Here is a 69,187-nt window from a genome sequence, read left to right on the forward strand (position 1 = left end):
GGTATGAGGTGGAGATTAACCGACGCACAGCTGCTGAGAATGAGTTTGTGGTGCTCAAGAAGGTGAGAGGGGAGCAGGAAGGGCTGGAGGAGGCCTAGGGAAGCTCCCTGAACACCTGACACAGTGATGTCGGTAGGCTGAGGAAAGGGTGACCGGGGTTCTAATTTCCCTGCTCTCCTAAGTTCCTTTGCCTGGGATGCATGCTCCCAGAACCTGCCAGCTTCCAGTCCACACATTTCGCCACACTTCTGGCACGGCCATCGCCCCGCACATTGGTTGGTTTGCTATCAGCAGCCGGGCCTCCCTGTGAAGGCCAGGGAGAGGGGAGTAGAGCCCATAGGGAACCTGAGGCTCATTGTGGCAGGGAGGGAGGGCAGGGGAAGGCAGCTGGCTCCTCTCTGTGTCCCCCAGGATGTGGATGCCGCCTACATGAACAAGGTTGAGCTCCAAGCCAAGGTGGACTCCCTGACGGATGAGATCAAATTCTTCAAGTGCCTCTATGAAGGGGTAAGGATATCGCTGAGCTCTCCTGTATGGTCTGTGCCACTCACAAGTGGCTTCTGGCCCTCGGCCTACATGGATGTGTCGACCAAAGGTTGGCAGCTCAGTGCAGCTGACGTTTGCTGAGCAATGAGGTGGGCTTGAGGAGGGCCTGATGGAGAATAAATGATCCCTGTCTTCCAGGAAGTCGCAGTCCGATAGGGAAAACAACCTGCAGATGAGCTCTAGAGGGGAGCAGAGGAAGGTATAGGGAGTTCTGCCTGAGCCGCCAGGGAAGGTTCCCAGAGAAGGATGAGGAAAATCTCAGGGGGTGCTGAGAAGGTCACGGGGGTCTTGCCTGAGGAGCTGGATGCGTGGCCTGAGTTGTACTAAACCGTGAGGGGCCTGGGGAAAAGGAAGGTGGTCGGTGATCCTAGAGAAGCTCTGTGTGCCACGCTCGGATCTAATATTCCAGATGAAGTCATAGAGTATGGAATAGGGGTAGGTGCAGGCCTGAGTGCATGATGGAGAGGGCAGTCCCACCTTGGGACTGAAAGCCCAACGCGCTCCCCTCGTGCCTGGCACACACCGGCACTGGTAGGCTCTGCGGAAGGCTGAGGGAGGGCAGTGAGGGATTGGCCAGGGAGGGTTGGGAGATGTGCTCTCTTCATGGGGATCCTCTAACTGGCTCCACTTCCCTAACTGTTGTCCAGGAGATTGCTCAGATGCAGTCCCACATCAGCGACACATCTGTCATCCTGTCCATGGACAATAACCGGGACCTGAACTTGGACAGCATCATCGACGAAGTCCGCGCCCAGTATGAGGAGATCGCCCTGAAGAGCAAGACCGAGGCCGAGGCCCTGTACCAGACCAAGGTGGGCTGTGTGCCGGGTGTGCAAGGCCCAGTGACTACAGCTGCCACTCTCTCCTCGTGTGTGCATGTGCATGTGTGTGTGTGTGTATTGGGCTGGGTTGAGACCTCTTTTGTCTTGGAGTTGAGCCTTGTGGAAATGCCCCCCTGTGGTCCAGGGAGGGCAACCACAGCTTTGGCATGTGTTAGGGGCATATATGGGCTTGGCTGTTGGCCCTAGCTGACAGCAGAGGTCACATGAGCCACAGCCCAGGGAAGACTCTGTCAGTTTCTGTGGGTAATCCATCCATCTTGGCTTTTCTTTGTGTTCCCAACTTCGTAGAACTCCACCAAGGCTCTCACCCTTGTGGACCTGAGGACCCTGTTGAGCTGGAGCAGGGCCTTCCTGTCTGAAAGGAAAGGGTGGGCTTTCTCTTCCTTTTCCGTCCCTCCCCCCCATCTCTCCTCCAAGTACCTTTGCTGCTTGGGCAGTGAGAACAGCATGTGGTCTCCCTCCCCCTCTCCATGCTCAGGACCCTTGGGAGGTGAATTCCCAATGGTCCTCTGCTCCTCCTTCTCGCCCCATGTCAGATCCAAGAACTGCAGGTCACAGCTGGCCAGCAAGGGGACGACCTCAAACTCACCAAGGCTGAGATCTCAGAGCTCAACCGCCTGATCCAGAGGATCCGCTCAGAGATAGGGAATGTGAAGAAGCAGGTGGGTTCCATGAAATGAGTCAGCTGACGGGCTGTCTTGGGCACCAAGTGTATGAGACTAAATACGGAACAAAGATAAGACATGGTCCCTCCTGAGGGCATTTACAGTCCAGGAGGAGAGAATAGTCTGAACCCGTATAGAAGGATGAAGCATTCCACCCACTGTGAAACATGCTTCCTAAGGGCTGTAGGGGTCCGGAGTGGCCAGAGCGGAATGAAGACCCCAGGGAGGCTTCCTACAGGAGGTGGGAGGGGATGGGCAGAAAGGAGAGGGAAGGGGTCCTGGTGAGGGAGCCGGCATGAGCAATGGATCCAAGGTGGGCGCTGCATGGCATGTGTGCAGGGGTGAGAGGCACCTAGCTCAAGCACAAGTTCTATGATGGGTGGGGTACGAGGGGGCGGGACCCCACCGGGTAGCACGGGGCAGATTATGGGCACCTGTGAAGCTGGGCAGTGGAGTTTAGACCCGACACAGTAGGTGAAAAGGAGGTTTCATGTGATGAATCGGTGCCAGAGGAAGGAGAGCCCAGCAGTGGAATTTAGGAGAATGGGAGAGAAAGAGCTTTCCAAATAGACTTGGCCCAGGGCTCTGCTCTGTGTTTTCGTCCTGCTGTGGCAGTGCTGTGTGTGGTGGCCTGGCACTGAGTGACCCCATGACCCCAGGTGCATCATTTGGGTTATCTGAGTCTGTAGGAAGCAAACCCAGGAAATTCCCAGAGTTGGTGGAGGCTGGCACAAAGGCTTCCTGGACAAGTCAAGTGGCCCTGTCCCCTTGTTCTCTTCTTTAGAGGCCCCTCCCTTCCCTACACACACACACACACACACACACACACACACACACACTCCTGTGCACCAGGCTCCTGGCAGCTGAAAGAAAAAAGACCACATTACACAAGAACTCATGGTGTTTTTCATTTAATCAAGTTCTGCGTACACGAAAGAAAAACAACAAGGTGTTTGAAGCTGCCCTCAAGTATCAGATTATAATGTGTAGCTGGCAAAATGCCGTGTGTTCACGGTTGGGTGAGCTTATTACCAGAAAGTGACGTCTGCAATCAGAACACCACCTAGGAGGTCAGGGAAGATGTCCTCCGTGGGGGAGCCCATGGGGGTCACTCTCAATGCTTGGTCCCCTTGAAGCTCCTCCAGAGGGCCCTCAGTCAGGGTGCTTTCTGGCCCTCTGGCCTTCCCACCAAAGAAGCACATAGTTTCACCTGCAGACTGTCTTGACATTTGCTGACCCCAGGATCCATGGGATGATTGTTGTCAAGGATGCCCAAATTTCATGCCCTCTCCCCTCATGTCACATTCACGAGACCCAGAAGCCTCCTGGGCTCACCGTGCGGGACCTCAGTCAGTGAAAAGGAGCAGAGGCCAGTTTGGCAGAATTTGGCACACTTTCCTTTCAGACAGGAAGGCCCTGCCCCAGCCCAACAGAGTGTATTGCCATGCCCTGACTGATTAGACCTCCACAGTCCTGAGGATGGGACGTGGTCTTCTGTGGTCGGGTGGCTGGGTCCTGAGGCTGTGAGCCACTCACCTGAAACACTGTGGGTGTTTGCACGGCTGGGGGCCTGCCCGGCACAGGGGTGGCGCCGGCTGGACCGCAATCTAGAATTCCGTCTGGCCTTAGCATCAGCTGCTTTCCTTGGGGTGAAGCAAATTTGACTGCAGAGGAAGGGGACACACCAGAAAAGAGAAGCCAGAGTTTTAGATCCCACCAAAACCTTGGCCTAGTGATGGAACACACACCAAGACTTAGAGGTCCAAAAGCCCACGGCAGCCGTCCCATGGCCGCAGCCCAGAGCCTCATCTGCAGTTTTGTATTGCACGTTAGCCTTCCACCTGACAGCAGCTGCCTGCCCGCTTGGGAAACCTGGTAACAAGAGTATCTTTTGAGGCTATTACTCCCCTAGTGTGATGCTCTGTGGAATTTTGGAGGCCAGACTCAGTGTGGCAGGTTTACTGAACAGAAATTTCATCAGTAAGGAACTTTATTAATCCCTCTTTTTTTTTTTTTTTTTTTTTTTTTGGTTTTTGTCTTGGGTTGGCATTAGAATCTTGCAGCCAGTGTTACAGACCAGGAGGGGGAGGGCAGGGGCCACAGGCCCAGGGAGCTCGCCTTCTCAGTGCCCTTCCTCCTCTCTCCCAAGGTAGGGAAGCTCCAGCTTCACATGCCAACACATGAGCGGAGGTGAGCCATGCTGGAGTTAGGAGAAAGGACAGATTCATCTGTAGCAATGTCCAAAGGGGGGGGGACACTGGGAGGACCTCAGAGCATTTACTATCGGTCAGGACCAAATGAGGGGAGGGTGTCTGAGCAGGATCTCAGAACTGCGTTCTGGCTCAAAGCGCTGGATGCACTTGCTCTGCAGTGCTCTAACCTGGAGACGGCCATCGCCGATGCCGAGCAGCGGGGCGACTGCGCCCTGAAGGATGCCCGGGCCAAGCTGGATGAGCTGGAGGCCGCCCTGCACCAGGCCAAGGAGGAGCTGGCCCGGATGCTGCGGGAGTACCAGGAGCTCATGAGCACGAAGCTGGCCCTGGACGTGGAGATCGCCACCTACCGCAAGCTGCTGGAGGGCGAAGAGTGCAGGTGAGGGGCCAGATATCTCTAATCTGGAACAGTTCCCTGTCTGCGTGAGTAGGAAGATTCAGGGCAAACAGTTTGGGTCGGTTCAGGTCCTACTGAGGCAATGGGTTTGACATGGTGCAGTAGAAAAGACCAAAGTTAGACTCTAGGAAGGACTGAGTTGTAAAAATCCCAGAGAGGTAGTGGGAGAGGAAATATTAACATCTGTAGCGGTTGCAAAACAGAGTGTCCCTGGCCCTTTGTGCTGTGCGCTTGAGGGTGAGTCGGGGGAGGGGGTGGGCAGGATGGCTTCCAAGAGTCATCTGAGTGCGAGGTAACTCTGGCAAAGCCTGAGGCCCTGCAAGGATGTGAGCTCGTTCCTCTTGACTGTGTGAGACCACTGGCATAATAGAGGGGAGCAGGGACATGATCACTCCAGCCACCAGACCACTCCAGAGCTGCTCTGATGGAGAAGGGAGCCTTCACAGCAGATTTTTTTTGTCTCTGTTCCTTTCCGGAGAGGTCCCACTGTGGTGTGTGGGAAGAAGGGATGGATGGGCAGTGTGCATTCTGAGCGGCATCCCTGTGACCCCCTGGATAGATGCAGTGCTGCTTTACAGAGAGTTATCTGCCTTCCCCACTTTCTCTCTCCAGGATGTCCGGGGAACACCCCAGTTCCGTGAGCATCTGTAAGTACCAGGACCTGGTTCTGCCCTTGGTCACCTACCAGAAGTCTGAGCCTCCAATTCCATGACACCAGAGAGAAGTCAGGACAGCAGGGAGGGTTCAGGACAGATGTAGGGGTGTGAAGAGGCTTTAGTAGCCAATGAGAAGCAGCGGATGGAGAAAAATAATAATACCGTGAAAGACAGAAGCACAATCCATGGAACAATCAAATGATGCCCAGTAGTGTATAATCCAAACGCCTCTTGTAAGCATGAGGCTTCCTGGAGACATTCTATTGATCTTGAGACCAGCGCACAATCAAGGCTCTAGCTTGCAGTCAGTGGGGTGGGGGGAGGGGGGGGGTGGGTAGTGGTGCTGGGGGTGGAGGGGGATGGGGGGAGCCTGAGGGCAGGACAGTGGAAGGAGCTGAAACAGGCTGGAAAGCTAGAGACAGTGCAGGGGAGTTACTGTGGTGGTGGTGGGGGGTACTCCAGCAGCCCCTTCCTTGGGGGCTGCACCGAAGGGTCTTTGTTCCTGTGGGGGAAGGTCCCTGCCAGAGCTCGCTGGAGCTCTAAGTCTGTCGCTGGTGGATGGACGCAGACCGATAGGACAGGGTCTAATACGTGCGGCCAAATACTTGAAAAATGATCAGTGCTGGTGAAAACCTCTTTGTAAACTAAAAGCACATTGCAGAGAGAATCTGTCCCCAGGGGGAGGGAATTGAAGGAGTGGCCGGGATGCCACAGGCCGGGGGGTCTTCTCTCCCCGCCCCCTTCCAGCTGTGATCAGCAGCACTGGTGCTGGGGCAGGAGGGGCTGGCTTCAGCGTGGGCTTCGGCGCCTCGAGCGGTTACGGCTTCAAACCTGCGGCCGTGGACGTCAAAACCAAAGGCAACTGCGGCAGCGAGTTCAAGGATCCCCTGCCCAAGACCTCAGGCAGCAGCTGTGCAACCAAAAAGGCCTCGAGATGAAGGGCTGTGTGCAGAAAGCTGCAGAACCCGTCTGCTCCACCCCCACTCCCTGCCCACCCCCACCCTGTCCCAGCCCTGAAGTGCTTCCTCTGGAGCCCCAGTCCCTGAGCCGTCCCCTGTCCCTGTGGTCCGGGTGGTGCACGCTCTTTTGTGGGAAGTCCGGTCACGAGTGCTCTCGGTGACCTCCTTCTTGGCCATTTATCATTGGGTCGCTGCCCCCAGTGCAGAGATAACGCATCTACGTAGGATGTTTCCCCCCTTGGGCAGGTGTGAGCCCCTCTGTCCCCATGCCTTTCTTGGGCCTTTGCGGCCCAGGGGGTCTCTCTGTCCTCTGCTTCGGGTCATGTCCAGTTCTCCGCTTCTCCTGCAATAAATGATCAGTGCCATTTGATTCCCGTGTTGAATCTGTTGCCCAGGAAGTTGACGTTGGCAGCGCCCCTTCTAAAGTTCCTCAGTCTAATTCTGGGGTGCCAGGCCGGACGTGGGTCTCTGCCAAGTAGGTACTGCTGAGGGCGGCTCCTGGTCAGCAGCTGGGGTTTGTTTCTGACATGCCTCTGGACAGGCTCTGCTTCCGGGGCACTGGGGCACCTGTGCACACAGTGTGAGGTGGGCATTATCACCCCTGTTGCAGACAGGCTCACATCGCGGTCACGCCAGGACGCTCAGGCACGCGAGCTTTGGCGTGGCTTCTCGCCCGGGTTGTCAAAGGCACCCACACTAAGTGCCTCTTATTTTCTTCTTTTTCCTTATGTCCTCACTCTCCTGCCAACCCACCTTAACTCCGCTGCCCCACAGAGGGCCTTTTTCTGTTTTTCCAGCCAATTCTTTTCCACCCCAAAGTTTGAGGCTTGCCTGTGTGTACGTTTCTGGATGCGTCGGATCTGTTGGGTGCAGAAAGTAGCGGCTCACCAAACCAGTCTTCAGGTACTGGGAATACTGGAGTAAACAAACAGGCACAGATTGTGTTCTCACAGAGCTTACAGCCTATGGGAAGAGTGAAACCACGCAACTAACAGAGACATCCATAACACACGGCAAGCAGTGATTATTGCCATGAGTGGAAATTAAGTGAAGGAAGAAGGGTGCTCTCTGAGGCATGCGCGTGTCTCTGCAGGGGTGTTGTTTTCTCGGAATCAGTTCCCACCGTTGGTTCCAGCAAGGTGCTAAGAGTGAGACCACCTTCCAGGGATGAGCCTCGTTTGAGGGGGGCATTCGAGGTACCCAATGATGCCTTCTCCTCCCACATCATCCCTAGCTTTAACCTTGGTTTTTCTTTCCAGCGGGCCAGGACTTTTCATACCCAAGGATCTTTGCAAATACGATTTTTTCACTTGCAGGTGCCCATGCCCCATTTAGGGAAAGCCCGCGCTCATCCTTTGTGGCCTGGCTGAAATGCCACCTCCCACGTTCATGCTTTTTCTGGTCCCTCCTGGCAGACTCCATCAAAGTCATTAAACATTAAATGAGAGGGAACATTAGAGCTGGTGGCCAGACAGTTCTCCCTGTCCCCTTACTTTAAAAAAAATGTTTATTTACTCATTTTGAGAGAGAGAGAGCACAAATAGGAGTAGAGGAGACACAGAGAGAGGAGAGAGAATCCCAAGCAGCCTCCATATTGTCAGCATGGTGCCCGATATGGGGCTCGACATGGGCTTGATTCCACGAAAGGTGAGATCATGACCTGAGCTGAAATCAAGAGTCGGATGCTTAACTGACTGAGCCACCCAGGCATCCCTCCTTGTCTCCTCACTTTATAGGCCAGCAAATGGAGGCCTGGATGGTTCTGTGCTCTGCCCTGGTTCACAGCCCCACACATCCACAGCACCATTCCAGAATCTGCATTATAGTTGGTGCTTTATTTTCCTGGTGTCCTGGTAGTTGCACACACGTGTGTCACCTCACCCCACTCCCTCTCAGCCCCGTGTTTCAGGGTCCCCAGTCTGCGTCACAGTTGGGACTCAATACACGTTTGCTGCAAGAATGCATGGCTTAGTCTAGTCCACCTTCGCTGGGGAGAAGGGGCTTGGGGTATACACAGGTGCCCTGATGACTTGGTTTGTGAGTAATGAAACATACTTGTGTTAATAAATTTGAGTTTTATAGACATCCATGTATATGAAGTTTATATAACTTATCAACCAATCTGGAACCCTTTGGATCTGGACATTTGCTAAACTGGATGGTCAGATGACAGGCATAAGCCAGCCTGTCTCAGGCAAACGGTCCCCCTGCTAGCATACCAGTCGAGTGTCGTAAGCTTGGCTTCCCATCCTGGCTCCTCTAATGGCTAGTTGTGGCCCTCGTGCAAGATCTTGCCCTTGCAAGATAGGATCGACACAAGCTGGCCATCACTGAGCCTTTCCTATGACAGGCACTGTTCTCGACCCCAACTCTCCTGAGCACTTTACGTCCGGCAACTCAGTTAATTCTTCCAACAATCTGATATAGGTGTTATTGCTACAAGATGCAATGATCATAATGCACATCTTACTAATGAGAATACTGAGGCTCAGAGGAGTGAAAGAAACCATCCAATGTCACATAGTTAAGAAATGGCAGCGTTGGGAACCAAACGCCAGCCCAGCTGCAGAGCCCATACTTCCAGACAGGACACTTCGTTACTGACAAGGTTCTCATTGTAGAGGAATAAATGAAAAAGGATCATGGAAGAACTACAGTTTGCCTGGAATATAGTTTGCAGCCAACAGATGTTGGTTGTTACAATATTATTGCCCGTGCAGGGGCCTTCTATGCCGGCTCTGCACTGGTTCACGACCCATCAGTCCACCGCAGGACTGTGCCCAAGGACCTGGCTGAGAGGGGTTAAGTGCAGGACAGGGGGCACTGGGTCTTCTCATTGAAACACATTCCCATGCGGTCACGAACTGCTGATTTCTAAGCAGGAGAGAGAACTCCTTGGAGCCTGGATTTTGTGCACACACACTGCCCTCTGCCAGCAGCCCCAGGTACTGCACCTTCCTTTTCCACGGCTCCAGAGGAGACTTCCCTTTAGTGCAGAGGGTGTGGAACGATCTGGAACAAGGCTCTGTGCCCGCCACAGGGTGCCAGCTGGAGGAGATGCTGTTTCACTCCCTGGCGTGCCCAGGCTGGCTCCAGCCTCCATGTTGCCCAGACCCTGGCTCCTGCCCCCTCCCTCTCCTCTCTGACCTCTCACTCACATAGGGTGAGGGGCACTGGCTGCGAAGCCTGAACCTCCTCATCTCTACTCAGAGATCCTGGGGCTTCCAGCCAGCTCTTCCTCAATGAGTGCCTGAGAATCGTGGTGCTGATCTGGAGGTCCTGGGGGTGAAACCCTCATCCCTCAGCAATACGCTCCCCCAGCCCCATCTGTACTGTGTGAAAGTCCCTGCCTTGATGCAGGGTGGCCCCCTCTGAGATCTCTCTCTTTCTCTGTCTCTCTGTCTCTGTCTCTCTCTGTAGATAATACAGGCATGGAGGTGCTGGCAAGGCACAGCCAAGGAGTAACAGAGGAAGGAAGAGATCAGAGCTAAACACAGACATTCTGGGAAGGCTTCCTGGAGGAGGTGGAAAGGGCATCTTAAAGACCTTTTATGTCACATTTGGCAGCTGCTCTGAGATTTCCAGCTGCCCTTTGCTAGCTGTGTCCAATCTTTCTTCCAGGGCCTCCACCACTTTTATCACCTTCAGGATGACAACTGCTTGTAGGACAATCGCTTTATTTGGCAAGTGCTGCCAGAACCGCCAGAGACAGTGAGAGTCTCTTCTCTCCTGTGAACGACTTTCCATGGCCTCGCGCATCGCTGCCCTCTGGTAAACGTCCACACCACACCCCTGTGTAGATGTGGTCCCTCTTAGAGGCTTGTTGCTTGAATCCTTCCTTCTTGCTTCCAATCCATCCATCCATCCATCCATCTTCCCCAGGAGGGCTCTCAGGGGGTCCAAACACTCCAGATGCAGCACCAAGTTCCAGATTAAAGCTGCTCCCAACAAGTGACCTGAACCATAGCACAGTGGACCCAGGCTAGAGGGGACCTGTGTGCAGGAAGTCACCCTGTGTGGAAGGGCACAGTCTGCAGTTGGCCAGTTGAGTATTTCTTTTGCCACTTATAAAACTGTGACTTCGGCAACCCCGTCTGCCTGCTCCTTTGTTTTCTCATTTGTAAAGTGGGAAAAATAAGAGTATTTACCTACAGGACTGATGTGAGGATGAAATGCATCAAAATGTACCCAGCAAGCCCTCAACAAGCGAGCACTCGGTGTCTACACCTGAGCACAGCTGTTTCACTGTGTGGATTCCAATCCCTGCTGGATTCCCTGCTGGATTCCAATCCCAGGCCAGCAGCTCTTCCCCTTCTTATTCCCTTCAGCCGTTCCAGCTCACATCGGTTTCTAGAAGGTTCTCTCCCACAGCCGCTGGTCCTTCTCAGCCCTCTCCTTGGCTCTCAGTTATGACATGCGGCCCCCACCCTTGTTCCATGCTGCCCAGCTGTTCCTCTTCCCTAACGGGAACCAGTGTGCCCCCGTCTCTTGTGCTCACTGGCTCCCACTTCCAGACCGTTCCTGTCCTGGTGTGCGGCCCCGTCCCCCACTCTCCGATCTGCAGTCTCTTTTCACAACCAGCCTCCTGAACCCACAGCTGTGTGTTGCACCTAGAAGCCTGGCCATAAAGTCTCACGTGCCTCAGTGGGAGCCCACAACACTGAGGAGAGGGGGACTTGGGGTCTCCAGTCCTGTTGCTCTGGAAGGGAGGGTTGACAGAATCTTATAAAGACGCTTCACTCAGGTCTCAGCTCTGAATGGAGCTCTGACCCCAGCCTCAGGTGCCAACGTGGGGCGTCACCGAAGCCCCACCTGCCTGAGGTTCTAGGTCCATGCCAGGCTGGCGTTCCAGACAGTGGTACTTAGGACCTCCCAGCACAGTAGCCTGCAGGTAACTGTCCCCTTCCACCTGGGCTGGGGCTGGATGGAAATGCCTTTCTTGGAACAGCTCAGTTCAAGCCTCTGCCTCCAGGGACTCTTCCTGTACCCTCTCTGTATGCCTTAGTCCCTCCCCCAGGACCAACCCATTCCCTCCGCCCCCACTGACCCAGTCTTTTCCAGCTTCCTTTTCCTAAAACAACAGCTTCTTATTTCTTGTATTTCTTTCCAGATGTCCCGTTTTTATATTTTTTCCTCCCACTTCCTACCTTGCCTATGGTCACCCCAGACCCTTTAGTGCTTCGGTCCTGCCTGGATGCCTCTTCCTTTCTCCGGTCCCCTTCCCAACGCCCTTCCCCAGGACCCCCCAGGCTCAGGTATGATTAGGGCACAGGGAAGGGGGATGGCCATTCCCCCCACACCTGAAGCAGGTGCCCATCCCCCCCCAGGCCCAGCTCACTACTCACTCCTGTTTCTCCCTAGGAACCGGATGGGGGTGGGGAGGGGTTTCCCCTCCTATTTGGGCAGGGCTGCACCATGCTCCGATGGGAGATAGAGAGCATGTCATTAGTGATGAGTGGCTTAATTATAGCCCACTGCACAGCCCAGCCTGTTTGCTTTGGAAATGGGCAAAGGAAGAGGCAGATCAAGCACCCAAGTTCACAGTCAAGATGGAAAGATTAAGACATTTCATTTCCTCCAGCCTCTCCATTGTCTTTCAAAAAAAGAATCGAGCAATAAAGGGGACCAGGAAATACCTTGCAAACTTCTTCCAGAAGCGGCTGGGGTGGAGGGGTCTGAGGTAAGGAGACAGATGAAGTAATACAGGAATGGGGGCCCAGTGGTATTTTCAAACAAGCAAATGGAAGAAAATGTGTCCTCTTCCAGAGCAAGACTGCGCTTGTCTGCACATACCTCTGTGCACTTGAGCTGAGAGAAAAGTGCCCTGTGATGACTAGGTGGGTGGTGGGGTGGAGTTGTAGAGAGTTTAGAGAGCTTTTCTTTTTAAAAAGGGGGGGGGGGATAAAGAGCTACCGAGTTCTTGATTGACACTAAAGGACTGGGGGTCTGTCCAGCCATTAAAGGCTTAGGAGCCAGGGAGTAGGAAGAGAGAGAAGGAAACAAGAATGGAGGAGTTTAGTGAGACACAGTCCCGGATGTGCTGAAGGCAAAAGGGTACTCAGGCTGCGAAAATCGAAAACTAGAAGACTGCAGAACCAGTCAGAGGGAAGGAGGGAAGGACAGAGCTCCCTGTGGATAGAGCCCAGAGTGGACAGGGGTGGGAACTGGGGGACCACCGCCCTCTCCCAGGGGCTCAGTGAGGAAGAGACCCAGGGGACTGGATGACAGAGCCCAGTCATCCCTGGAGAAGCAGGGGGGAACTCACAGGGAAGCCAGGACACTCTGGCGACCCTCCTGTTGGGAGGAGGGAGACTTCTGGCCAGAGGCTCCAACTCACCGTAGGTCATGAGCCCATCCTTGGGACTCAGACAAGCCACCCAAGGCTGCCCTGAGGGCCACGAGGGTTGTGCCCAGCACCGGGACCTGGTGAGGGGGGCGAGTGGGGCTGAAATCCAGTGGTGCACCCAGGGGACGGGACTGCCCTGCCGCTTTTCTCCTGAGGAGGGAAGGAGGAGTCACGCCCCTCCTGAGCTGGACTATGCCAGCAAGAAGGAAAGAGATGCGGGTGCGGAGGAGGGGACGTGGGGAAGGCCCTCGACTCAGAGAAGGGTGTTTGTGGAGAGATGCCGAGGCGTGCCTGTAGAAAGTTCTGTGAGAACTAGCAGGGAGAAGTTTCAAGTCACTAAACATCCTCTGTTAAGTTGTAGTCAGTAGAGGCGTCCTGTACAGCATCTTCTATGCTAACGTGGCACCAAGAAATGGCAGTGGGGACCATGGTGATGGCCCATCTGGGATTTCGCTCAGCACAGCACCTTATAATAGGGCAAGCATTTAAGTGAGTGAGTGTGGAATAAAGTTAAATTGATGTCATCTAGCTACCTGTCTTCTCAATAATCTGGGGTGGGGGGAATTCATGCTAACACTTGGGTAGGGGGCTGTTGGGGGGATTAGCAGAGAGAGAGAGAGAGAGAGAGACCAGAGAATTGCTTGGGTATTGACATTTTACAGACTGGGGGAGATGCAACTTTAGTGACCCCTACAAACTGCTGGAGAATTTGCTAGTCTGTACAGTGCGATATGGAGGGTGCTAGAGTGATCAACCGTCCGGGTGTTTCAGAACCGCCCAGGGGCAGCACTGAAGGACGCATGTATTGGAAAACCCCCCCGTCCCAGGCAAACCGGGATCATTGGTCACCCTACAAAATGGTCTTCAGCTACTTCTCCCAGCCGTCCTGTCTGGGGTGCTCTCCCTTATATCCTGTGCCCCTTCTTCCTAATGCAGAACTTTCTGTCTCACTCCCTCCACATCGTCTGCCCCTCTGCCTCTCATCCTGCATCTGGAGCCCCAGATTGCCGCAGTGGGCTGGGCCCCACCTTGCAGGTGCATGTTCTATCTGCTGTCTGATGGGATCCTCCAGGATGCAGAGCATTTCATGTCAGAGAGGGGAATTGTCCTCGGAGGGGGTGTGGTGAGGATGGCAGAAAAGCACATGAACTCTATTGTTGGGGCTGGCTAAATTTGGACAAGGATGGAAAAACAGCCTCCTTTCAAACTGGTTCAGACAGGTCAGGAGTCTTAGGTTTCTGCACTGAGCTCACTTTTAAAGGGAAATCAGGGAATTCAGTTTCAAGTGCTTTTGCCATTTCTAAGGTGCTGTGGTGTGTCCCAAGTCTTGCAGCCCCAAAGTTCGTTCAAGGATCCTTCAGGTTTCTTCTTCCCTCCATAATGGCCTTTAACTACAGAATACTGCTTCCCTAGACTGTGTTGAGGGGTAGTCCAAAGGCCAATGGACTAGAGGAAAATGGCCTTCAATATCCATTCTCAAGCCAGGCAGACAGGACTTTGGTTATGTCCATTTGAGATTATTCAAGGCCCTGCTTTTGATTTACCTCCAGTGTGGTGTGCCCTGCAGAGTGGGCCTCTTACCCTCCGGAAGTATCCTTAACCAAGATGGCAGGAGACGGTGGTGTCTACAGGCTCAGCTCCCTGGGGGCTCCCCGGGATACCTGTCTCCCTACAGTTCTCATGCAACACAGAGACTGCTCATTAACCTAAAGCGTGACGTCTCTTCCCCTCTTTACCCTCGCACGATGCCGCATTGTCCGCAGGGAGAAGGCAGGTGTCCCGGCCACTCCACTGTCTTTCCCTTTTTGTCCCTTTTGCCCCTGTGCAGCCTGGCCCACCTCTCACTTCCCGACCCCCACCTCAGAAAGCCCTGTGTATATTTTTTATTATTTATTTATTTTGAGAGAGAGAGAGAGAGAGAGAGAGAGAGAGAAAGTGGGGAAGAGGCAGAGAGGGAGAGAGAGAGAATCCCAAGCAGGCTCCTTGCTGTTAGCTTGGAGCCCAACGCGGGGCTCAGACTCACAAACCGCGAGATCATGACCTGAGCCGAAGTCAGGTGCCTAATCGACTGAGCCCCCCCAGGAGCCCCCAGCCCCACGTATTTTATTCTGATTTTTTTTTAATCGGAATTTCAGTAACTGCTTGTCGGAGTCACACGTAATCCAGTGCAGGCATGTGGCATTAAAACTGCAAGAGCAACAACCAGACAAGTTTCACACGCTTGTATTTTGTCTCCACTTCAGTTTCAGTTTTTTAGAGAAGAAGGAGAGTGTCTTAGACGTTTCTCTCTCACTGTCCAGCGGAGAGCGGTACACACAGTAGGAACTCAATTTTACGGCTATTGAATGAACTGATCTCTTCAGACTTTGGCATGCTCAGTAGCCCAGTGAACTCAAAGACTGGGGTGGGAGCATGGTGGCTGATTAGAAGGTGGCCATCACAGCAAAGATCGGGACTGCCAGAGATTCCCACAATGTGGGTCGGAGACAATTCCCTGCAATTACGTTCCCTAGAATTCGCTGGGAGGGGCACCTGTGCATGGCAGCGATGATGACACCTGTCCGGAAAGTCCCCTCTGCCTCCTCTCTTCCTTCTGCGTCACCACCCCCAGCCCGTGGCCGTCATCACCGCCATCACTATCACTGCCCAGCCCCCAGCACAGAAAGCCCTGCGTCTTGCTGCTAGCTGACATCTTATCCCATTACGTGCTGGTTGGGAACGCGGCCTTGAGACCAGACGCATTCCAATTCCAGTGCCAGCTCTGACTTCCTAGCCCAGTGCCCTCAGGCAAATTCTTTATCATCTCTAACGCTCCGGTTCTCACCTGTCAAGAAAAGTATGGAAGGTCAGGGTTACAGTAGAAATGCTGGTGGTCCTAAGCACAATGCTGGGGCACATGCGGTGTGAACGATTGATGCGAACTCTTTTTGTCTGCTCTGTCACTATTACTACGGTGGGTGGTTCTATCGCTGCCACCATTGCTGCCACTACAAGTCATATGTCAGTCCCCTGGGAGCAGCTGCTGCGAACCAGCCCCCATCCCCAAGAGTGCTGGCGGGGGGGGGGGGGGTACTAGCCCCGCCTTCTGGAGGTTCCTGAAATCTATGGTCAAAATTAGCGTGCTTCCCCCACGATCACAGTGCTGTTCTGTCTGAGCTCTGGCCCCAGATTAAGTTCTTTACGGAGATTCCTCTTATTGGTCCACAGCTCCTTGGTGGCTGGGGCTGTGTGTTGGTCAAGGGACTCATTCACAAACCAGCACCTGCAATATGGCTTAGAAAGCCACAATAAACCACTTACATTATGCCCCCCCCCATGCCCTGGGGCGAGGCCCTGCTGGGGCGGTGGGGGATGGGAGGGTGGGGCTGGGGAGACAGGGTCCCTGGAGAAGGAGCTTCGGCAGTCCTGCATCAGGATAGCTACCAGATGCTTGTTTTTGAAGGAATTTTGTAACATTTCACCCCACCAGGACTACCTGAACTAAGAAAGAGCTGCTCTCTCCCGTCCCTTAATTGAGTGGCTTCCTGAAATGATCAGGAAACTGACAGAACTGAAATGATCAGGAAACTGACAGAACAGTCCACCCCAAACTCAGGGACTCCTGCAGCTTGGTCCCTGGGTGTGGAGTGTTTCTCCAGGGATCACAGGGGTTGGGGAGACCCAGTATGGGGTGGACAACCTTATTCGGGAGCAAAAACGTGGCTGCAGGAACTGCCAGCTGCCTGAAAAGGTTTTTACTGTTGAAAAGGCAACATCAAGGTCACCACCAACCACCACCCCCCGCAGGCCTCACCCAGAGAAGCCGCAGACAATACCCCTGCTGAGGGCCATGCAGACTCTGTGTGGTTGCTTCCATTATCTTCCTATGGTTCGTTCCGTTGCTGAACAGCTGGGGTCCCGACAGTGACCAAAGAATGACTCCTGGAACTTCTGTCTTGGATCTAGATCTTTGAAGACACCATGTTCTTTCCAAGTCTCCTCTTCTCTGCATGAACACTTCGGCTCCTCACTACCACCCAAACCCAATAATGGGAGATGGGTTCTCTTGGGAGGAAACCTTGGGTTTTCAGATGGGTCTTCTCTGGATAAAGCCAGGCATTGCCTTTGCTCCTCACTGATAGATAAACAAAATGGAGGAAGCCCTGGAAAAATAAAGCTAGGAGATCTCTGAAGGGGATAAGTTTCCTGCTCCTTAATTAAGAGCACAGATAAATGCCAGATTAGACCACTCCAGTCTGCAAAGACAGCATATTCCGCTTGCTATCAGAAATGCTTTGTTCCCACGAAGGGTTGGAGATCTCTATTCTACAAATTGCCCATGGCCCCTGGCCCTTTAGCACTAGGAAAGGAGATAGTGAAGAGACGCCCTTTTCCGGTGTCCTGGGCTCGACAGGATAAAAGGAGGCAGCACTCTGGGTGCCCCGTCAGAGTGTTCTCTATCCGTTGGTATTCTCTCCAGCTCTGTCATCTCCATCCTTCCCACCATGAGTCGCCAGCTGAACATCAAGGCTGATGGTGACAAGGGTGGCTTCAGTGGGCGCTCAGCCGTGGTGCTGAGGAAGGCTGTGGGCAGTATGGCTTCTTGCCGTGCCGCTGGCAAAGGACCTGGGGCTGGCTTCGGCAGTCGGAGCCTCTATAGTCTTGGAGGGAATCGGTGTATTTCCTTCAATACAGCTGGCGGTGGTGTTTGGACTGGAGGTTACAGCTTTGGGCCTGGCTCTGGATATGGAGGGGGCCGGGCCACTGGCTTTGCTGGCAGCATGTTTGGCAGTGTGGCCTCGGGGCCTGTGTGCCCATCCATGTGCCCACCCGGGGGCATCCACCAGGTCACCGTCAACAAGAGCCTCCTGGCCCCCCTCAACGTGGAGCTGGACCCTGAGATCCAGAGAGTGCGCACCCAGGAGCGGGAGCAGATCAAAGCTCTGAACAACAAGTTCGCCTCCTTCATCGACAAGGTGGGTCTCACAGGAGGAGGATGAGACAGTCCAGTGAGATGGGAACAAATCCCTGTTGCCTGGGAGTAGACAGGGCACAGTGGATGGAAAGGTGGCAGCTGGGTGTCAGGAAGGGCTCCCTGATCATAACATCTTGTAAGCTAGGTAGCACAAAGAGATGAATGAATGTGCTGCTTTCTTGGGGGATTTTGCAAAGAAGGGTGGAGAATTGAGTGAAGCATAGCCCCACCTTGAGAAAGAAGTGCTGGGTTTCTGGAGGACAACTTGATGAATCTCCAGCTCTTTAAAGAAGACAAGGTAGGATCAGCACTATTGGGAGGGGAGGGCTCACAGTACAGAAGAAACCCTTGGCTGAGTCATCAGGGGGAGCATCTCCCAGGTGCTGAGTCAGGTGACGGAAGAAAGCTATGGAATTTCCTTCTTCCTCGAGATTTCAGGGATTGGTTTTGTCTAGAAGGCTATGGAATGAGCACTTGTAAAGGTCTAGTTTGCATGGAATCCCATGAGTGGAGAGTCAGCACTTAAGCCAAACGACTTTAGAAAAATTCATATAACCTGGGAGTCAATGGCCCATGTCCATGGACACAATAGCCTCCATTGTGGTCCCAGGTGCGGTTCCTGGAGCAGCAGAACCAGGTGCTGGAGACCAAGTGGGAGCTGCTACAGCAGCTGGACCTGAACAGCTGCAGGAAGAACCTGGAGCCCATCCTCGAAGGCTACATCAGCAACCTACGGAAGCAGCTGGAGACACTGTCCGGGGACAGGGTGCGGCTGGACTCGGAGCTGCGGAACGTGCGGGACGTGGTGGAGGACTACAAGAAGAGGTGAGCACGGACCACCAAGGTCATAGGTCATATTCCAGAGGCTTCTTGGCAAACCCAATCTCTGTGCCACTATTTCGGTGGGGAGGGAGCAAGCACCAGGGCCAGGGGCTCACACCCCTCCCCTGGTTGTGGCACAACAGCTTGCTCTGTTGATAAGAACGTCCTATCTGGTTGATTGGAAGGAGTTCCATGCTCATTGATCCACCGACTGGTTCAGTGGCCAGTTTAGGGAGCCTAATGGACACTGGGATATTTTCCTAGGATCCAGAGAGTGGAATATAAATGAGGCAACTCAGGGACATAGTCCTGCCACTCCCAGCCTGTGCAACGCTAGGAGATCCAGCAGGGACTCTGCACCCAAGCATTTGCCCGGACAGTGGGAAGGGAAGGTTACTTGGCCAGTGGGACTGAGGTCTCTGCTATCCTCTCTCCTTTCTCCCAGGTATGAGGTGGAGATTAATCAGCGCACAACAGCTGAGAATGAGTTTGTGGTGCTCAAGAAGGTAAGAAAGAGAAGAGCCTATGAACCTTGGTCTCTTGCACCCCTATCTGAACCGCCTCCACTCAGGACTCCAGCCCAGGCCTCCTCGGGAGGGGCTTACGCCTAAATGGGGACAGAGTCATTGTTCTGGCCTCTAGCAAGTTGGAGAGACAGGACACACACCCAGGGGATGGGCAGAGAGACAGACAGCAGAGAATTCTGGCCTGGGAGTCAGGAATCTCTGGTCCAGCTTGACCTTCCTGTGTGACTTGGGGAAACTCATTCTACCTCTCTGGGCATTGTTTTTCTCCAATGTAACAAGCAACATTCCCCTTTCCCTATTTTCAGAGAGTAAGTGAGTATGAGAAAAAGCAATATTGAGTGATTTTATTCAACCATATGCTTCCATTTGCAGGCAAAAAGATAGGAAATCAGATGGCTCTGGGATCAGGGACAGGGAAAGCTGATGAGATGGGATGGTATTGACTGAATGTTCTGGGCACCTCTTGGCAGGATGTGGATGCAGCCTACACAGTCAAGGTGGAGCTTCAGGCCAAAGTAGACTCTCTGGATAAAGACATCAAGTTCCTCAAGTGTTTGTATGACGCGGTGAGGATACTCCTACCCTTTCCCCACCCTGCCTCTTGCCAGCTGGAGGCTTCACTTGGCTCTTCCCTGGGATGCCAATTAGAAGGATTTAGAATAAATAGAATGAAGCCTGTTTTTATAGAAAGGTGCAAAACTCTGCACTGCGAGACCACGGAAGTGTAAGATCTTGGTCCCCAGAAGCCATATACATAAGAGACAAGCCCACCTGGACTATGATAGTGACCTTGTGTGCAGGCAGGAAAAAATGACCTTGTGACTTTCTACTCAAGCACAGGTTCTTAACCCTGTGAGTTATGGGAAATGCCGTTGACTGCCTGCTGCCCATGTGGGATATATCCTGCTGCTGTGAGCCTTCTCCCTCGGCTCCAACAGACAGATCTGGAGCAGGCACTTCTTCCCACCACGTCAGCCCAGAAGACTAATAAGCAGCAGAGGGAGGCTGGGTGACACTGACTCTCCTCATCTCTCAATTCAGGAGATGGCCCAGATCCAGACTCATGCCAGCGAGACCTCTGTTATCCTGTCCATGGACAACAACCGGGATCTGGACCTGGACAGCATCATCGCCAAGGTCCGAGCTCAGTATGAGGAGATCGCCCTGAAGAGCAAGGCAGAGGCTGAGGCCCTGTACCAGAGCAAGGTGGGCACCAGGGGGATCGCTGTCCTCCACCAGCCTCTCCTTTCCTGGGAAGGGACACCTCCACCAGTGAATTCAAGAGCCATCTTTGTAGATGTGCTGAAAGAAAGAATGGTTACAACCAATGCTTTAACCACATCCTACTCGAAAAGAATTCTTAGTAGAGACTATTATCCAAGGTAAAACATAAAATTGGTGTGGATGGGCATATTCAACAGAGAGGGACAGGCAATCCATTGACGGAAGAAAGAAGAGAGGTGTTCCTGCTGTAAAACAAATGTGTTTCCAGGGATTATGGCATGTCATTATGGGGCAGAAGAGTAACAAATATGGGGGAGAGTAACTAGGGAAGACCCAGGGTGGGGTGGGGAGGGAAGAGGAAGCCCTGAGCTCTTTCCTAATCAGTTTGGGGAGACTTCCAAGATGAGGAAGTGAAAGTCTAGGCACCTTCTGGGCAATGGCAATTATGTTTGGAGGAGACTCTACCTGGGTGCTCTTCAGGGCTTCACACCTGCCATGCTCTGGCCCCCCTTGTCATGTTTGTTAAATCCCACTAACAGCAAAGATCACAGGTTCCTCGTCCCCTGTCCATGGATATGTCATCCCCTCTTCTCTGGAGGACTGGGCAAGGGGAGAGGGGAAGATATGAGCTATGAGCCCCGAGCCAACAATCCCGCCATCTTAAGGGTACACACAGCCGTCAGGTTCCTGGCTCTCCACTTGTCACTGAGAAAGGGCTATGGGAGAATTTATGTTCTGTGGGGACAGGGACTTCACCTATCCTGCTCACTGCTATGTCCTCCAGTACCTGGAGCAGAGCCTGGCCTATGCAGATGCTTCTGTAAAGAGGTGTTAAACAAGCTGAAAGCACTTCTTAGATTTTGAAAGTGCTTAATAAATGTGACTTACGTCTTTCTTTCATCAAGCAGAGCAATGAGAAATGATGGACCCAGCACACGGGCTCTGCTTAGAGAAGGGGGTGGACTTCTGGGCCAGAACCACCACAAAACCCCTGGAAGGGTGCCAGGGCCCCGCTCTATCACTTCCTGCTCTGGAACCACCTCCCCTGGTTGGTCCCAGCCATGGGATTGTTTGCTCAGGACCCTTCCCCTACTTCAAGTTGGGGGACAGGGGATGCAGTCCTGTCTCATAACCAACTTTCTATCTCTGGGAAACCAGATCCAAGAGCTGCAGCTGGCAGCCGGCCGGCACGGTGATGACCTCAAACACACCAAGAGCGAGATGTCAGAGCTGAACCGGCTTATCCAGAGGATCCGGTGTGAGATTGCCAATGTGAAGAAGCAGGTGGGCAGCAACTTCACAAAGATTGTCAAGTTCTTGGTGAAGTTCAATTTCATCCCCTGCAATGGAGAAACTGGAGCCCACCCTTTTGCACAAAGCACATCTCCCAACCTGGGCGTGGGAACCCCTCAGCCATCCACTGTCCCTGTTTCCCACCTGCCTCTGTACCCCTGTGGTCAGAGCTGGCACTGTGCTCAGGATTGGGAAATGCCTTGAGCTTACCTCATCTGACTCCCAGTTCATAGGTAAGGAAGATGAGCTGGAGAGGGAAAGTGACTTGCCCAAGGTCTCCAGCTGGTCATCAACAGAGCCAACATTAGAAATCAGGTTTCCTCTTTCTTTTTTCCCTCTTTCTCAGACCTTTTCTATGTGAAACACACCTGCTGTACAACCCTTCAGATGTGCCCTCTGGCGGCAGCTCCCACACCTCCTCCTCCCAATGGACACTCAACTCATGTGGGATGCGTGGGGAATGCATCCCAGGCCCCTCCATGGCCACGTTAAGTTCCTGCCCTCCGGGTGGGGCGTAGTCCTGGTGACGGAGGGAGGACAACAGCAGATGAAGCCCTCCTGGGTGGCCCTGCCCTGTACCACGTGGGATGTCCACTTCAGCTGGGGGATCCTGTCTCACCTGGAAGCAGCAAGACTTAAACACCATGTCAGTGGGGAGCTGATTTTAAGGTGGTGGGGAATCCTTCCTGTCCTGGTCCTCCCCAAAGAACCAGGTCAACTCTGCCAGTGACAGAGTCACCAAACTGAAAGATCAGAGCCTACTCTCCTCCCTGAGGCCTCTACTCCAGGCGATGTGGGGGAGCCGGGGAACAGTTTCCCTCCCCATCAGTACATGACATCACAGTGCTGCTAGGTGTTTGTCAGAATCTAGTTTCTGAGGTTGTAGTTGTGATTTCAGGCCTTTAATCTCCTGCTCTAAGGGAAGCCTCCTTCACCCAATTCAGGCTGCCAAGGGGGGAGCACTGAGCCAGACTCCCTGCAGAGTGCTGGATTGGTCCAGAAATGCTTGCTCTTGGTGCTAACAGGTAGCAAGGGTCCTGACTGGGAGCTGTCCTGCAGGCAGGAATCTGACTACAGTGGCACCTTGGCATGCTGTCTGCTCCTTAGAGGCGTTCTGGCTGGGGTCTCAGCATGATTCTCTTGGACCTGGTGTCCTTTGAATTTATAGCCACTGGTGGCCTCCAACCCCAGGGACTAGACAACTTTGCGAGCATCAAAGTTTTTTTCCTATACTCATGAAATGTAACTGCTTCAACAGCTTCTCACACCAATTCCTGTAAATATCCATCTGCGACAGAAAATAGAGGAGACCCAAGGTCTAGTGCTGGCTCTGCAGCTTTTAATTGCTGTCACCTCGGGCCTCATCTGTAAAGAATGGGGGTTGTGCTACCTAACCCAGAAGATCTAAAAACTATCTTGCATTCTGATGATCTCCCTGGTCTTTGGCTTTCAGTGTGCCAACCTGGAGACAGCCATCGCTGATGCCGAGCAGCGGGGCGACAGTGCCCTGAAGGATGCCCGGGCCAAGCTGGATGAGCTGGAGGCCGCCCTGTACCAGGCCAAGGAGGAGCTGGCCCGGATGCTGCGGGAGTACCAGGAACTCATGAGCCTGAAGCTGGCCCTGGACATGGAGATCGCCACCTACCGCAAGCTGCTGGAGGGCGAGGAGTGCAGGTGGGGGGGTGGGCGGGGGGAAACAGGGGAGAAGGGGCTGTGGGTGGCTCGCTGCTAGGCTGGGGACATTTGGGAAGTGGAAGATGAACAACATGAGCACAAGGTGGTGGTTTGACTGGGGAGCTCAGCTTCCCTTCCTTCCTGTGATGGAGGTCAAACATGAAGCAAATAGCATGAGGGGTGCTCTGAAAATACCAGGTGGGGTCACACAGAAACCCCAGATTGGGTTTCATCACTAGCTTTGCCACGCACAAGCTCTGCAGTCCTGGTAAATCATTGAGCGTCTCTGCATCTTTATGTTCTTACCTGTAAAATGAGATTATAATCCCCATCTCGAGGAGTGTTTTAAGGATGAATGAAAATAATCTACGTGTTAAAGCAGGTGCCCATCCAGGTTTAGCTGAATGTAGACACTTCCTTGAGGTTTTATCCTTCTCTAACTTTCTGTCTTACAGGATGTCTGGTGAGAATCCATCATCTGTGAGCATCTGTAAGTGTCCCTGAGAGATGGGTTGGGTGGGGACTCTGGCTGGATGGGAAAGCTGTGGACACCAGGATAGGGCGATGCCACCTCCTTTAGTGGTTCTGCCCCACCCCCAATCTGGGAATTTCTGCAACTGTCTTTTGAAGCTTCTCTGGCTTCAAAGGAAACCTATTTCCCTTTGTCCCATGGAAACAGTGACTGAAGTCATGCCTACCCCATTTCCTTCCTGTCTCTTCCCAGGGCGTTGTCATCCAGAGAGAGGGTTAACAATGCGCACAGGGGCAGGGACGCCTGGGTGTCTCAGTTGGTTAAGCGGCTGACTCAAGGTCATGATCTCACGGTTTGTGAGTTCGAGCCCTGCATCGGGCTCTGCACTGACAGTGTGGAGCCTGCTTGGGATTCTCTCTCTCTCTCTCTCTCTCTCTCTCTCTCTCAAAAAGAAATAAAATAAACTTTAAATAACAAGTTAAAAAAAAAAAAAGAATGTACACTGGGCGCCAAACAGTCCAAGAATCTCCAGGAGGACAGGGATCCCATCTGTGCTGTGTGGTCCTCGCCTCACGCGGAGCCTGGCACATCGCAGGGTGTCTGTGGGTCTTTGTGATGTTTCCAGGCTGCTGAAGGTTGCTGGGGGTTGAGGGGGGATGGCTTCTTCGCTGACTGACCCTCACTGCCCTTCTTCTCTGTTCTCGGCCCTTCCTCTTCAGCTGTCATCAGCAGCGGTGGAAACAGTTACTACCACCCCAGCACCTCTGGCAGTGTTGACACGGGGCCCAGTGGCCTGGCGGGCAGCTCCAGCAGCACTTGGGCCGGACAGTCCAGGGCCAAAGGGACACGAGTGGGAGACCTCAAGGATGCCCGGGGCAAGAGCGCCCCCTCCAGGAAAGCTACCCGATAAGCCCCCGGCACCTAGGAGAAGAGAGATCCTGGCCACCGCCCTACCTGGAGTTGTCTGCTGTCCCCCACCCTCCACCCCCGAGTCCCGGGACTGTCTGTAGTGCACTCGGCCACCCGTGCCGTGTCTCCCCTGACTGTCCTGTTTCCTCAGGTACCGCGTGGACTCTGACTTCTTGTTTCCCCTTACTGCCTTCAGGAGGCTTTGGGGCACAGGCTCCAATTACCTTCTTGGCCCTGGGAAGCTCTGGTTCTCCCCGGAAGAAGAGGGGAAGGGGGTGGTGGAGAAGGAGGGGAGGGGAGGGGGGAATAGTCTTGCTGTGTGCTGAGGCTGAGGCTCATTCCATGTGCACCCAGGAGGCAAGTGGTCAGCCAGCCCTTGCCTGTCCCCTCAGAAAGGTCTTTGCCGAATGACTCCATTATTTAGGAGAAAAGGTGTCCTCTCTCAGACCACCAGCTGTATCTGTCTCTACAAAGCCAAGTGACAGAGAACGTAGGGATCTCCTGCCACCTTGGGTCACCCACCACTCCTCCCTTACTGGTAATAGCTACAACCATATGCTAAGCACCTGCTACGTGCCAGGCTCCCCTCATGCCTGTCTTTCTTACCCAACCTGCTGGGTGGATGCAACCAGCATCCTCAGGACAGAGGAGAAGCCCCATCCTCTGAGAGGCTGTAGAATCTGTCCCTGTGACCCACGAAGTACCAGGGCCACGAGTCAAGCCCAGGTCTGGCTGACTCCAGGGTCTATATACTTTCCATGGCATATCACTGCCTCTTTCACAAAGGGAGTTTTTTTGAACCCATGGTTCTTTTGATGAGGGCAGCATGATTATGTTGCCTTTTTGTTGAGGACTGTGGGTGTGTGACTTATCTTGAGTGCTCTCTCTGGGGCTGTATCCTGCTGTGCTTGTGATTCTCAATTCTTATTGCTATGAGCTGTGCTTGGTGGGGGGAGCTTGATCTATCTCTGATGGTACTGCCCAGGCCAGAAGTCATGGCTCTTGATGTAAATATTCCTAAAAATGGTCACACCCAGTCCCTTCTTTGCTTGAGTTAAGAACTCTGGATTCCTGCTGTACATTCAATAAACTGCCCTTGAGTAATATCAGAGGTACACTCTTGTCAGTGTGTCAATCTCACCAAATTGCTCACCTCCTAATGATAATGGGCCCCGCCCCACCCACATGCACCAGCCTTTAGAAAGTCAGGAGGCAGATCAGAGCAAGCTGCTCTGGAGGTCATCGCAGGCTGATGGGACAGATGGACATAGATGCAAATCATGTCCTCGTACAAATCAGGGAATGGCAGTCCCAGGCAACAATGCTGAGAAGAGACCAGGATGTAGAAGCTAAGCAAAGAAGGCTTCCTGGAGGAGGAGGAAAGTTTAATCAAATAACTAGAAAGATAGGCACATAGATTCTTGGAGAGAGAACTTAAAGCACACCATCACGGTAGGTTTGGGGATAGCTTTTGTGTGCTTATTTTGGTGGGGAGTGGGAGGTCTTAGATTTTCCAAAGTGAGCAGTGGGGCTGGATGGGGTTCCGAGTTCCTCAGCTTTGGCCTGCAGAATTCAGCCCTCTGGTTGGCTTTCTGATCTATCTGGTATCATAAATGTGCCTGAGATGTTTGCCCCTCCAGCCCTCAGGGTAACAGGGGCAGGCCTTGCGAGGGCGGGTCCTCTCGTCCCAAGCTGCCACCTCCATTGACCTCACTGTGCCTTTCATGTATTAAGGAGGTCCCCTTCTGTGTGTGCCAAGATGCAATAAACCTTGGGAAACACAAGAGCCCAAGAGTCTGGTGGGCTTTCTGCCCAAATGCCTCTCTCTGATGTCACCGCTGTCATCACTGTGGGTACTAGAAATAGTGCTCTGGGAGTTATGGGGGCTCTGTTCTGGCTCAGCCACTAACCATCACCTGTTGCACTCAGACCAGCTGATAAAAGCTGTGGACGATCCCCCCTGAAAAAAGGTACAGAAATGTGTCTGCATGTTCAGAGGTTTGCAAACCCACAAAGCCCATCTACAGACTCTGTGGGTCATGAACCCCTAAAGCCCTTCCCAGCACTGATGCTCTGCCTTTCTCCAAAGACCAAATTCCCAGTGACCCAGTAAGAGAGGCTGTGGGGAGGGGATGGGTGGATGGGATCTGTAACATGAAACAGCCTTCAGAGGAACCCATGAGCCATTCATGGGGTTTACCTCCTCTAGGGCCACAGTGCAGGCATACCTCTGGCCATGGGGTGGTAAGGCCTGGGTGCTGTGCCCAGTCCTGGGTGCACAGTGAAGGAGTCTAGGTAGATGTGATTTTGAGGGACTGAGGCAACATGTCCTGTGCTGAGGTGTTGAGGAGAGCAGAGGGGAAGCTCCTTTGGTTGCAGTTTATCCACCTGAGAAATGGACAGATTCTTTGTTATCTGGGGCTGACTTAAGATCCTGAGAAATGCACAGGGGTGACTGTGCTCTTGCTTTGGGACTCAATTTGGAGATCCCTTTGAAGCCCAAGAAGGAGAAATCGTAGAGGTAGGACCAGTGGTGACCGACTTCAGTTCTGTAGGTCTGACTTCAGCACACAGGACAAAGAGACCAGAAGGAACAGGTGTGCATGGAATTTTTGGTTGGAGAGCAGCCCCAGGGAATGAGGGAGTGTCCACACTGTTTGGGAAGGTAAGCATCTGGTTTACTTGCTCTGTGTAGACCTCCAATGAAGATGTATTTAGGAGCTGAATCATCTATCCAGGTGATGCTCGTACTCACACAGCTTCTGTGCACGGACTGTCATTTGCACCTTTCATTACCTGGACAACTCTTAATGCTCCTTTGAGATTCCATTCAGGTTCCCACTCCTTCTGGAAACTTCCATGAATCCCTAGGCTGGGCTGAGTGCCTATTTTCTAGGATCTTGCAGTGCCCATTTCTTACTCCAACGTGACATTTCCACACGTGATTGAGATGTTCTCTCTGTGTGACTGATTCCATCAGGGCCAGACTTGGGGGCTTCAAGGGCAAGGACTGCCTTATTCTTTTCTGGGCTTTACACTTAAGGGAGCTTTACCTAACAGAGGCACCTAGGAGATAATGCTGCTAGGATCTTTTTACCTAGCACAAATACGTTCAAATGATTTGGGGGAGTAAAACCCATGCATTTATGGCCATTTTGACAAGGATGCCAATGCCATGCCTAGACATACTGGGACAATTGGCTAGCCACATGTAAAAGAATGAAGTTGGACGCCCACTTCTCGTCATATACAAAAATTACATCAAATGGATCAACAAGCTAAATATAGGAGCTAAACCCATAAATCTCTTAGAAGAAACATAGGAATAAATCTTCATGACTTTGGATTTGGTAAAGGATTCTTAGATATGACATCAAAGCACAAGCACCTAAAGAAAAAATAGATGAGATTGGACTTCAAAATTTAAAACTTCTGTACATGAAACAACACTATCAAGACAGTGAAAAGAAAACCCACAGAATAAGGGAAGATCTTTGTAAATCAAACATCTGCTAAAGATTTAGTATTCAGGACATGTAAGGAACTCGTAGCACTTAACAACAAAGTACAACAACCCAACCAAAAATTGAGCAAAGGACTTTAATGGACTTCTTTTTTCCAAGATCTACAAATGGCCAAAGAGCACATAAAAGGGTGCTCAACACAATTAGTCATCAGGGAAATGCAAATCCAAACCATAGTGAAGTACCATTTCACACCCGCTGGGGATGGCTGTAATAAAAAAAATAATAATGGAAAATAAAAAGTGTTGGCAAGCATGAGGAGACATTGGAACCTTTGTACATGGCTGGTGGGAATGTAAAATGGTTCATCATTGTGGGAAACAACTGGGCAGTTCCTCATAGAGTTAAATGTAGGGTTGTCATATGAGCAATTCTACTCCTTGGTATGTATATCCTAAAGAATTGAAAACAGGCGTTTAAGCAAATTCATGTACATGCGTGTTTATCACAGCACTGTTCGCAATAACTAAAGGCAGAAACACATTGCTGTGGTCTGAGTGTTTGTGTGTCCCCCAAATTCGCATGTTGAAATCCTAACCCCCAAATACGGTGATGTTAGGAGATGGGGTGGTACTTAGGTTATGAGGGGGGAGCCCTCGTGAGTGGGATCAGTGTTCTAATAAGACACCCCACAGAGCTCCCTAGCCCCTCTACCATAGGAGGACATAGTGAGAAGTAGGTGGCTATGAACCAGAAAGAGGGCCTCTTCCACAATGCGACCATACTGGTGCCTTGACCTTGGACTTCTCAGAAGGACTCAGAAGGACTTCTCAGAATCGTGAGAAATAAATTTCTGTTGTTTATAAGGTGCCAGTCTGTGGTGTTTGTTATAGTTGTCATAGCAGCCTAGAAGGGTAAGACATAGCCCAAATGTCCAACAATGAGCGAATAGATAAAAAAAATTGTGGTATATCCTTTGCAATGGGATGTTATTCAGGCATAAACAGGAGTGAAGTACTGATACGTGCTACAATATGGACGAATCTTGAAAACACGGTGCTAAGTGAAGGAAGGCAGACATGAAAGGTCACACATTGTATGATTCCACTCATACAAAGTGTCCAGAATAGGTAAATCCATAGAGACTTGGTTGCAGGGGTTGGGGGAGGGGCAGAGCCTGCCAGTGGGTACTGCATTTCCTTTTGGGGTGATGAAATGTATGGACCTAGACAGAGTGATGGTTGCACCAGAGTGATGGTGCATATACTAAATGTCACTGAATCGTTCACTTTAAAATGGTTACTTTTATGTTATGGGACTCTCACGCAAATAAAAAGTAAAATTTGGGGGTGGAGGGAAGCAAGAAAAAGACCAAAGAGACCATGTCCTTGGACTTTGCTCCCAGCCTTTCCCACCATATGGCAAATAGCAACCTGTGATAAAGATGGGGGAGCAGTCGGGCCCAGTAGGGGGACAGAGATAACTAACCTTCCATTTGATTGGTCAAGGACAAGCCCAGGGGATTTGCCAGCCTGTCTTCCTCTGTCCCCAGTATGTGGCCAATGCCTGGCCCAGAGCGGTTGCTAAGAAGACGGCAGTCAGTGTGTGTGCTCTGCCTCCTGGAGCCACAGCTGCTCTCCCCCACCTCTCCTCCCTGTGCCTTTTCCCTCTGCCTGGAACCCTCCTGTTTTCTCATCTTCACAAACCTTCTCCCTCTCTTCCAAACTTGGTATCATGTGCGGCTCTCACTGATTCGTCCATGTGCATTGGCAGAGAAGCTCTCGGTGAAATGGATGCTCTGTGACCTTGAGAAGTCACCTTGTCCATCCTACTGCCCCCCTCCCCCCGGGAAGAGATGTTCTTTCAGGCCCAACTAACCAGAACCTCTCCTACTTTTGTGGTTTCAGGGATGTTGAAAGAATGAATGAATTTGATTCCCTCAAATGGTCACCAGCTGGGAGTCACCATGCTGCCCCTCATGGCTATTATTGAAAACGAATATAATGAAAATGGGACACTGACCTGTGTGCCACCAATGGAGAGGAACAGAGAGCTAGTCCAACAGGGGCCCCTTGTCATCAGAAACCAGTGTATACATGCACAGACACATGCTCATTGGCCCACAGACCCATGTCTTCAGAAGATACCCAAAATATGTAACAGCCAGTATAGTCAGGCACTAGCCCATCACAGTGGATGTCAGCCACACACCACTGGGACAGCCAGGCCACTCCCTGCTGGCTGGCCACCCATTCTGCCCATGTCCATGCTCACGACCACTCACGCACAGATTTGCACCTACACACGTCCTCCCACATGGGCTGGGAGAACATGACATCAGGGAAAAGCCGATATATGTGAGAAACACGTAGCTACCTCACAAGCACCCCCCGCCACCTACCTTCACCTGAGTCCTGACACTACATTAATGTTCTTCCGAAGAGCAAAGAAGGCTGAGAAGGAGAGCAGGAGTCAGATACAGCAGGCTGGAGGGTCTGTGCAGGAAGAAGAACAGGAGAAAATCCGTTTTTCACACTGAGGTTGAGATGACAGAGGGACAGCAGGGACCAGGAACCGGAACTTGAGGGGAGGCTGGAGCTGGCCCTGCGTACCTGGAATAGGACAGGCACTTGTACATAGGAAAGCCAGCACAGCGTAGAAGCTAAGAGTGCAGATGGCCACCAGGCCGTCCGGATTGGACCCTGGCTCCCCTACTTACGAGCTTAACTTCCTCGTGCCTCAATATCTTCATCTGTAAAATGGGTTGATAATAGTGCCCACCTCACACGCTGCTGTGAGGACTAAATGAGCTACCACACACGGACGGCTTAGAGTGGTGCCTGGCAGAGGTCACAGTGTGTGTTAGCTGTTATTAGTAGGATCAGTACCATCATTATCGTTGTTATTTACAAGGTGTCTCCTGTCCACCTCTGGGAGCAGGTGGAGCACATATGAGCATCCCCCTTTTTAGAGATGTGGAAACAGAGGCTTAGGAAGTTGGGAGACCTTCCCAAGGTCACCCGGCAGGACCAGGACCTGGTTCCTCACACTCCCAAATCCACACACTTCGTCAGAGGCTTCAGTGGGGCTGGAGGAAGGAGATGGCCAGCAAAGCTCAAGGAAGATGCTCCTGGCCACAGAGCTGAACGAGGAGGACGCCTCTCTGGCAGTCACACCACACAGTGGGAGTGGAGCTGAGTGCCTGGCGGGACAGCCCTCCTCCATCCTTTATACCCCAGCTCCTCTGGGGTGAGCTCACCTTTGGCCTTGCCAGCTGCAAACCTGCTGAACAGCTGTCCTGCCCCCATATGAGTGGCTCTGATTGCGGCCAAGTCCCCCAGGGACTGCGCTCCATCCAGCCACCTTGGGCCTGAGTGCCGCACCTGCTTGAAACTGCAGGGAGTACAAGGGTTCGAGGGGGACCTGTGGGGGGTCCACAGACCGCACGCTCACTTCGTGAGTCCATCTGCTGAGGAGGGCTGGCAGGATCGGAGCTGATGTCATCCAAACAACCCAGCTCATTCTCTCTAATTTTGGAGACAATTATTTTCTCTGAGAACCCTGCCCCTCTCAATGCCTCCAGCCTCTCCCCACCCCCACTTTTTCTACCCACCCAGTAGTTACATTCTGCTTCCTCAAACTGTATTGCTCAGGGTCTACCTGGCTCAAGAGCCTTCAATGCCTCCCTATTACATACACAGCTTGGGATCTAGGGGCCATCACCCATATTCGCCCTTTGCTAGTGCTTGCTCCAGCTGGAGGGCCCTTTCCTTACAAATGCCCTTCCTGGGCTGCTTTTGCCATTCCCCATTGCCAGCCCACCCAAACCTTTTTCCCTTAACAGACTAGAACCCAAACCCCCTCCTCCAGGCAGCCCTTGTGGATTCAGTGTCCCCAGGGCTCGCCTCCCCTCTGTGGCTTTCCTTTTTCCTTCAATCTCTAGTACCCTCTTGGATTGTACTTGATTTTCCCTTCTCCCTCTGAGGCTTTCTCTGGAGGTTTATCAGACCCCAGAAGGGAGCCAATGGGTCTTGACTGGGGCCAAGAGATCACAACGAGTGTGTCACACTGATCAGACACACAAAAAGCTGTGTAATTAAATTCTTTGTGTAAATAAAGTAACCTGTTTTGGCTATAAAACCGTACAGATGTAATTTATTTAACAGGCAATTAAAAATTTCCTTGAATGTTTAAGGAAAGCTAGATGTTCCTGGTAACGTGGGGGTTTGATTCTCTGATCTGAGACACTTCCCGACTGTTTCACAGATGAGTAAAACTGAGGCTCAGAGATGTCCATGCCTGTCTCAGAATATAATTCCCAGCTAGAAAACTCAGTGATCCTGGTACCTTGAAGGGTGTGAGGGCAAGGTGCAGTTGGGACACAAGATGTGGGAAATTGTAGCCTGTCTCTCCTGCCAGCCCCAAGGCCTCCCAAAGCAGGGGGCTCTGCCCCATCCAGCCCCTAAGTCTCCCCAGGTCTTAATTAAGCCTAGGGCAGGGCCTTCATAACCTTGCTGAACTGTGGTTCTATCCTGGTTTCCTTCTGTCCCTCCCTTTTTCCTCCAGCAAAAACACATGCACTCCAGGAGCCCTACCTGGGCCCACCCTTCCTGTGGGTGGCCCCTAAGTCTCCTCCTTCCTTTCCTATCATCATCCTCATCAACAACATAGGGTGTTCCATTCCTGATGGCTAGTATCTGATTAACTAATTCATGCTAAAGTGTTAATGACTTGTTAATAGCTTGATGAGATGCTTTTCCCAGAGACACCTGCATTTGGATGGATCCAGAAACGAAGTGCTTTGAGGACAGGATACTTTATATTGCCCCCCACTCAGCACCTGGTAGGTGCTCAGTAAATATCTGATAAGTGGATCAATAGCAATAAATGTAATGTTTGAAAAGTGCTTCTTACTGAGTTTGGTACTTGGCAAGTGCTCGGTAGACAGTGACTACTACTACTACTATTATGATTATTATTATTATTATTATTATTTCTAGTGGTGAGTTTTCCATGATCAGGAATGGTCTGAGAGGACTGATTCTTCGAGCCTAGGATCTCTGGGGACAGCAGCCCCTTCTTGTCCTCCAACAGCATCTGACGCTGTATGGAGATGTAATGATCCAAACATCTTCTCCCAGAGGAGAGGAAGGAGGAGAGAGAGCAGAACAGGAGAGGACAGGTCGATTCCTAACTTCTACTTTACTCTGTACTTTTGGTACTTGAGAACATCGACTGAACACTGAATAAGTAGCAGGCATATACGGAGTGCTTCCCATGGGACCGTCACAGCTACCCCATCAGGAGTTTATTATCCCACTTGTGTTGGGGAAGCTGAGGCTTGGAGAGGTTAAGCGCTGCTGGGTGGTGAGTGGGATCCAGACCCCTGGAGCCAGCTCCTGGTCTGGGCTCCTACCTGGTGGCATTCTAGGTGGATTCAAGCCCAAGGGCTCCCTGAAGATGCACCATCCATGCTGTTTGGTTAATTCTCCAACAACTGCCAGTCTTCTGGCAGTTAGGAAGGGATGCCCAGAGGCTGGTCTTGGGTCCTGAGGAGAGGTACAGGGGGAGGAGTCAACTGGGAGACATGGGACCCTCACCCGGGTCCTGGGCCCTCAGGGAACACAGCAGTACAGGTGTCAATGGACAGAGGGGTCCAGCACACAGAGGAGGAGATGGGGTTGAACCAGGGTTTTAAGCAAGATTTTGAAAGAGCAGAGGATATGGATGAGAAGGCATGGGGAGAAAGGTGTTTCAGGCTGGTTAGGGATAGTGTGGCAGAACTGCGGAAGCACTTGAAGATGAGGCCTGTTGGGGAGATGTCCTTGGCTGAAGCAGGGAACATCAAGGACAGGGAGAAAGGACAAGGCAGGGCAGCAGCTGCAGGGACATTGAAGGTTGGATTGGTGAGCTGCAATGCATGTCACAGAAACACACAGCCAGCCATCGAGGGGACATCGTGTTAGGACAGGTTCCAAGAGCTGGGAAAGGCCTTTAACGTTAGACCACAAGCCCCCATGTCCCCTACACTGGGCACGTGCCTGGCACACAGAAGCTCTCAATAGAGATAGAGGTTTACCGAAGGGAGAAAAGGAAGGATAGGGGAGGGCGGGAGGAGTAGCTAGGTGGTCTCTGATCTGGAGAACCTTCTACTTTCCTTACAAAGGAAAACTGAGATGACGTGACACAGCCTTCAGAGGGACCTCATGGGGGCTGCCCACAGAGCCACTGTCCTTCCAGAACACACTAAGAACATGCCAAGGGTTAGGGAGATAAAGGGGAGCTCAGATATGGGCTGGATGACCCAGGAAGACCTCTGGGAGAGGGAACAATAGAGCAGAGGTGGTGAAAGGGGAAGAGGGAAAGATGGATGGATGCCGGAGACACAAGGTGGGAAAGAGAGAAGGGAGGAAGAGAAAAGTTCTGGTAAGCCAGGAAGACAAAATGGCAGCGGGGTGGGTAAGGAGGAGTATGGGGGAGGAAGAGGGAATGGATTCCAGGCCAACTCCTAAACAGAGTGAGAGAGCCCCACACCAGCTTGGTTCCATATTTTTCTCTCTCCAGTGGCTTCACCCAGCCAAGAGTCACGGCCCACCTTGGGGTCCCAATAGAGATCATTGGGTAAAGGCAATCTCTGGGGACAGAGCCGGACACAGGCAGAACAGGGGTCTTGGCAGCAATGGCATTCACAGGGGAGGACTGGGGCCCGGGTCAAGAGTCAGGCATCTGAGATGGCAGGGACAGCAGGCAGAGTTTGGGGCAAGGATCGCAGGCTGGAGCAGGACAGCAAGGTACTCACTGGGCTTGCGTGGGTCTGAAGAGACGCATAGGAGTTCAGTTTCACCTGGACAGCAGTTCCTCCACTTGAACTCTAAACAGATGGTTCCTGTCCTCAGCTTGTTCCTGCTCTTACTAACAGATACACAAGACAGAAATGAGCCAACGGACCACCCAGGAGTCCTTCCTTGAAGCCTCCAGGCCCTGGTGAGCCTCTCTCTGCCATCTCCCTGCCTCCTCTGAGTTGACTCCCTGAATTTTCAGCCACCTGCTCCAACTCCCTCCTCCTTTTCTTCATTCTGTCCAGTGTCTGTTACTAGACATCAATTGTGCCTTGCACAGCCTCCAGCCTGCCTTATTGGAGCTTGAGAGTCATGAAGTGCGGAGACCCCATTTCCTGGAGAACTGATGGAAGCATATGACCCCTCATGTCCTCATGAGGGTCACTCCATCCTTCACACCCCAGTAATAGGGCCACTGTCCTCTCTGGGTTAGAGGAAGAGGCCATCAGTGGGGTGTGTCTCCAGGAGACCAGAATGAATGGTCTCTTTCCGGTAAAGACGAGGACACACCTATGGTTGGAGCCCCCAGACACTCTACCCAGGAGCCTACTCTGTCCAGGAAAGCCCATCCCCTTCCAGCTCCCTGAGCCCCCAGGAGGAAGCCCATAACCCAGAGAAGTTTAGTCAGGATGGTGAAGTGCCAGTGACATCCCCCTGGAGAGGCTGGGGCCTGGGGCAAATTACCCTATAACAGCAGGTTAATTAGATAAAACCCAAATTACATGAGCAAGGCTTGCAAGCCCAGCAATTTGAAGGTTTCATGTTGTTTCAGAGGTGGGGAGGGCTTGATCTCTAGCTCAGCATAGAGAAAATGACTTCTTGCTCCCAGGCAAGCCAAACCCATGAATTAAGCTCTTGACTGCCCATCCACGAGCCCCAATGCCAAGCACATATAAGGAAGGGTGCCCTGCCAGTCCTCACTGCAAGCTGCAGAGCCCGTGTGGGACTTGGCCTTCACCCTTCCTGCATCTGACCTCCATCTCCACCAGCAGCATGAACCGCCAGTTCACCTGCAAGTCAGGGGCTGCCGCCAAGGGGGGCTTCAGCGGCTGCTCAGCAGTGCTCTCAGGGGGCAGCTCGTCCTCCTACCGGGCAGGGGGCAAAGGGCTCAGTGGGGGCTTCGGAAGCCGGAGCCTCTACAGCCTGGGGGGCATCCGGAACATCTCCCTCAACATGGCCAGCGGCAGCGGGAAGAGTGGTTATGGATTTGGCCGGGGCCGGGCCAGTGGCTTTGCTGGCAGCATGTTTGGCAGTGTGGCCCTGGGGCCCGTGTGTTCAACTGTGTGCCCACCTGGAGGCATCCATCAGGTCACTGTCAACGAGAGCCTCCTGGCCCCCCTCAACGTGGAGCTGGACCCTGAGATCCAGAAAGTGCGTGCCCAAGAGCGGGAGCAGATCAAGGCTCTGAACAACAAGTTCGCCTCCTTCATCGACAAGGTGGGTCTAACTTCTCTTCTCTTCTTAGAACATGAGCTTTTGTTACAGAGAAGGGATTCTCTGGTTTAACCAATCCTGACTCTTTCATTTAAATTCTTAAGACTAAGCATTAACTACAGAGTAAAGCCTACACCCAGGACACCACAATTCACATCCGGACCACACACTGGCTAATCGGGACCACTGATAAGATATACCTGTATTTTCTGGCTCCCTGGGGTTAGGGGACTGTGCTCCTCTGGACACATAAGTTATTTGGAAACTTTCCAGGCCTTTGAGCTGGCTTCTCCCTCACTTCAGACAAACCACCTTTGTTCAGAGGTGACCGTCTTCATGAAGAAGGTGACTCTTCTTTCCATGTCTCCAGACTGATTCTCCTCAGGTTAGCTATGAGGAGGCACAAAACAGGTGTTTTCTTTCATCACGGTGACTTGTTTAAGGTTCCTTGCATAATCTTTCCTAAGAGAAGACAGAGGCAGGTCTGTCTCTGCTGGCAGAGGCTCATGGGGGGTACTGGCAGGAGCTCCAAAGGGAAGATCCCTGCTTCTTACTCAAGGGTCGGCTTGGTGCCATTGCTAAGCCTGGGGTCCATGCAGGCTGTGTGTGGGGAAAGCCAGTGAGAGGGAATCTGCCCCAGAGCAACTAGGAAAGCTTGTCTTTTTCCCATCCATTGCGAGCAGATCTCCTCCACTAGTCATTTGACTGATGGATCAGAAGCATCAGAGTGTGGTCATTCCCGGGTGGCTCGGCCATGGGAATTTTTTTTTTTTTTAGTTGGCTAAGGAGAGCCAGAGGCAGAAGAGTGCAGTGGGAAAGATGTCTCCACACTGCTCTGAGGTCAGACCTGGCTTCTACTCTGGCCCCATCACTTTCCAGCTGTCTTGGCTAAGCCAGCCACAGAGCCAGCCATGTAGAGAGTTATTTATCTCTGCCTCTATGTCATCTTTGCAATGCAGATAATAGCCTACCTCTCGGGGTTTGTCACCAGGTTTATAAAAGAAAATGCTTGTGAAGACCTTGGCACAGTGCCGCACACGTACTCCCAAATGGTGGTTATTGTTACTATCATTTTTATCTTCAGAGAGATCAGGGAGGGGTGTTGAGAAGAGGAGGAACCACAGGTCTGGAATAGGCCTCAAGGCATCATGCAGTCCAGATAAGCCCCTGACTTTTGGTAGATGAGCAATTATTACTCCCATTCTATGAGTCAGCAAAAGCATGGAGATAAATGCCATGCCAGGGTTTGGCATCTGGGGCGGGGATGGGAAGGAAGGAAAGTGAGACTGTACTGGGGATGGGGGGCTACACTGGCTATGTGGCAGTTAGGCACCAAGGACGGGTCAGCCCAGAACAAAGCCTATGGTTGAAATGATCAGTGGCCATCGGAGCCTACTCCCGTCCCCCAGCTCTAGACGCCTGCTCAGAGGATCCCTTGCTCACCTCAGGGGCCAGCACTGTCTCTGTGGCTCTTTATTCCTCCAAACCATTTCACATTTGGAAGATCAAAGGGCTCTGAGGTTTGGGGCTTGGGGGTCACATGGGAGTGGACTGACCTTTGGCTGGGCTGGTCAAACCCCATTAAGGGGCAAAGTCTGGAGACATGGAAAGAAGAGTTACCTTCTTCATGAAGACGGTCACCTCTGAACAAAGGTGGTTTGTCTGAAGTGAGGGAGAAGCCAACTCAAAGGCCTGGACAGTTTCCAAATAACTTCAGTGTCCAGAGGAGCACAGTCGCCTAACGCCAGGGAGCCAGAAAATACGGGTATATCTTATCAGTGGTCCCGATTAGCCAGTGTGTGGTCCGGATGTGAATTGTGGTGTCCTGGGTGTAGGCTTTACTCTGTGGTTAATGCTTAGTCTTAAGAATTTACATGAAAGAGTCAGGATTGGTTAAATCAAAGCAAGACTGGATAATCTGCTGGGGGCAAGCAGTTTGGTGGCTGATCTCATCTCAACACTGAATCCCTGATGGTTTTCTGAGGTCCTGTGTTTACGACGATAAGGAACACAATCTTATTTAGACACTGGCTGTGCTTGGGGTGCCTGGGTGGCTCAGTTGGTTAAGCGGCCGACTTCGGCTCAGGTCATGATCTCGTGGTCCGTGAGTTCGAGCCCCGCGTCGGGCTCTGTGCTGACAGCTCAGAGCCTAGAGCCTGTTTCAGATTCTGTGTCTCCCTCTCTCTGACCCTCCCCTGTTCATGCTCTGTCTCTCTCGGTCTCAAAAATAAATAAACGTTAAAAAAAAAAAAGTTTAGACACTGGCTGTGCTCATGTGGATTAAGTCACATTTAAAAAATTGTACTGCCCCAAACCACACAAGCGAGCAATAAGTAAATCCCCTCCCTCTGGTCAGTTTCCTGGCCCAGCGAATCCACAGTGGCATGGGGAGTACTGTCCATTATGCCCCACATGCCATTTTTGCCCTGTGGAAGATGGTTCTCAGGGGCAGAACTAGGGCTGAGGGAGGAAGACATGGGCAATGAAAGAGCTGGAGCCTGATGCAGACATTTAGATTACCTGGAAGCCCTTTGAGCCTTGTTGAACTTGACATGTTATAAAATGAAGGACAGACTCCCATCTTCAGCAAGGTCAAGCTTTCCAAAGATGGACCCAGCCTGACTCTGTCCTAGTATTTTTTAGGCACACACCTGCCCTGAGTCGATTTGGCCATAGTGGGTTCTGAGCGACTGGGTGCATGAGTTACAGGGGCACATGTCTGGGCTCCCTCACTTACCAAACCATTGGACCTTGGAAAGAGGCTACATTCTCTATGGCTCAGTTTCCTCTCCATTAAGTGGGGTTCACGATTTGCCCACCTCATGCAGCTGTCATGAGGAGAAAAGGAGAAAATGCAGGCAGAGTGCTTTGCACAGTGCCTTGTGAAAGACAGGTGTGACTGTTTCCACGGGCGGCTCAACAGTTTCTGCTCTTTGGGTTCCAGGTGCGGTTCCTGGAACAGCAGAACCAGGTGCTGGAGACCAAGTGGGAGCTGCTACAGCAGCTGGACCTGAACAACTGCAAGAACAACCTGGAGCCCATCCTTGAGGGCTACATCAGCAACCTGAGGAAGCAGTTGGAGACACTGTCTGGGGACAGGGTGCGGCTGGACTCGGAGCTGCGTAGCGTGCGGGACGTGGTGGAGGACTACAAGAAGAAGTGAGTGGGGAAGGGATCTCGCTGCAGCTGGACAGCTGCCCCTTTCCCTTTGAGCTCCCTCTGCAGGAGTGGCAGCTACCCCAGCTGAAAGGTGTTGGAGGTGAGGGGCAATGTTCCTTGTCATACCAGGCAGAATTACTCCCACAAAACTCTGGAACTTGATTCTCCAGCCTCTGATCTGGCACATAGGACAGATGTCCAGGTAGCTGGATGGTGGTCAAAGGATTATGTCTGGTTGGGTGAGGGAAACCTTGGGTAAGCCACTCAGAGCTCCTGGGTTTTCACTGGTAAAGGGGACTTACATCCATCCACCTCTCCGAATGGCCAAGAGGAGTAACTAAGGAAACACCCCCATTCATTTGAAAGGCTTGATTCAAATTTTCAAATTTGCTCCTTGCTCCCTCTGAGATTTCTCACAAAGCATTTGCTCCATGTGTTCCTCCTTCATTTTTGTACCTAGATCTTCAACAATCTCCTTTTTTCAAACTTGGTTACCGTGTCCCCTCCTCCAGGAAGCCCCCCTTGCCTGGCAGCTCCAGCAGCCCAATACTCTGTGGCCCATTAGCATCTGTCCCCTCAAATGGGCACACTGCCTCTTGTTCAGAGTCTTCCTTGAGGGATGAGGGTTCTCGGTGAGAGGGTTCTAAGTGAGACGCATTGACCAGCTGAGCCCTGGCTTTCCTGCAGGTATGAGGAAGAAATCAACAGGAGGACAGCTGCAGAGAACGAGTTTGTGCTGCTCAAGAAGGTGAGGGGGAAGGCAGGCCTTGAGTCCGGGGCTGGCCTGGGACCAGGGAAGGCTGAACCTACCAGTGTGCTCTGCTCTTGGTGAAAGAGAGGCAATTGCAAAATAATAAGGGGGGCCAGGGAAAACCACAATGGACTACCCAGAGAGGGAATGAAAAGGCAGAGACAATAATGGCCTTCCTGAGTGTTTCACGTGGACAGGGTTTGTCCACAACAAAGAACAGCAGAGGATGACACACGGGGGCTCCCCAGAGACCACGGGGCTTGACTCAGACGTCAGAAGGATGACTGATGGCTGGGGTTCCAGCTGTCTGGGGCTCCCTTCCTCAGAGGGGAGCCCCATTCCTGCTGAGAGCATAGATTCTTAGGATGGGGCAGGACTGGCCCTTCTGTTCGTTCCTGTCCTTTCCCATGAGCCTCTCAGAGAGAAGAGGGAAGCTATTTCCATGTGCAGGGCACCCAGGCTGGGGTTGGTGTTTTCTTCTTGGTAGTGACCGAGGGATGGTGGGGGCATCTTTCAGGACGTGGATGCAGCTTATGCCAATAAGGAGGAGCTCCAGGCCAAGGTGGACTCCATGGATCAGGAGATCAAGTTTTTCAAGTGCCTCTATGAAGCCGTAAGTCTGTCTCTCCACCCACCCCTCTGAGGGCAGCCAGCGGGTAAAACTCTGTTCTGGGGGCTAGAGGAGGCTCCCCTCTCTCAGGGAGGCCCCCCGGTTGGCCATTCATCTCCCATTTTAGCCCTAAGAAGCTCCTAATCTGCACCCTCTGGGTGGGAAGGAAATAGTCCAGGTCCTGGCTTCATGGTGGTGGGAGTCTGTCTGGGGCCTGAAGGGAGCTCACTTTGCCCAGGGAGCAACAGCCTTGGTTCAGAGCCTCTAAGTTAGCGTCTCCTGGATTTGCTAACCTTGCTTGGTGGCGGTGGGTGAGGGGTGGTGTTGGCCTCCTATAGTCAAGTTCTGAGACCAGCCCTGTTTCCCATGTAGGAGATCGCTCAGATCCAGTCCCACATCAGCGACATGTCCGTCATCCTGTCCATGGATAACAACCGGGACCTGAACTTGGACAGCATCATTGACGAGGTCCGCGCCCAGTATGAAGAGATTGCCTTGAAGAGCAAGGCTGAGGCTGAGGCCCTGTACCAGACCAAGGTGAGCTGGGCTGAGGCAGGACCAGGAAGGGCAACTCCAGCAGGCGTGAGGGCTGGGCCTGAACACTCCCAGAACAGCGACCGTGTCCAGTTAAGTGTCCAACATGCCCTTCCCCCATGACATCACCAATCCCAGACATCCTGTACTCCCATGACACATGCATCATGCTTACCTATGGCTCTGTACTTTGGGGTCCCCAGTTCCAGGAGCTGCAGCTGGCAGCTGGCCGGCATGGGGATGACCTCAAAAACACCAAGAACGAAATCTCGGAGCTCACCCGGCTCATCCAGAGAATCCGCTCAGAGATTGAGAATGTGAAGAAGCAGGTGAGGGGACTGGCTACTGATGGCCCAGGGCAGGAGGGCAAAATTGAAGGGGGGATGAGTTGGCCAAGGATATCAGCCTCCCAAATCTCTGCCCACGAGAAAAAAGGAGACAGTGAAGTCACTGTCTTGAGTACTTAGAGCAGACATCCCTGAGGCATCTCATCTCCTACTCACCCCAAGGACCTCTGCTTCGAAGCCTCTCCCACAGGAAGCCTACTCTCATTCTCCAGAATGGACTAGGCCCACACCCCTGTTCCCTCTTTCCTATTCACATGCTCTGCCGGCACCTGCACTTCTCTTGTCTTGTCACTCTTTGACAATTGCCTGATACCAGACTGTCCCGTCTTCCACTAGACTGGAAGAAGGCAGGGAGCTGGCTGCTTTGTTCCCCATTGTTTTCCCAGCATGGAGCATAGTGCCTGGCACATAGTAGAAGCTTAATGAACATTTTTGGATTAAATGATTGATAAGTGGGCTCAGACAGCACTCATTAAAGTGCTTTATTAAGGCCTTGCTTGGAACCACTCCCAAGAATATAGGCTGCAGTCTCAGCTTTAAGGTGAGAAGACAAGATGCATTTGTATAATAACAATAGCAGCAGCTCCTATCATTTTATCACATTGAATCGTCCCAAAGACTCTATGAGGCAAGCGTTACCCATTGTTGCAGATGAGATTGAGGCTCAGAGAAGTTAAGAGGGTTGCAAGCTGGCAAGCGGCAGAGCTGTGATCGGAATCAACTGTGGCTCCCAGTCTAGTGATCTTTCCATCTCCCCCTGGGCTCTAACACTTAGTGGCTCTGTGATGTGGGACAAGTTCATTATCCCTTCTGCACAGGACTACGTGGGCTTAGGTACATAAAATGCATATAAAGGGCTGAGTGCAGTACCAGACATATGGTAAGCACTTGGGAAATAATAGTTGGTTCTGGGAAATCTTCTTCCCTGCACTCCTTGTCGGTGGTCCTATGCCCCTGGGTGGCCACTATCATTGTATCTACAACACCATATTCCAATGGTCTCTCCTCCCAGACTTTAAACAGTTCCAGAGCAGAAAGCCAATCACATTCTTATTCATTTTGTATCCTTGGCACATGGGTGGCCAAGTAAATGTCTTTGCGATGAACTGACGTGGTATTGAATTGGCCACGATCGCAGGAGGGGAGGACGTGCTATTTTTCATCACGACCAATGCCTAAACACGAGTGGAGATAGCCAGCTCCAGGAAGGGCCCCGGCCTAGAAGAGGAATGGGAGGTGTGAAGGGTGGAGGTGGGCGTCCCTGCCCGGGAATCAGCAAGCGCTAGTGAGATTTGGATTTGGATGACTCGAATTACCCCTTCCAGTTTTTGAACTTCTCTAACTCCCTGTTTAGGCTTCCAACCTGGAGACGGCCATCGCCGATGCCGAGCAGCGGGGCGACAGTGCCCTGAAGGATGCCCGGGCCAAGCTGGACGAGCTGGAGGCCGCCCTGCACCAGGCCAAGGAGGAGCTGGCCCGGATGCTGCGGGAGTACCAGGAGCTCATGAGCCTGAAGCTGGCCCTGGACATGGAGATCGCCACCTACCGCAAGCTTCTGGAGAGCGAGGAATGCAGGTGTGTGTGTGTGTGGGTGCTCTGGCAGGAGAGCCCCGGGGATTTGAGAAGGATGAAAGCGGAAAGCTTAGCACACTCTCCAGAATAAGATGCGTTCTTGGTGGTGAAGGGGTGGCAATGATGGGAATAATAACAGTAATTAATAACACCTGCCCTGGCGTGAGCGCTCACTTCATGCCAGGCGCTGTGCTTCAGGGATTAGCTCCTTCGAGCCTGGTGTACTTAGCACACCACCCACCAAAACCAAAACCAAAACCAAAACCAAAAACCCCAGAACCCAAACCCATTACTATGTTAGACCGTCTAGTTCCACTTTCCTTATCTGTCCAGGTATAAGATGAACTTGTCAGAGATGTCCCAGGACAGCCATTCCCATCTCCCCACTGTTCTCAGCAGACAGGAAAGACTCAGTGCCTGGGCCTGACCTTGGGAAGTGTGCATGACACCTTACGTGTGCACCTTGTGCCGACTGCAGTTTGACTTGGGTTGTTGCCCGGTTACCCCAAAGATTCAGTGGCAGTGCCCAGAGCTTTCCAAGCTCTGCTTGTTCCAAAGAAGCCCTGGAATTTCCACAGGTGTCCACTGGGTTCAGAAACCCACATCAGGCTGCTGGGGACACTGGCTTTGAGGTCAATAGATTGTGGGTTGGATGGCTGCTTGGTCTTATTTTATTTCTCTCCCTAACAGGATGTCAGGAGAATTTCCCTCCCCTGTCAGCATCTGTAAGTACTTGTATGTTTGGACCTAAAGCTGTAGAATCTGCAGACCAGAAAGGGCCTTAGTCCCCCCACTGTGTGTATACATGAGCACCTAAGGATCAGAGAGCAAAAAACCTTGAAATCAAACAGCCAGATGGCAGAGGCATGGCCAGCAATCAGGTCTCCTGGCTCCCAGCCCAGGACTGCTTCCTCCTTATCCCTCTGTCTCCCCATTCCCAGGGGATGGCAGCTAGGACGGCTATCTCTATAGGGAAGGGGAAACAAAGGATGAGTGTGTGTGAGGCCCGGGACACCAGAGCTGCAAGTTGTGACCAGCCCTGGGCTGGGGAAATAGAGGGGGCTGAGGGGATCAGGGAAGGGGGAACCTCTGAGGCTAAGCAAGCTGACAGTATTGGATCTCTGGATTTCTCAGTAGGACTAAGAATTAAACCAGAGCTTCCAAAAGATGCCATCTGTGGGACAGCTAGCCAGAGGCAGAGGTTGGAGGCTGGGAAGTTGAGCAAAAAGGCTAATAGAAGGGGGAGGGGTATATCCAGAACATAGGTGAGTGTGCTGGTACCAAAGGGATGGGCCTCTGGGAGTTAAGAATCAGCCAGTCTAAGCTGCACAAGGCAAGGGAAGGACATGGGGGAAGCTGTCTTTGGGGTATTTTCCCTGGGTTGGGGTTACAGCCCCAACAGCCCAAACAGCCAGATGGCAGAGGCATGGCCAGCAATCAGGTCTCCTGGATCCCAGCCCAGGACTGCTTTCTCCTTATCCAAACTGCATGTGGCTATAACCAAAGCCCTCACCTAACCCATCGTCCCAAGAGGCCCCTCTGTCCCAGGGAAGGGTAACCTCCTCTGGTTCTGCCCCCTGAGGGGAGCTGACCCTGCTCTCCCTCTACAGCCATCATCAGCAGCACCAGCGGCAGCAGTGGCTATGGCCTCCGGCCCAGCTCTGTCAGCGGCGGCTACGTGGCCAACAGCAGCAGCTGCATCTCGGGCGTGTGCAGTGTCCGCGGTGGGGAGGGCAGGAGCCGGGGCAGCACCAGCGACTACAAGGATACCCTGGGGAAGGGCTCCAGCCAGAGCGCGTCCTCCAAGAAAGCCAGCAGGTAGAGAGGGCCGTCCGATGCCCTCCTGCCACCCGTGCATCCCCAGCTGTCTCCCACACATGCTCTTCCCCAGCCCACCAGCAGCCCCATCTCTACCCAGCCCTGCTCTCGTACCTCCAGTGCTGGCCTTGGCCACCCACTTCTCCCAGCCTGTGTCTTCCTGAGCCTGGACAGGTGTGGATGACTAAACCTGGGGAAATTCCTCCTGACATATGCCTGGCACTGCTTTCCTTGGCTGAGGTCCCCCACCTATGCCATCAACTCGGCTCCAGGCTCCCAGACTTCTGCCCTCTACAACAGCTTCCAGCTCAGTCGCTAAATACTCTGTCTGGCTCCCTGGGGCTCACACCGAGCCCCAGCTCTCACACTGGGGCCTTTGTCCCAGCTCCTGCCTAGGCTAGTGGCTGGTTCTGTGTTCAAGACAAGGAGGACTGAAGGACAACAACCAAGAGAAGCCAGTCCCCACCCCACCTTGGCTCCATCTCATGGCTCACTCTGAGCGGGATACAACTCAGCATCTCTCTTCACTCTCCTGTGTCCAGAAGCAGAGAAGAGGAGGCCCTCTGCATTCCCTTTCTTCTTAGAACCCTCCTATCGCATCGTCAATAAACAGCACAATCTGATGGCTTGGTGTCTGAGTAGTCAAGGTGTGTGCACATACTCAGTTCCTTGGGTACTCACTGGAGCAGGGACCACACAGGCACACACAGACACACACACAGTACACACTGCATATTACCTGTGCAGCCCACAGTTTTATGTTAATTTTTTCTGCGGAGCAGGAAAAGGAGTTCTCAGAGCACACGTGGCCCAGGGGCTAGGCAGTGTTGGAGCTGCAGGGGAATGAAGCATGGGCTGACTTTGGGAGGAGGGAGGGAGAAGAAGAGGGAGAGGAATAGAGGAAGGGGGTGTGTGCAGTGTGGTTTGTGGCTTTCAACAAAAGAATTACCTGTGTCTACTGACAGACATGGTCCTGCTCCCGACTGGGACCCTGGCCTCCATCTAAGAACTGGTTCTTTCCTAGAGGGAAGGTAGGGGTTTGGCAGTCAGGTGTCTGTATCTGTTCAACTCTTTCCTCGTTGCTCAGAGTTCTGGCCTTTTGGGAGAGGGGTCGCTCAGAAAGGGTGAAGCTTATGGGGACCCCACACTTGGGGCCTGTAGGATGCCCAGATGGGGAACAAGTTTTTGGAGCCTGAGACTGGACTTGGGTGAAGTGAGTTGGGGGTCAGGGTAGGCTATAAATTTTAGTGACTGTACAGTTGGCTCCCACCCAGATGGCTGTCTACCCTGGGGTGAGGAGAGGTGTAAGGAAGACAGACAACCCCCCTACCCCCAGCGACCAGCATGAGCTGCCAAACCTCAGTGAGGAAGTCCTTGGGGGCTTGAAGAGCTTACAAAATTGGAGGTAGAGGGATTGGAGAAAGGGATGAATGGGCTGGGTTGGCAGACAGAACTTTAGAGTAGTGGTTGGGGCTTAGCCCAAGGCCACCAGGGCCAGCCTCAAACCCCTGCTACCCAGGAGGTGGCCATCAGCTTCAGCCTCTCACCTCTCTCAACTTGGAAGTCAACACCACCATGTGGGTGGAGGAGGATGAACAGATCAAGACTCAGCAGCAAGTTTGCTTCACTGGTCAACATGGTGAAGCTTGTGTGTGTGTGTGTGTGTGTGTGTGTGTGTATTTTCAGAACTGGGTAGAGACACTGTCTTTCAGAACTGTCCCTCAGCAGAGGATCCACATACACCTGCTGCCTCTGCTACCTTTGCAGCAGTAAGAACTGAGGTTCTGGGATAGCAGAAAGACCTTTCCAGCTGAGAGGCTTAGAAGAATTCTAGATTCTCAAATGGGGCCGGGGCGGGTTTGGGGGGGGGATGGAGGCTGCTTCTCTAGATCCTGCTGGTTTCTCATCCAGATTTGGAAAGGAAGTGAAGAACTCTCCCATATCCCTTTGTGCCCTTTGTCTCATGGGGGTCTCCTGGGTGGGCAGGGTTATCCTAGGTTTTGAGTTCATTTTCTAAAGCAGCAGATCAAGGTGCTGCAGGCTGAGAGGAGCTTCCTGCAGGAGACAGTCAGGAGCACCTACCAAGGCCCAAGTTAGTAGAGACTCAAGTTATGGAGCTTGGCAGGTGCTGGAGTGAGGGATCTCAGCTGGCTGTGGGCGACAGACCAAGTAAGAGTTGCTGGATGACTTGGGATACAAGCAGGGCTCTGAGGAAATGGAATAATGCTAATGACTTACAGGCAGGGTGGCCATGAAGTCACATGAGTCTAGGTGGTCATTTGATCACAGTTGCCAAAAGCAGTGGTTCTTCACAAAGGCTCAAAAATAACCTGGGAGGGGCGCCTGGGTGGCTCGGCCAGTTAAGCGACTGACTTCTGCTCAGCTCATGATCTCACCATTCATAAGTTCGAGGCTTGTGTCGGGCTCTGTGCTGACAACTCAGAGCCTGGAGCTCACTTCCAATTCTGTTTCCCACTCCCTCTGCCCCTCCCCCACTCGCACTCTGTCCCTCTCTCAAAAATAAATAAACATTAAAAAAATTTTTTTAAATAACCTGGGAACTTAAAATACTGATGTCTCAGCCACTATCCCAAACCAGTTATGGTGGTCTACTGGAGTGGGGCCCAGGCATTCGCGGCATCTCTCAAAAGTTGCGGAAGGGATTCTAATGAGCGTCCAGAGCTGAGAATGTAATCAGTGGAGAAAGAGGTCCAAACTCTAGTAAATGTAGCAAGGTCTGAGAATGAGGGAGTAGAGATGGGGTCAACACATTAAGATGACAGCATGAGCTCTGAAAGGGACATGGGGGTGGGGCAATGAGGAAATTTACACCTAATAGCCCAGACTTGTGTCAGGTAAGACATGGCCATGTGCCGAGGGACAGGGTGGCAGGGGTTATGGGGCACCAACAGAGGGTGAGGGGCAGGAAAGGGAGCCGGTTACAGGTGTGTAAAAGTGTTGCAATGAGCCTCACATCTTGCCTCTGGATCTGTGCCACTGTTCTGCCTCCCTCTCCTCACAGCTATGTGATGCTCTGTGGAGTGGATGCAGAAAAAAGAAAGCAAAGTTACAGTTCCTGCATTCAGGAAGCTTCTAGTCCTACAGACAGGAGCAGCCACTCAGGAAGGATACAGGTGGAGGAAAAGCCGGTGCAAATGAATAAAGTCCCCAACCCACCTTACTCGTCCTTTCCATCACCTCCCCCAAAGCCTGAGTGGTCCTAACCTCTGCACTCTTGTGCCTAGCACACCACTTGCACTGAGCACAGGCTGGTGGACTAACCACCCCCCTCTCCATGGGACTCTGACTCCCGGCTGCCACCATGGCCACTGATGGGAGCAGGCCCTTGGGACATCCCACTGGAGGGGACTCTGCAGCAAGCCAAGCCAGATATAGCAGCAGCCCAGCTGGGGGACTGCAAGGGACTGTCGTGGGTCAAGTTGGCCATAGATGTGGAGGTTGGCACCCTCAGGCCATCTTTGGAAGGCAAGGAGAACAAAAGGGGTCCCACATAGAACCTGGGGTGCCCACCAAGGGGGCTGAGCCCTCTTGGCTTGATCACTACTCTGTTCCTTCTCTCCTTCTGTGTAGCCTCAGTACCCCAGCCCTTTCCTATGCTTTGGGTCCAGAGTACCAAACAGGGGTCTGAGAAGAGGGATTAGAAACCGATGTTTATGGGGCACCTACTGTGGACCAGAATCTCCAGAGCTGGGCACGCCTCCTGAGTCACTTTTCTGAGGTGGGTGTTGTTTTCCCTAAGACAGAGACCTGCTGCAGCCAGGGTCACAGAGCCAGCACACGGGGCCAGGATTCCATGAGGTCTGTCTCTCCAAAGCCCACACTGTTTCCACATCACCGCCCTGCCTCCCGGTGTGGGAACCATCTGCCTCTGCCCACCCAGCTGCTGTGCGTTCCCACCCTTCCCTGATGTCCTGTGGGTTCCCTGCCCATTGTTTGCTGGAACTTCCATCATGTTCCATCATCTGAAGACTGATACCTCCATGTCCTAGGCACCGGGCTAGGTTCCTTTTACGCCTATGAATTGCCACGTAACCTATCTCAGATTTCCCCAGTGAGGCTGTGGCCACGTTGTCACCTGCCAGTTATAGAGACTGATCCCCTCAATGTTTGGGGGGGCTGTCAGAGCAGCACATAGATCCAGCTCCCCTTGAAGCCCTGGTCTCCCGTGCCAGAGGTGGCCAGGGAAGCTGGTAGCATTGGCCCTGGAGAAGGAGCAGGACGGGGCAAGGGGGGAGCCTCAAGCAGGTGATGAAGGTGGGCTAGTGTGGACCCAGCGTGCGGGGAAGGCTACTTTTGAAGGGAATGGAGCTGAGGCAGACTGGGGTGGGCACTTTATCCTGAGAAGCTGGCTGTGCTGTGGGAGCAGAAGTATCAAAATGAAATCCTAGACCAGCAGGAAGAATCTGGAGGAGCACGAAGGAGGTGGCCCCTGTCAGGTAAGTGGGCTCTTCCGGGCACTGTCCTTTCTCCAGACAATGGCACTTTAGCCTGTCCAGCCGGCTGAAGACAGCCACCACTTCTGCAACCACTCCAGGTAAAGGCATCTCTGCTCTTCTATGGCACCTTCTGAGCAGACTCCGGAGTCTTCGTGTCTCACAACCTGGCCTTAGAAAAGTTCTGCTTTGAGTCTGACCACCGCCCCCTCAAGGACACAGGACCTCGGCTCCCTGTCAAGTGCGCAGCAAAGATGGTTTCTTGTCTAGCTCCCTCAGTGGCCGGCCTTCTCAGGGTTGGAGATTCTCAGGTCCCATCACCCAACCTTGCTGGCCCGATTCTCTAATGTTCCCTCAGTCGGCTGTGGGCTTATCACAGTACAGCTTGAGGGAAGAAAAATATTTTTCCAGTCTCTCCCTCTGCCTCAGCTATTTCTTGGTCCCCCATTCTAGACTGGAATACAGTCACTATCTCTCGCCAGTGCTAGTGGAGGAGGGAGAAAAAGCCATCCAAAAATGAAGAATGAGGGACGCCCGGGGGGCTCAGTCGGTTAAGCATCCGACTTTGGCTCAGGTCATGGTCTCACAGTTCGTGGGTTCAAGCCCCACATCGGGCTCTCTGCTGACAGCTCAGAGCCTGGAGCCTGCTTTGGATTCTGTGTCTCCCTCTCTCTCTGCCCCACCCCTGGTCATGCTGTGTCTCTTTCTCTCCCAACAATAAATAAATATTTTAAAAAATTAAAAAAAAAACAAAAATGAAGAATGAGCCATGACACAGGTAATTCAGAAGCACAGGTAACCCAAAGATAATTTCCATTTACAAGAGATAGAAAACAGTTATCCTCTAGGAACTTGCTCCCCTCACGTGGTCCTGATTTTTTTGTTGTTGTTCAAATAGCTCTTTAAAAAAAGTTTTTTAACGTTTATTTATTTTTGAGAGAGAGAGACAGAGTACCAGTGGGGGAGGGGCAGAGAGAGAGGGAGGCACAGAATCTGAAGCAGGCTTCAGGCTCTGAGCTGTCAGCACAGAGCCCGACGTGGGGCTCGAACCCACAAACTAAGATCATGATCTGAGTAGAAGTCAGACACTCAACCGACTGAGCCACTCAGACGCCCCTCAAATAGCTCCTGATTGTCTTGGAATCTAGCCAAATCAGGAGAGAAGAGCCTCCAGGCTGCCATGGAAAATCCTCAAAAGAAAGAAAAGGTGGATGTATCGTGGCTTTTAGGACACATGGGCCAAGGGTGGGAAGATCTCTGCTTGATTCCCCCCCATCCGCCCCCAAGCAAGCAAGTGGAACATTAGTGGGGTGTGGGAGAAGGGGCCCCAGGCAGGCTGAGGCAGATTTGAAAGAGGGTTGTTGGGGACACTGCACTCTCTGAAGCCAGAACACCCAGGGTGTTCCCTCTGCACATTCTCAGCTGGCAGATCAGCCAGGCCCATTGTCCTCTCTGAGACCCCTTCCTCCGCAGGCAGGGGTAATGGAGGGCATCTTCCCAACTGGTGGAAGGCAGGTTGGGCACTGCTCTGTGAGTATCCTTCATACTTAGCGGCAAAAGTGCACCTGAGTAAATGCCCCGGCCTGGAAGAGGTGTGCCGTGAGAGAGCACCCAGCAAGCCCTGGGGCTCCAGGACAGCAGAGCCGGACCCTGACAGCCCACCATCAATTAGGATTGCAAATCAGAGGCGAGGGCTGACAGCCTTTCATTTTGCCAAAATGGGACATAAAGGAAAGCAACACATAGCATCCACTCCCTTCATCATTTCATAAAGGAAAAGGACAATTTCACAGTAGGAAGGACACCTCTTGGAAGTGAGTTCAATCCTTTAGACTAAATAAAGTTAGCCACATGAAAACCTGCTGCATTGCCCTTCTTTTTCTCCATTAGCTCCGGACTAGTGAAAAGTGCTTCAAGCTGCCTCTTTGTGTCTCAGTGTCGTCGTCTAAACAAGAATAAAACTGCTCTGTCAACTGCACGACATTTAGAAAATCATCAAAAGGAACCATGAAGGGGAAGCCTGTAGAAACGCAGCATGGGCGTTCAGAGCGGTGCAGGTGACAGCACTGCAGAGGCAATGCCATGGCCGTGTGGGGGTGCGGGGCCAGGGCTCCAGTCCCGGGCGCCGTTCGGAAACGCTGCGCTCCACAGCTAGTTCATTGTCCTCACTCGTCTGTTTCCTCTTCTACACAAAGGGAAGAAGAACAATTATCCCCTGACACCGTTGCAGTTGAGACGTAAAATGCCGGCCCCACAATAAATGTTAGCTGCTATTATTATTATTAATTATTCTCATTACTGTTATTGAGACAATGATCACTACCTAGGAAACCACCAGTAATGTTTAGGGTTTCCCTGGGGACTCCGATCCCATTTTGATTTCCCAGCAGCGAGAGTGCCTGTCTCCCTGTCTTTACCTTGTACCCCAGACTCTTGTGTTTGAGCCCATGTTTCTGAACTCTGCTTCCTTCAGGGAGCTAACCCTGATATTCAGAGCCCATGGCTACCCACTCAGTGTCTCCCCACCATAATGGAGCTTTGGCCCCTGCACTGTCCTTCAACCAACACCTACCCCCCCCACCCGGAATCTCCTGAAGCCATGCCTCACCCCTGACATGTATATGTTGCTGTTTGTGGTTTACCCTAAACAGGATTGCTAGTCTTACCCTCAGGTGCCCATCGCCTCTTAGTAGTCGTGGCCGATGTGTCCTTCTGGGTTCCTTGGCAGGCAGAGCCTGGGAGGGGCAATGTTTTCTTGTGCAGCATCTAGGACAGAATTGCCCTAAGTTGAACTCACTGTTTTTGATACGAGGGTACAAGAAATGTGCAGAGCCGTGTCCCCAGCACTCTGAACACCATCCACCTGCACCATGCCCCTCTCTGTGGCTCAGCCACCCCTCCGCCTCACTTCAGACCCATCTTCCATGGGACTGGGAACGGCTGTTGCCATCTTACATCCCTGTAGTGGTGTTGGGAGTCACTGCCCAAGATGATTTCTTGCCTCTAGAGTCTCAGGGCAAGAGTGCAGGCAGGGCTCCCACTAAATGTCCAGCCCAGGAACAGGATTTTGGTGGCACTGTGACTGACCATTCAGGGCTTGTGTCCGGAAACTGAGATGCCAGCCACGATGGGTAAGAGGAGAACACACTGAAAAAAGGTATCTTGAGAGGAACAAAGTCGGGCGGGGCCTCTAGTCCACATCTCTGAAGCCTGCAAATTCAGAAATGAAGGATGGGGGGGCAGGTAGAAAGTCTGGCAGTAATGCAGAAGGCAGGGCCCGGGAAGTGGGCTAGGGGAAGCAGAAAGGTTGGAGAGTTTTATCAGCCGTGTGCTGATAAAAACTTTATTAGCTCTTTGAAAAAAAAATACGTGCACATAAATATATACACACACACATATATACACACGCATATATGTACATATGTATGTACTTAGGTTTTTTGTTTTGTTTTGTTTTTTAAGATTTTATTGCATTCAGTAATCTCTATACCCAATGTGGGGCCCGAACTTACAATCCCAAGATCAAGAGTCACGTGTTCCACCCACTGAGCCAGCCAGATGCTGCTGTACGTAGACTTATCACAAGTTTCACTGATAATATTTACAATAATAATAAAATATTCTTTATGGTAAACTCTAGAAAGACACTGACTCTTGCAAAATGCTTTCAATTGGTTTTTGCAAAGCTCCACGTCCACAGCTAGCCTGTGGTTGCAACTGACGAGCAAATGTAGCCCCCACATGAACTCTGGTGCCTATTTTCAGTTTATTCGTTGGGATGAAAACACAGCAATGAAGATGAATGCTGGAGCCTCACTCTTTCCTCAAAGATATGAGTGATTATTTCAGAGAATCAAATAATAGTTTTTGAATACCAGAAGGTTATGCTGTCAGGGTTTTTTGTTTTGTTTTGTTTTGGGTTTTTTTTGCCGTTCACAATGTAATGGCTACAGAGATGATACACTTTTAAGTTTAATCCACACAACATTTTTTCCAATACTTAAATCTAGACCAGGGCTGTCCACAGAAGTGCGATGCAAGCCATACATATAATTTAAAATTTTCTAGTAGCCACATTAAAAAAAAAAAACAGCCAAAATCCATTCTAATAATATACTTAACCCAATATATAAAAATATTATCATTTCAACATATATTCAATATAAGAATTGTAAATGACATATTTTACATTTTTTCCATGCTAAGTCTTTCTAATCCAGTGTGATTTAACATTTACAATACATCCATATCTGGGCTAGCCACATTTCAAGTGCTCAGACGCCACATGGGGCTAGTGACAATTGTGATGAACAGGGTAGCTTTACACAATCAACAAACCAGTAAATTGCTTCAAAATATATTCAGATGTTTGGCGATTATGTTGTACATTTGAAACTAATGTTACATGTCAGCTATATCTAATTTTAAAAGTATAAAAATAGAACAATGAATGAAGCTCTCATATGTGGTGTTTGGTGATTCCTTGGGTGTAAATATTCTCACAATGGTGATTTCAAGTTACCAACATGATGCCATTGATTACAGAGTCACAGAGATGTGCACCAGCAAATCATTGTATAGTATTTCCACCATACAGATTCAGGAGACGTAAGTAAGCTCTAGAGTTTAGGTAATAGTAAAATAATTAGGAGGTTACAAGTCTGAAGCATTTCTTACCTTGTTCTTTTTTTTTTAAATTAATGCTTATTTATTTTTGAGAGAGAGAGAGAGAGAGATAGAGTGTGAGTGGGGGAGAGGCAGTGAGGGAGGGAGACACAGAATCTGAAGCAGGCTCCAGGTTCTGAACTGTCAGTACAGAGCGTGACATGGGCTCGAATTTGTGAACCGCGAGATCATGACCTGAACCAAAGTCGGATACTTAACCGACTGAGCCACCCAGGCACCCCTCTTACCTTCGTTCTTAATTTAACTTATTTAATTGTAAGTTCAGATAATTTAATTCGAAATCTGGCTATATGTAACAAGCAGCCCACAAAATTTTTAAAACTGTAACAGTTGGCTGTTGTAAGGCAGCTGAACTTGTTCCAGCACAACACTGTTCAGAGACAAGAATAAAGGGAGTCTTCAAAAGGGACAATGGGTTTTTGGCAGGAATCAAGATGGAGTTTTTCTTTGTTGCACCAAGTAGACATTTACTGAGTGTGATGGTTAATTTTATGTGTCAACTTGACTGGGCTATGGGGTGCCAGACATTTGCTCAAACATTATTCCAGGTGTGTCAGTGAGGGTGTTTCTAGATGAGATTAACATTTGAATCTGTAGATTGAGTAAAGCAGATGGTCCTCCCCCATGTGGATGGGCCTCATCCAATCAATTGAGTACACAAATGGAACAGAAATGCTGAGTTAGAAGGAACTTTGCTGGCTTGATTATTTGAGCTGGGACATTGGTCTTGTCCCTCAGATCAGAACTGGCATGTCAGCTATCCTGGTTCTCAGACCTTTAAACGCCCACTGGAACCACGCCCGCCTTGGTCTTGCCAACTACAGAGCTTGAGATTTCTCAGCCTTCCTAACCATGTGAGCCAATTCCTTATGCTGAATATGTATATCTGTCTATCCATCCATCCATCCATCCATCCATCTCCTATTCTGTTTCTCTGAAGAGCCCTGACTAAAACACTGAGATCCCATCTGGCACAGGGATTGTGTGGGAGGGCTGGTGCAGGGCAGGGAGGGTGGGATTAAGATTCTGGCCCTCAGAGGTCTTGTGATGGAAGGGAGGCACTGATGCTCACAGAAACAATAACTTGCACAAGCCATAATGGTGGCCCTGAGGGTTGTGGACCCCAGAGGTGGAAGGGTTTTTTGTTCTGTCTCTAGGTCATTGCCTCACTTTGTCCTCAGTTTCCTTGTGTGTTGAATGAGAAACACACTTGCATCTGCCAAGGTGGGTCTTCTTACATGACGAGTGCAGTGGTGGCTTCCTGGATGAGGTTGGGTTTTAGGGGCAGGAATGTGAAGGACACTTTGGGAAGGAGATGATTGCCCTGGTGTGACTGCAGAATAAGGAAGGAAGAGCAAAGAAGGTAAACACCAAAGTTTTCTTTTTTTTCTTTTTTTTTTAATAGATATTTTTTTAAATTTTTTTAACGTTTATTTATTTTTGAGACAGAGAGAGACAGAGCATGAACGAGGGAGGGTCAGAGAGAGGGAGACACAGAATCTGAAACAGGCTCCAGGCTCTGAGCTGTCAGCACAGAGCCCGACGCGGGGCTCGAACTCACGGACCGCGAGATCGTGACCTGAGCCAAAGTCGGCCGCTCAGTCGACTGAGCCACCCAGGCGCCCCAACACCAAAGTTTTAGAGGTGGAAATGTTTTTAGAATTTATCTAGAGATCTATCAGATGAGGAACCTGAGGGCTAGAGGCATTAAGGACCTTGCCTATGGTCACTAGCAGATGGAAAAATCAGGTCCCCTTGACTTTATATAGATAAGCATATTTGTAATTTATGCATTTGTGCTCAAATTCACACATTCGTGTAATTATCCCAGTTAGCAACTTATTCCCAGATGCATGGGTCCAGGACTTTCAGAAAGGTATCGTCAGAAAATGACATGGAATATGGGGAGAATACTATGAAATGCCTAAGAAAAAACAATGAGAACATCTGATTAAGTAAGTAGTTTATATTAGTCTCTGAGAAAGGGTCTGGATATTTGGACACCTCAGCTTTGCTTCTGCTGTTGCAGGGGTAGACCCCAGTAACTTCTTCTCTGCACCCCAATCTTTAGCTCACAGATCTGAAATACCAAGGAGAATACAGTCAGCAGGCTCACTGTCTGACCTCTTGAGAGCCCCAAGCACCAGAGGTAGCTCCCTCCCCGCCACACACCATGGCTAGCAGTACAGAAGCTGGTGGAGGTGATCCTGTGCTGGCTGAGACATCCAGGCTTTGGGTCCCCAACAGACTGACCAGCAGGCCAGGCTCAACTGGAATATTCCTGGACTCCTAAGAGTTCCAGGTCTGAATGTGGCAGTACAGAGAGACCCCTCCTACTCCTCCCTTCCCCAGCCTGCCCTTCTCTTCTGACCCTTGGCTCCGTCCTCACTGCAAGGACCTCACACAAACCCTGGCTTACAACTGCAGACATCCTGGAAGGGCACCCACCAGCAAGGCAGTCTGTGCTCCAGAGGATGGACCTCCAGCAGAAGAGGACCATACAGGCGTGGGTGTGGGCTGGGGGCAGTGGGTAGGGGATTCTGGGGGTTCAGTTGCCTGAAAGAAGACTGTGGCTCCAGATAAGCTTGTCCCAGAGACCCTAGAGACTTCTTGCTCTGGAAGTGTGGAAGGGACCAAAGCAGGGCCCGCTAAAGAAGGGTCCCAGGCAGGGCTCCCCTTCGCCTAGGGTCAGGGTGCTTCTGGACACAGGACCTACATTTGGGACACCAACTGGGGCAGACCTAGGCACCTACGCCAAGCTGTGGGTGTCAAAGGACAGGAAGGTGAAGCAAAGGGGCGGCACCTGGCCTGTCAAGGAGATGGGAAAGAGGCAGAGAGAGAAACTTTGGAGGTAGGAATAATGATAATGGCTATTGTCTGTGGAGGGCTTCCTGGGTACCAGACTATGAACTAGCTTCTTTAAGGATATTTCCTTATTAAATCCTCATCAACAACTCTACTAGCACCTTCATTTTATAGAAATAAAAAACTCAGGGCCAGAGAGACTATGAAACTCATTTGGGTCACAAATCAGAAGTGGCCCCCACATTCTCTCCTACTTGGATGGAGCACATGTGCTGGAAAGGAGGCAGAGGAAATCTCACTGACCCCTCTTGGTTTTGTTCCAGGGGTTGGCTCTGCCTTCAAGGGGCAGTTCAGAGATGCTGGTATTGGGAGAGGTGTTCCAGAGAAGCTGGGGACTCTGTATGGAGCCAATGATATGGGTGTGGGAGGGCGAAGGGTGAGGCTGGAGCCAGCCCTGTGAACTGGCAGGACTGCCAGATATGTTCAAGGCCATGCACAGGCCCAGATGTCCACATGGTCAAGGTTGTCCTTGGGGTGTAGCCGGTGTGGCCATGATAATAAGCCTGGTGTGCTGGGGAGGGGGCAAATGCCTCCAGAGGAGAAGCTTCTCAGGAATTTCTCCTGGGTCCTGCCTGAGATTAGTGACAGTGGTTCTCAGCATCTCTAGGAAGGTGCTACCTATCATAGGGGCAGGGTAAGATCAGGTGCCTAAGCCACCGCTCTCTTCCCCAGAATACACCTGGGCTGAATCGGCCACAGCCCCAGTTGTTTTGACTGCCTGGCCAGAGGCTGCTGCTTGCTGTACTCACCATCCTTCCCTGTAAGGACTGTAATTTGGCTTTCTAAGTGCTCATTTGTGGTTTCTAGACACCCGATGGTATAATTACAGAAATGGCCTTGCCACCTCCCTGACTCTGGATCAGGTGTACCTGTTGGTCCAGGTTTGCAGCTGGACGTTCTGAAGACATAAATCAGCCCCTTGCCCCAGCCCTGTCCTAAGTGCCATGGAGGGGTCTCCTCACTTCATGGGAGAAGAGACTTGAGAGCTGTGAGCAAGGTCTCAGTCTCGTGGTGGAGAATGAAAGCAGGGAGCCAGAAAACAGAGGGAAGGGGCTATTCCTGTTTTGGACAACCCGGAAGTTGGAAACCAGAGGCACGTTAGGAAGCTAGTCTGGGGCAGAGGCTTGAGGAAGGGGATGAGATGAGCAGGAGGGACCCTGGAGCATAGCTCCCTCCCTGCAAACATGTGAAAGGCTGCTTCCCAAAACAGAGAGGCCAGCCCTGTTGGTGCACAGAATCATTCCAGCCTTTGTCATAGCCTGTTTTATAGTACTGACATTATTTCGATGTGTATTAGAAAAGATGTCATTCAACAGTGAAAAAGTCCCCTTATAAAATAAATATATTAGGTAAACTTGCAAGCTAATCTAAAGAAAAAATATTATAGAGAATAACAGTCTAGGTCGTTTGTAGATATGAGCAAAATCCTGGCATAACACTTGAATGGCTGCAGTTGGGGAAATACTTAAGGAGTCATATTCATTTTAGAGAGGGGCAAACAGGTACTGGCTGGAGAGGCCTGCAATCCCAGCATAGGTCTGGGTTGGCTGCCAGGGCTGAGCCAGCTCCCGAGGGCTATGAGAAGTGCACCATCGGGCAAGCTGCAGCAGTGTAGACAGCTTGGGATGGCACCACATTTTTCTCCTTGGGAGTCAGTGTCCTCTGAATCAGAGAAGGGGTAGCGACTCAGAAATGTCCCCAAATATGGAAAAATTTGCCAGAGGGAAAGAGAAATTTGAGCTTCTTCTGTGTCACTCCATAGAGCAGAACCACAGCCAAGAAGCATATGTTGTGGGGAGGCGATTTCAACTCGCAGTGAGGAAGGGCTTTCTTCTAATGGAAACTGTCTGAACATGGACCCCAGGGCAGAGGAGAGTGGTCCTCTCACTGGTCTCCAGTAGGGCTGGGGAAGGGCACGCCCTCTGGCTCCTCCCAGCAAGTACAGTATGACCCTTCAATGAGGCAAGGTGAGAGAGATGAGACTGCCATGTTCTCAGAGGAAGCTGTGGAGAGGGTCTACTAGGGGACTCGTGGCCCGTGTTCCCAAGGCCCAGCTGCATGCCTGAGGGGAGATGCTCCACAGGCCAGGTGAGGCCAACTCTGGTTGTTGGGAATGAATGAGAGCAAGTAGAGTGAGGCTCTGTGGAACCTGACAGAAGGTGCTCCTTCCCTCAGCCCTTAGGAGATGTTATGATGGAGACCCTGCCTCAGACATCTGGGGATTCTGGTCTATGGAAAACAGCCACAGCCTAGAGTGGAGTGTGTAAGAATAAAGAACATGGCCACCCTGCTGTCCAGCCTGAGGTCCAGGTTGGATCCCCACACCAGACTGAGGCAGGTAATTGATGGTGCTGGAGGCCTTTGGAGGTGTCTGCCCAACTGACTCACGAGGTGGGGCCCAGTTTGGCAATCTGAACCCCATGTTTGGGTGGTAGGACACTCATGCTGCATGGGTTTCCTCAGGGAGAAAACCCAAGACATCACTTACTCTGTTCCTTCTACTTCCATCTGAGGCTGTCCCCCATCAGTGGGAGAGCTGTGAGCCAGTCACACTCGTTTCCCTGGAGGAATGTGGAGAGCACACAGGCTGTGGGAATCCTCGAGAGGATGCAAGGTGATGGGGAGGGCAGAATTCCTAAGGAGCCAGAGCTATTTTCAGGTGAAGGACAGTCTGTAGCTTGCACTCCCAGCTGAGGTCATTATGAGACAAACCTATTAGGCATGCCCATTCTCAAGGAGTAGAATCTTCATCCAAATCCTAATACAAAGGGTACTCTCTGTTTTCTGCCAACTAAGAAGACTATGGGGCTTTGGGAAGATTGACAGAACCCATTCTGTTTGGGGAATGTCCCTCTGGGGACTGTCTGGGAAAGAGTGGGGCCATTTTCCCTGCCTCCCTCATAAGGAACTGGACCATTGGTAAATGTCAGCATTTGTCCAGCAGGCCAAGGTCCTCAGGGAGGACATCAGTTGTGATGTCACATTCCAGGACAGATACATTCCTCACCAACTGTCAGAGACTCTTGCCTATGAATTCCCACCTTGCCTTTGTTGGCCACACCAGCGTGACGACCTATAGCTGGTGGCAGTTGATGGGGCGAGAACCCAAGGTGAACAAAAGCTGCAATGGGTGAAGTCAGGTGACCAGGAAATGAGGCCATTGAACTGCCAAGACCAAAGACCAATCCCCCCAAAACAACCTGGCAAAGTGGAGTGCTCTTTACCAAGCAACCTTGCCCCACCCCCCTCCGCTGCCCACCGCTTCCCTTCCTCTGCCCTACCAGGGGCCAGTCTCCAGGATGGAGCAGACATGAACTTCATGGTTCACACTCATCAAATAGTAACCAAAGGATGGGTCTAATTCAGCCCAGGTTCTTCCTACCCTCAGCCAATGAGTGAGAACCTGCAACTGTCAAGAACCAGCGCTGCTCCTGCTATACCTTGGGGCAAGGAAATGGGGTGGGATTGGGAGGGAAAGTCAGTACTGAGGAAGATAAACACAGGGACCCATCCAGAGTGAACTCTTCACCTGAGAGCAGTGGACAAAACCCCAGAATGCATACAAACCCTGGAGCAGAAAAAAACATGTATTTGGCAGAGGAACCACAGTGGATGCTGAATGTAGCCTGTTCACTGTTGCTCCGTGGACATTGTTCCTGGTGGCACAACATATGGAGAGGGCAAAGACATGAGACATAAGATGGTCCTCTCTGCCATGGACCCTTTTGGAGGTGGGCTGTGAGGAGCAGAACCTGGGAAGCGGGAGGGATAGGCAGGACTAGGTGGAGGAGGCAGGACAAGGTGGAGGAGAGGGTTACCTGGGTGTGGTGTGGAGGACAAAGAGTAGGTTCCTTGGCCAAAGCTATCTGGATATAGACAGTGTATTTGTTTCCTGTTGTTGTTGTTGTTGTAACAAATTATCAGAAACTCATTGGTGGAAATAACACAAACTTATTATCTCACAGTTCTGGAGGTTAGAGTTAGAAAGGGGTATCGCTGGGCTAAAATCAAGGTGTGGGCAGGGCTGCGTTTCTTCTGGAGGCTCTAGGGCAGAATTCACTTCCTTGCATTTTGCAGCTTTTGGAGACCACCTACCTTCCTTGGCTCACAGGTTCTGTTCTCTCTTCTTCACAGATGACAACAGTGGTCAGGGTCTTCTTGCCTGACGTCACTCAGACCTCCCCTCTACCTCCTTCCTCCACATTTAGGGACCCTTGGGATTGTGTTGAGCCCACCTAGATAACGTAGGGTAATTTCCCAATTTTAAGGGCAGCTGATTAACAGGCTTATTTTTTTCTGCAGCTTTAATTTAATTTAATTTTCCTTTGCCATGTAGCATAACCTGAGCCCACCACAGATGGTAGTAGGGATGATGAGGTAGGGGGATCAGAGGAATAAGGAGGCGAGAACAAAGTCATTAGAAAGCTTCTGTGTGTTCTTGAGCAAAGGAAGGCAACGCTTTACCAAGTGACTGGGGATAACTTGATTCTCAGGGTTAATAATGTGAGATCATTTTCCAGATTCAGAACAATGGAGCCATGTTATGTCTGAGGTCTTGCAGACCATAACACGTTATTGTTCTCTGTGGAAGGCAGCGTGCCAACCTGCAGGAGGCCGTGGCTGGTGCCAGAGTGAGGGGCCCCAGCCCTCGGGGATGCCCAGGTCAGCTGGAAGCTGGGGACTGCCCAAGAGGCTGGATAGGTCATGACATTTTGGCAGTGAAGCATCGATTGCCACCGAGTGTCTCCTTAGCCCTGAATGGTGAGGCTGCCCTTTCCAAGGAGATCTGGAGAGTAAGGAGGTCGATGGGTGGGACAAGCCCTTAGGGCAGACTCAAACCGGTTGGGTTCCTGGACTGCTGAGGAGAGAAGTAGGGCATGGTGGGGGAGGACGGGTCATCGTGAATGGAGCTTTTGTTCATTCCTTGGCACATACCCTGTCTGGGAAGGCTGATGGATAAGTGGAGAACACTCAGGCCTCATAGATACAAAGAGTCAGGAAGTCCCACCTTGTGGGGGCATCATGGTGTTGATGGCTCTACTGATGCTTCGAGAATTTCTGCATGAGCAGGGCTTGGGGCTTAAAGACTGTGATCTGATTGCAAAGAGGTAATGGCACAGCAGACTGGTCTCAGAGCTGGTGTGCAGAGAAGCACGCTGTTTTCATTTAGGTGGTATGTTTATTTGAGGAGGCTTTGGTGTGTGGGCTGCCGATGGAGATCACGGAAGTGTTTGGCTCCTCAGGTGCTTGGCTTGTGTGCTGGTTGAGAACATGGGCTCTAGGAACAGCCAGACTGGGGATCCAATCTCAGGTTTGACACTTACTAGCTGTATGACCTTAGACAAGACACAATTAGTTTCTGAGGTTCAGAAAACAGGGATGATAATAGCCTTATTACCCATGGTAACGCAAGTAGTAAATAAAACAATGCACGTTCAATCTTAGCACAAGTTCAGGCACACCGTGAGACTCTGATAGCTATTTATTTCAAAGAAGAGCTGGAGGAAATCAGACCCAATGTCACCAAAAGAAATGAGGCCACATATCTGAGTGAGATGGGGTTCATCTCTTTTCTGAGTGGGGGGGTCCCATTGAAGGAGTTGGTCTACTCCCTATGAGTCCACTTGGTAGCCCAGCCCATTCCAAAGACTCAAAAATGCCAAATAACCCTCAGGCTGGGTCGTCCCCTCTTATCCGTTCCTCTTTGTGGCCTCTGCTCATCCAGAGCAAAGTTCTGGGGGGCCCTGTCTTGGTATCCTGGTGTAGGGAGCTTCAAGGGTGGGAAAGATGAGCAATAGAAGGAAAAGCTGAAGCCCGAACAAAGACACTGGGCCACACATGCAGCATTGGATAAGTGGTTTTCAGACACAACTCAGCCATCTGGGATAGGCTGCTGCAGAGATATCTGGGCCTTTGCCCCGTGTCTGGTGCCAGGGACATAGGGAGAGGAGTGATAGTAGGTAATCCCTAAGATTCATCTCCCCAGGGACATGGTGTAGGATGACCCCAATCCACTGCAGTCTTGCCCCAGAGTCCCAGCTGCCTCACCCCAGGTTCTGGCAGTCCAGAGAGGGGAGGGGTATCCCCAAGGATCCACCCTTCTATCCCTAGTCAAGGTTAGAGTCTCCTCTCCCCCAAGACTGCTGCAGGATACTGACACATGCTGACTGCTGAATGGCATCTAAGGCCCCCTGTGTTTGCTGCCCTCACAGGCTGGCTGGAGACCAGAGCCACTGCCGAAGGCCTCCTCAGGTCAAGTCGGGGTCATGAGCCAACAACCTGAATGTCCATAATGGTGAAGACAAGGGCTTTTGGAGTCATACCTGCCTGGGTTCTTATCTAGGCTCTGTCACTTACCAGCTACTTAACCTCTCTGGGCCTCAATTTCCTCATTTGTAAAATGAGGACAATAATAGGCCCACCTAATGAGGGTGTAAGAATTAAATGAGTTACTACATCCAGAACTGTGCCTGGCCTTCAGCCAGTGCTATATAAGTGTGCCTGTTGTTACTGTCTTCTACCACACCACAAAATGTACCCTGGGCACTGACTCAGCCCATGTTCTGGGTTGTTTGGGGATCATGGAAAGTCCGATTTCAGAGAGGCACCCAGCTAGCCATTGTCAGACACCCATTTGGAACAGACTGCCTGAGAGGCCTCTGGGTCTTTGCCTCATGTTTTGTGGCAGAGAAACCAAGACAGAGTCTGAGACAGAGACAGAGAGACAGAGACAAAGATAGAGGCAACACTCAGTGTAACAGCCCCTCTTAGCATGAAAGCCGGGCCCTGGGGTAGGGGTGTGAATGGATCCACCTGACTGGACAGCAGAGTTGAGGCTGAATGACCACAGGAACCCAGAGACTGGGTGGGATGAGGGACAAAGGAGCCCTTGGCAACTCCTCCAGAGGGTATGGATTTGAGGAGACAGCCAGCTGAGGGCATGATGTGGTTTAGACACAGGCCAACGCTCACATGTGATTCTCAATCCTTCTATTGGTGGGAGGAGGGATGGGAGAGGGGCAGGAAGAAAGGGGTTTCCATCAATTGCTCCTCTCCCCATCTGGCACCAGCACCCACAGCCTGGAAGGACCAAGCCTGTAACAGGCAGACACCTTGGCTAAAAGGGCCTTGGCACTGACTTTGGCTCACAGGCTAGTCTCCCTCCAGCCCTTGACGACCATCCACTGTCCCCAGGCGATGATATAGGTCACCGTCCTCAGCCTGGCAAGGAGATTGGGGAGACCCAGCCTTGTCCTCAGACCCTGGTTCTCCCCCACGGGCCTGTCCTCTTCACTGCTGCACCCCCACGGTGGCAGCCCAGTGCATGGTCCCCCACAACTGCTCAAAGCACTTGTGGTGAATGAAGAAATTAGTAAATGGTTGGTACAAGTGTTTTCCCAGTTGCCTGGGACACTGTGTCTCTCTTGGAAAAAGCTAACCTCTTTTCATGAGCACTCAACAGTGACTGTCAGTCCCAGCGGGTGGTGAGCAAGGCCCACAGTTTGTGTGCCTATGGGGTGTGAAGACAGGATCTGTGAACATGCAGAGGGTATGGCTGGGCTGGGCAGGAATCGGTGTGCCTCCAGGAATGTCCCAACGCCCAGTGTTTCCTGAAATGGCCCTGGGTTTTCTTCTCCCTCTTCCCCAACCTCATTGTCTGGGCCCACTCACTCCATATGATTATAGCTAGCTAGGTCACAGCTGGGAGCGGTGGTGGGGGGGTGGGGGTGGCAAATGGAAACCAGACTCTGTCCCCATGCCTTGCCCTAGGGCAGGACGAGGAGGCAGTGTACCAGGCAGAACCTCCAGAGGACAGCTCCAGCCTCTGTCTCCGCCTTCCCTCCCCTCCTGGCAGCTGTTGGGGCAGAGGAGGGGGGGGGGGGGCGTGTGGGAAAGAGCAGGGAGAAAAGGGACAGGGCAGGTTAGGGATGCAAGAGAGTCTCCTTGCAGTCTCGGACCCAGTCAGGAGAGAAGCCTGCTATCAGCTAGTCGTGTCCCTGTCTCTCCTCCATAGAGAAGTTACTGCGGTTTTCCAGAGTACCAGGCACACTCACACCCACGTGTAAGGACCAAAGCAAATGCCAAGAAAGTGGTGAAAGCCCTTCTTTGCTTCTTCACCATTTCAGATGTACAGATGCCAAGTTCGTAGGACAGTGCCTTGCATGTGGGAAGGCCTACAGAAGTGTTTATTTAAAAAAATAAAAAATAAAACCACCCTCCATGAGAAAGCAAAGCACAGAGCGTTTTGCTGTATATCCTTTTTAAGTCCCTCTGACTAATTAAAGTATTTGTTGATTTCCAGCCCAGAGTTTCAATCAACCCAGGGGGATTTTCAAAGGCTTTGGTATGCCATTGGCAAAACACCCTTCAAATGAGCAAAGAGCATTCCCCAGGCTTGCAGGGGCCTGTCGGAGGGCAGCTCAGAGCTCAGTCCCACAGGCGCCCATCGCCTGCTCCCCAGGGCCCCCTGCATGTCTGCCCCACCCTTCCTGCCAACCCTAGCCAGCTCACAATCACAGCTCCAGCTCATGCAGTCCCCTTCCTACTGCCTGTGCAGACCCTGTTTTCTCCCAGCATCGCGGGGGGAACTGCAGTGCAAGGCTGGGCCCGGATGTCCAGGGTCTCAGCAGTTCCAGGGCTGCCTGAGGACCAAAACGGGGCCCACAGTGGGCGCACAGGCTTCTCCACCCATGCTGCAGCTCACAATTTGTGTGAAACCCTTGCACAGGAAGAGTCAACCCCAAGGGCCCACTCGTCACCATGACCCAAATAACAGCAACAGGGCCCTACCTCCAAAACCCACCTGAGCCAAGATGGAGCGCTTGCTTGTGGACATTCGCATCCCTACCCAGGTCTGTTTGCAGATGTGGGGGGTGACAGTCCCTGAGAGGTGGGGTGGCCCTTGCAGCAGCATGAGGAAGTGTGGGCACACGTGGCCACAGGAGGGAGGGGTGGGGTGTTGGGCTCCCCAGTCCTCTATGGCCCTGCAATCCTGAGAATCCAGCTGAGATCAAAGCTGGGACCCACAGTTGGGGTGCAGGCAGGATTCCGCTGACTTTGGGTGGAGGCAGGAAAATTCTTCCCTCAGTTCCTCCCTGAGGCAGGGCTTTGTGAGGAGGTGCTGGGGCTGGCACGAAGTCCCCATCCCGCCGGATCTGGTTCTGCGCTCCCAGATGGGGCTGCCAAACACTGCCCAGTGAATAGGATGATTCATGCCCCAACTATGGCTCCCCACTTTTTGTGCTGAACAGGCATGGGATAGAAAGTCTGCAAAAGCAAAGGCAAGAAGGACACTGCAACTTTCTCTTTCTCCCAGAGGGGGACGTGGAGGCTGGGGCAGGGTACAGGGGCTGCTAGTGAGCTCAGGTGCTCTCAGGGCTGGGGTGGTGGGACAGGAATGGAGCAAAGTCCACGGGATGAAGAGTCATGAGCTCTGTCCTCAGAGGCTGAAGGGGACAAGAGACCCACCTTCTGAACATGGACCTGGGGATAGACGCAGGTGGACAGGACTCTGGGACTTGGCACGGGGCAAGGGAGAGCCTCACACAAAGATCTGGGGAAGGAGTGGAAGGAGGAGATGCCTTATGCCTGTCAGTTCCATTCAAAAACTGTTTGCTGAGCACCTCCAGTGTGTAAGGCTGGGCAGATCGTGTGGTGGCAAGGTGAAGGTGAGCCAGGTGTGTTCCCTAACCCTGGGGAGTGTCCAGCTTGGGGAGACCTCGAGGGTGTGTGCAAACCATCTTCTGTTCCATGTATGTTCTACTCCTCATGTCTCTTCCACATTGCGGTGGGGCTCCACGGATGGGGCCCTGGGCTGGAATCGTGGGATTTAGCCTAGTCCTTGCCCGTGGACACCTGGACTTATGCTTCTCCCTGCCCGCTCTGTGGGGCATGTCCTGTTTAGGAAATGCTGCCCAGATGTGACGTCCCCTCACACCTCCGTGATGGAGGCTAGTGTGTTCTGCCTCCCTCTGCAGGGAGGCCAACAGGGCCATCCACTGCGGCACATTTAGCCCTGTATTTGTCGTCTGCTGATGGGAAAAGCTAAGAGACGTGTGCTGCCAATACTTGGTAACTTGCTCTGTGGGTGCCCAGCAGAGAAGCTTGGTGAGCTCTGCGTAATCCCTCTCTTCCTGCCAGGGTGAAATGCTAGCCGGCCTGGGACTCTCCCACACTGAGCTGCTCCTGGTGCCTGGCTCCCCCCTTATTTATAGCTTTCCGGGTCTGGCACAGCAGGAGGGGTTGCCTACCTGCTTAGGGGAGGGCTCCCACAAAGCTTGGACCGAAAAGTGCTGCTTCCCCCACCCTCCCCCACCCCAAGTCAGGCACCCAAACTCTCCCTGCCACAGTTACTCGCCACCCACACACCCTTGGTCCCTGGCATTGAATCCGAGGTTGGCACACTCTAGAGATTCTCAGACTGGCCAGAATGCATTCCTGTTCCACCGAGGCCTTCTTTTTCCTCAACAAAGCCCAGAGGAGGAGGGATGGGGAGAAGAGAATGCTCCAGTGTCTCAGGAGGGGTGGGGCTGCCCTGAGGGCAGCGGAGACTGTACCCAGAACCTGTGTGGGGCGGGGTGGAGGTGGGGGTGGGTGCATACCCTGATGGTGATCTCCCTAGACACCCGCTGTCCGCTTGGGCCTGATCTATCAGCTGCTGGGAGTAGTCCCCCAGTATGTCTCCGGGTCCCCAAGACATTCACATCCGTTCCCCAAGAGGCAACAATGTGTGAAATTGGCGAGCTCAGTAAAATTAATCTCTGAGAGTCTCAGGAATTCTCCAGGCAGGGGAGGCAACCCAAACCTCATTGCCCAAGACCTGTGAGGCGAGCTCTGGCCATCGGTCTGTCTGTCTGGATTTACCTGTCCACTGCTTGCTCATCACAGCCCTCTGGTGAACGAGCACATCTTAGCTGATTCCCAGCAGCTCAGAGTTATTTTCCCACAGCTCCGGCTTCCCTGTAGCGAACTAGAGATTCTTGAGCCTGGGCTGGGTCCTCCTTCCTTTACTCCTGCGAATGTAGCCCCTCAGCCCTGAGGCTCTCAGTCCATCCCCGACTTCCAGCCCCAGCCCAGGGGTGCCCCCCACCCTGCCCCAGCTCTTAATCACCCAGTGCTGTGCTGACTCAGAGTCCTGCTTCTATTTGGAGGAGGCCGAGAGGTGATCCCACTCAGGTCTGCGGCCAAAAGGAAGGGTGTGGTTTAAGATAGACACTTGCTAAGCCTAAGCAGACCCCCTCTGCTCCATGCGGTGCCACAGCCCCCCTGGACAAGCACAGCAGAGGGGGCTTGCAGGGGTCCTGTCTAAAGTGACTGTGGCAGACAGCTATGCCTGCCCCCCCCCACCCCAAATCTGCTCCGCCTGGCCTATCTGGCAGGACAATCCATAGCCGTGGGATTCCATTTTCTGTTCCCCTGGCCCTCAAGGAAACTTTGGGCTGGCGCTTAGAGAAACCACAGTAGTCCCCGCTGCTTGCAACGGGGTGGTTCGCCGTTATAACAGGCCGACAGATTCTCAACATGTTCCTGATGAGATTAGAAGCTCCTGCAGGTATGTGTTTGTGGCAGCCTTCAGCCTGTATCAACAGATACGATGACTCATTTCTTCCCTAGTGGAATAACTGAGGGCTTGCTGGAACACACCTGGGGGGCTGAGGGGAGGGGGACGGGCAGAGCAGCTCCCTCTGAAGAGAGACGTGCCTGCCAGGCTGAGTCTAGGGACCTCTTGTGAGGGATTGCATGGGCCCCTTGGGTTTGCTAAGCCCTCATGGGGTCCTGCCCAGGCCGAAGAGCAAGGGGAAAGGTCAAAGCCACAGAAAATCTCGAATCAGGAGGAGCTATGGAGCGACAGGCCTGCCCCTGCAGGCGCAAAGAGGTCTAGACCAGGGGCTGAGGACACCCTACATTCTCTGTTTCTGGAGCCTGGGGCTTGGGGAGCCTTTCTGGTGCAGACGTTGCCAGAGAACCTGCCCTGTGGGCTCTGGGATGCTAACTTGGCCTCCCCCAAGAAAGCAAATTGTGCAGCAAAGGACAGAAGTCTATTTTCCCCTCCAGCACGTAGCTGAGCTCTGAGGCCACAGATGCCCTTCCAACTGCCCAAATCCCTGCAGCAACCTCCTGCCTAAAAGAGTAAAAAAAGCAGTTCCCTGCCAGTG

General features: G+C 52.1%; 3 protein-coding genes across 3 annotated transcripts in view; all 3 read left to right on the forward strand.

Annotated features, from left to right (window-relative positions):
• KRT72 (keratin 72) overlaps positions 1 to 6,648 on the forward strand; it is an 11,648-nt gene extending 5,000 nt beyond the window's left edge. Inside the window, exons 3-9 of the mRNA XM_019419464.2 lie at positions 2 to 62; positions 412 to 507; positions 1,194 to 1,358; positions 1,925 to 2,050; positions 4,425 to 4,645; positions 5,276 to 5,310; positions 6,067 to 6,648. Of these exons, the coding sequence (XP_019275009.1) occupies positions 2 to 62; positions 412 to 507; positions 1,194 to 1,358; positions 1,925 to 2,050; positions 4,425 to 4,645; positions 5,276 to 5,310; positions 6,067 to 6,257 (895 nt within the window). The 3' untranslated portion in view covers positions 6,258 to 6,648. The remainder of the gene's footprint in view (position 1; positions 63 to 411; positions 508 to 1,193; positions 1,359 to 1,924; positions 2,051 to 4,424; positions 4,646 to 5,275; positions 5,311 to 6,066) is intronic.
• Positions 6,649 to 17,000: 10,352 nt separating this feature from the next.
• On the forward strand, positions 17,001 to 25,614 carry KRT74 (keratin 74). Its single transcript, XM_019419463.2, has 9 exons — positions 17,001 to 17,579; positions 18,189 to 18,403; positions 18,846 to 18,906; positions 19,398 to 19,493; positions 19,969 to 20,133; positions 21,310 to 21,435; positions 22,898 to 23,118; positions 23,574 to 23,608; positions 24,310 to 25,614. The coding sequence occupies exons 1-9, from the start codon at positions 17,109 to 17,111 to the stop codon at positions 24,498 to 24,500; spliced, it is 1,581 nt and encodes a 526-aa protein (XP_019275008.2). The 5' UTR covers positions 17,001 to 17,108; the 3' UTR covers positions 24,501 to 25,614.
• Positions 25,615 to 35,780: 10,166 nt separating this feature from the next.
• On the forward strand, positions 35,781 to 45,648 carry KRT71 (keratin 71). The gene is made up of 9 exons (XM_019419458.2): positions 35,781 to 36,239; positions 39,181 to 39,395; positions 40,083 to 40,143; positions 40,664 to 40,759; positions 41,129 to 41,293; positions 41,494 to 41,619; positions 42,992 to 43,212; positions 43,900 to 43,934; positions 44,820 to 45,648. The coding sequence occupies exons 1-9, from the start codon at positions 35,796 to 35,798 to the stop codon at positions 45,029 to 45,031; spliced, it is 1,575 nt and encodes a 524-aa protein (XP_019275003.1). The 5' UTR covers positions 35,781 to 35,795; the 3' UTR covers positions 45,032 to 45,648.
• Positions 45,649 to 69,187: the final 23,539 nt, after the last annotated feature.

The sequence above is a fragment of the Panthera pardus genome, unplaced genomic scaffold (assembly GCF_024362965.1).
Source record: "Panthera pardus isolate Hobbes unplaced genomic scaffold, ASM2436296v1 HiC_scaffold_6, whole genome shotgun sequence".
NCBI lineage: Eukaryota > Metazoa > Chordata > Mammalia > Carnivora > Felidae > Panthera > Panthera pardus.

Bases quoted from the DNA above. Each gene is read 5' to 3' on its own strand.
- KRT74 (XM_019419463.2), top strand. From the start codon at position 17,109: ATGAGTCGCCAGCTGAACATCAAGGCTGATGGTGACAAGGGTGGCTTC. The intron at 20,134-21,309 runs GTGGGCACCAGG...CTGGGAAACCAG, and splicing joins AGGCCCTGTACCAGAGCAAG to ATCCAAGAGCTGCAGCTGGC. The intron at 21,436-22,897 runs GTGGGCAGCAAC...TTTGGCTTTCAG, and splicing joins TTGCCAATGTGAAGAAGCAG to TGTGCCAACCTGGAGACAGC.
- KRT71 (XM_019419458.2), top strand. From the start codon at position 35,796: ATGAACCGCCAGTTCACCTGCAAGTCAGGGGCTGCCGCCAAGGGGGGC. The intron at 36,240-39,180 runs GTGGGTCTAACT...TTTGGGTTCCAG, and splicing joins TCGCCTCCTTCATCGACAAG to GTGCGGTTCCTGGAACAGCA. The intron at 41,620-42,991 runs GTGAGGGGACTG...CTCCCTGTTTAG, and splicing joins TTGAGAATGTGAAGAAGCAG to GCTTCCAACCTGGAGACGGC.